This window comes from Corapipo altera, unplaced genomic scaffold (assembly GCF_003945725.1).
Source record: "Corapipo altera isolate COAL_440 unplaced genomic scaffold, ASM394572v1 180, whole genome shotgun sequence".
Lineage (NCBI taxonomy): Eukaryota > Metazoa > Chordata > Aves > Passeriformes > Pipridae > Corapipo > Corapipo altera.
In genome coordinates this window covers 6,483,961-6,556,049 of record NW_020884915.1, presented here as the reverse complement: position 1 = coordinate 6,556,049, position 72,089 = coordinate 6,483,961, and the positions used below count along the sequence as shown (strand labels likewise).

General features: G+C 39.7%; 1 protein-coding gene across 1 annotated transcript; it reads right to left on the bottom strand.

Annotated features, from left to right (window-relative positions):
- Nucleotides 1-18,497: 18,497 nt before the first annotated feature.
- On the bottom strand, nucleotides 18,498-51,990 carry RAB11FIP2 (RAB11 family interacting protein 2). The gene is made up of 5 exons (XM_027655253.1): nucleotides 51,477-51,990; nucleotides 40,129-40,571; nucleotides 38,978-39,434; nucleotides 26,855-26,900; nucleotides 18,498-23,194 (listed from the first exon to the last, which is right to left on the bottom strand). The coding sequence occupies exons 1-5, from the start codon at nucleotides 51,827-51,829 to the stop codon at nucleotides 22,967-22,969; spliced, it is 1,527 nt and encodes a 508-aa protein (XP_027511054.1). The 5' UTR covers nucleotides 51,830-51,990; the 3' UTR covers nucleotides 18,498-22,966.
- Between the last annotated feature and the right edge of the window lie 20,099 nt (nucleotides 51,991-72,089).

The following is a 72,089-nucleotide window of genomic DNA, read 5'->3' as shown; positions in this document are numbered from 1 at the left end:
TGATTTAGTTGCAACCACTGCCCTAATTTAGTTCTTAGTGACGCAGCTAATTTTTGCAATATTTTGTAGTTTCCACATTTTTTTCTCCCTCAGAATAATCTAACAATCACTCTGAAAATCATTCATTCATATGATACTTCCCCTCAGTTTTATGGATCTGCTTCTGATTGTGTTCACACACTGCTGTTGAGAATAATGCAACTGAAGCCAACAGAATTTCTTTGGAGAACAGAATCTGACCTCAGGTATAAAGGATCATTTTTATGGACTCATCTAGGCATCTCCAGAGCCCTCATTAACATGCCATTTTGCTGATTAATTATTTTAATGTGTGGTAAGACAAATCCTTGTGCACAGGACAACTCAGATAGATGTCTCTGAGATAACTGTGTGGCTTTTAACAGTGCTTCTGCCATCACTGGCTTTTATCTCTGAACAGCAACAGGTTGCTAATGATATGTAGTTATCGTTTTCACATTTTGGAACATCAAAAATGCTGACAGACTGAGGTGGCAACAGTTTGTAAGCGCTCAGGTAGAACATCAAAGACCTTACTGAAGGTTTAGCACACACCAGGGGTAGCAACAGTTTTAGATCTACCTGTGCCAGGGGTCTAATCGCTCCGAAATCTGACACTGGGGCTCACATGACATCCCAGAAATGCTTTTTTTGTTAAATGGAAAGCAACATTACAGCCAAATGGCAAAGTGTCTGCAAGTGCTTTGTTTCTGTGCAACACTGAAGAGCCAAGAAACTCCAACCTTGTAACAGCTGACATTGTGGAATAACTTAATGCTGCCAACAGGTCTTGGGAGAATGCAGAATTATATGTAAATATATCAAGTAAATGTTTCTAAGTGATAGGTCTTCACCTTGTGCAAACAAGTTGCAACAGCAGCATTTATCAAAAGGGTGCCTGATGCAGAGGAGTCAGATTGATTGTTTATGCAGAGGCTTTCAGTCTGCATTGCAATGAGTGCAGGCACAGAGCAGAAATGTTTCTAGAAATCACCTCCTTCATGGGAATGACTGAGAATGAAGGAAATATGGTGGCACCAATTTGAAGCACGGTTTTAATGCCTTCTGCCACTTTGCATTGCCTGTGTTCATAACACCTGGGTGTACTCAGGGTTGACACAAAAAAGGGAGAGGAGCTGTTACTGAGCAGGTCAGAAATACGACCAATTTGTGGATGAGCCTCCCACACCTGTGGAGGTACCAAGCTGTGGAAAAATACACTCGAGCCTGAGGATGCCTGGAAACCCATCAACCCAGGGACAAATTTACTGTTTTGAATGTGAAGCAAGTAGATATTAATCTATTTTTCTTGTTATCTTATTTCTATTACTAAGGTCTCTTACCATGGCAGACAACGCTAAGGATTGGCCTCCTTTGCTTTTCCTGGCTGTTCTTCAGAAACTACACCTGGCCCCACAGCTTCTAAGGCAGGGTAACCATTTCTGCTACTAAGAAAGTGGGATGTGGGGATAATGAAAATACAAATAAACACAAGTGGAGCAGGTAGAGCCAAGGGAGACCCTGGACTTTGTGCTTTGCGGCTGTGCAGTGTTGCAGGGTCAGTTCCACAGCAGAGCTTTGCAACCTGGCCAGTCTGGATGGAAATTCAGGCTCGGCTGTGGCACTGGAACTCAGGGTTTATTTGTTTGAGACATCCTAATTTATGAAAGCAGGAGTGAAAGTCCGCCCTGAAACATTCTCTGCAGCTTGAAAGTAATGCAGCAACAGGGCTGTCAATGACTGCAGGGCCATCACACCCTGTGCAAACATCAGGGCAGCACAGGGACTGCAGGAGGTGGTTGGACACCTTCCAGCCCCCTGTGCATCCCCACAATGGTCTGACACAAAAACCAGACAAGGCCAAACAAGGCATGCCCTTTCCTCAGGGTTCCAGCTGGCTGGCACTGAGAGCTGAAAAATGAGTCTCATCAGCATGACTGGCCCCCCATGGCAAACAGAGGTGTCACAGCCTCTCCATGTGCTGTCCTGCTGCCCCCAACCCTTTCCATCCCAGGACATCAGAGGGAACTGGGGAAGGCAGCAATGAGACAGTTTCTCCAATATTTTGCCTCCTCAGTCACATATTTTGCCTCAGTCACACGCTTCCCTGATTCTCTGTTTAGCCCATAGGAAAACAAAGCCAGTCACCCCATTCCTCATATCAAATATCACTGGATGGCAAAGCTCACACTGGAACTGTCATGAGTTGGGAGATGCAAGTTCTGAGCATCCCAGTGAAAACATGGAGAGGACAATGTCACTGTGCTTCACAACACGGGCCATAAGCAAAACCATCTTTTGATCCTGCAGTTGGTTACGTGTCAGTAACTGCACAGAACGAGGAAAAAAGATTCAAAGGCCTCATAAAATCATCAGGGGAACTGTTTTAAATCGATCATGTCATTAAAAAAAAAATCAAAACTTATTTCCAAGAAATAAACAAAAAATGTTTTCCAATAAAACATTTAATAATGACAATAAACATGATGAGTAGAATAAAAGAACATTGCCAATGAAAATCTAATTTCTCTATAGTATCTTAATTCATTTTCCAAGCCTGTTTAATAGCAAAATAGCAGCATCAATTTCATAAGTACTTTTTTTTTGTTACTAAAGGTACTCGTAAATACAAGCTTTTTCAAGAGTGGAACTTAAGTCAGAAAATACCTGATAAAATTTAGGGCTGTCTCCACAGCACAAAAAGAAGAGTGTAAAGCTTTTTGCCTTCCAATTCCACAATATTAAGACAAGGTTTATGTAGGCTTTCAATTTCTTAAACCAAGTCACTGTCATAGTGCCTTTGTAGCAAAAAAGGATGGATTTGAAGAAAATATTGGAAGTGCCAAAGTGAATGAAGAGAAAATAACTGATGACAGCAATGCTGCCAACCAAAAATTACTCAACTCATTCCCTATGCACAAAGACCACCATAAAAAAAATAAAGATACAAGCAAAGCACAGCAGAAAGAGTCACATTTCCTGATATACCTGTGCCTGGCATATCACACACCTGTGATACAAACACCTGCCTTACATTCAATTGCACATTCCCTACTGGGCACAGTAATACTGTTAATGTCCTATTCACTCTGGGTACCATTAAGCAATTGGTGGCTGACAATGTTTTAGGAAGTCTAATGCAATAGTTTCACTCCCATAATTTACACCAGTGGCCAGGCTATCTATTTATCATCCATGGCAGGTGTTAAAGCGTGGCTGAAACAATAGTGTGGAAAATATATCCCAGTAAATTATCTCTACTGCATCATTGAGACAGAAATGAAAATGAAAAAAGAGATAAAAAATTAAAAAAAAAATTGTCAGGAGCACATTAAAAATAAAAGAAAATCTGTGTTCTGTTTAATGTTCTTGCCATGGGAAAATCTCCCAGTGGAGTCAATGAGAGATTATCTTGGGCAGGGAGTACTGAGCTGGCCTTAACACATTAAAAGATAAATCATATATAGCTGATGCAAGTCAGGGGGGAAAAAGTGTTACCGGAAATGTTTATCTTTTCCAAATCTTTCTGGAGGGCAGTGTAAAAAAAAGTTGATGTGATTGAAGCATAATGTCTTTACTTGCCAGGGGAAATACAGGATGTCAGGAGGCTGATTAACCTGCCTTCACAGTACGAGCATGTGGCCCTAAATTTGTATCATATTAACTTTTTATCTTCTGAAGTTGTCCAACTGCAAAGGCACAGGGAAACTCAGAAGGTGTGTTCACTGCAGTTAGAGAGTCAGATGGGAGCTGGGGGCCACATTTAAAGCCAGAGCTCATCTGAACTTTTTGCAAATATGAGGAGGGTCAGCTCCAAGAATATAGCTTAGATCCATGCTTAGCTACAGGTAACTGAGTCCAAAGTGTGACCCCTTCAGTCAGAGGAACTACACAGCAATACTGCTTTTGTCAGTGTTGCTTGGGCTTGCATTGAATGTCTTGATGTGAAGAACACAATCTGATCTAAAGCTTACCTATTTATAATCTGCACTCTATGAACTGTGTGTATAATTTTTTTTATGATCCAGGATAAATAACTATTTTTCTGTGGCCTCCTGCACCTCTGTAACTAACACTTTTCTTTGATTTACAAAACAAAGTTCTCACCCCTGGTTGTTAGGGCTTTCTATTTCGGGCTGGGGCAGCACTCCTGGAATGCAGCAGAGCACGACTGGGTGCTGCACCTCCACTCCAAGCAGGGAAGAGTCTCCCAGGAGCAGCACTCAGAGGTTTGAGGAGGGCCTGACAAAGCTCATCGCTCCGGCACAAAGCACCGCGGGCAAATATGTGCCTGCCAGCTCATGCCTCTAAAGACAGTAAGAACAGGCTGTTCCAGAGCATATATCATGAGATTCCCAACCTTACTGACACCTCGATGCCTGTTGGAACACCAGTGAACAGCATCATTACTCTTAAATTTGTTAATAAGGTTGCTTACTCTCGTGTGACTTGTGTAAGATTATCCACCTGCATTAGACTGAGCCCATAATTTCTCCCAGTGCCAGTAGAAAAAAGCCTTATGGTAAAATTATAGCAAATTATGGATTTAGAAATGTTAAGAATATAAGTTTATAAAGTCAAGTGTTTCAAAGCTGAAAAATAACAAAATTAGGGTTGCCTTATTATTCTCCTCTGATTTTTTCCAGAGGATGTACTGTGCTCACATTAAGAGCTGAAATTATACCTCTTGTTCTTGCCCTGCCCTTCTCTGTTGGCAGGAGGAGATGAGCTTTAAAGACTCATTTCTCAGAGACATTTACAGGCCCTCAACTGTCTCACTATGTTTCTTACTTGTTAACTATTTTACAACCTCAAAGCCAGATGAACTGGTGCCAGTGCCTCAGCAGAGGATGTGGAAGGTCAGAGCCCATGGTCAGTTTGGACTGATGGATGAACAAAGAAGAGATTTTGCAGGACAAGGAAATGTATGATGTGTAACTGAAGACTCTGTCACACTGGGAGAGGAGGACTCTCCAGGCAGGTGACTCAGGCTGTGGAGCACATTTGGGGTGTTTTTCCCTTCTCCCAGTCCAGGTGGCTGTAACCACTCCAAGACAGCAGTCAGTGTCCCCACAGGCTTCTCTGCCCTGCTGGACCTGCAGATTTTTCCCACACCTATTTGTAAATAGCTGCTTGGTCACCCCAGTGGGTCCTAATTAAGCCTTTTAGAGTTCTCCATTGCAGAGTCCCTGTGATCTGTCGTGGAAGGGATAACTTACAAACAAACCTGATCCTCTTCACAGGGATCACCCAGAACAGAACAGCAGGGCCAGAGGATGATTTGCTAATTACGTCCCCAGCCTGAAAGACAGTGGCTTTGGTTCAGTTCCCTTCCTCATTACTGCTTTCTGCAGGATTTGTGGCAAATGGCCAAAGCCATCACCTGCCAAAGGATGCAAGCACAAAAAGGAAGAACAGAGTGAGATGCAGGCACTCAGGTACAGCACTGTGACTCCTCAGGTCACGTATGCACTTACATTTTCAACAGCAAAACTCCCTCAAAGCCTATAGCCCAGCCCCATCATCCTCTGAGTGCCTAGCTCTAACATTATCCTAAACATGGGTGGCATTGCCTCCAGCACTGAGCATCCACCAGCAGCTCCTGCAGCTTTATGGTATCAAACACCATCACCACTGCACTGGAGAGCTGAGATTGTGCCTCCTGCCTTCACCAGCCCTGTCCTTTGTGTGCTTTCTGCAGTGCTGGCAAAGCTTCAGCCACACCAGTGGAGACTGTGACAGCCAGTGGCAAAAGCATCTTCCTGGGAAGCAGATGGTTTGGACCCCAACACAGTCATGCAGAACAGGACAGAGAACCTGAATTTCCTATGGCTTGGTCAAGGCCTCTAACCACTCATGTGCTTTTTATCCTCCTCACATTCCTCTTTTCCTTCATTAAAATAAAATTTAAAAAAGACCAGTATCACTTCCATTTTTAAAAGGAACTACAGAAGCATTTTAATTACAGAGAAGAGTCTAGCTGAGTGGAGTCTACACAATACTTTGGCCCAATAAATTAAAATACCAGCTTAAATATTTCCTACTGTCCTTAAATTCACTTCCATCAATGTATGGTCTGCAGTGTATTGCAAAAAACCTTTTCCACATATGTCAGTGAGTGTAAAAAACTCTATATAACCACATATGAAGTGTGTGGTAACACCAAAGTGGATCTAGAGAAACAGCAGTGGTGTCATTTTCATGCTACAGACTGCATTTATGTCACTGGATTATCAAATCCTTTATTCCCTTTGCTGTAACAAAGGCTCCACAATTGGAGTGCACCCATGGGACCACTGTTTACAAGATTCATTCAGAGATGCATCAACACTTCGAGTCCTGGTACAGGAGAACAGCGTAGAACATTCACAGTCCATAAACCCTCACAGAACAACTGCCAAGCCCTACAATATCTTGCTTTCAGAAGAACAATTCCCTCCTTTGTACATCAAACAGCAATTTTCTCAACTGCAGTAATTTTGTATGTGATGATAAATTCGGATGGAAATCTGCCCAACAGTTTCTCAGGAAATGTAATGCAAAGAACCTCTCTAAACTTACTGGTGCACCTTTCCCAATATTCATTATTTAAATACTTAAATAGACTTTCATTTCTTTGGAAAAACTGGGTACCTGTGCTCTTGACACTTGCATGGGTCTTTCTCTCCCAGGATTAGTCTCACTGTAGTTTGCAGGATTTACCATGACTACTTACAATAACTGGTTGAAAAATTGACAGGCTGAGGGATTTTTCCCAAGAAAAGCACTTTCTAGGGCTTAAGTAATAGATAGCTTGGTAATCTAGTTCCAAAAGGGAAGGCACAGCCACGCAGAGGAAGGTCATTGTTGTCTGCAGTGTGACAGATCTGGTCCATATTCATTTATGGTGACTGGATGGAAATCTGTGACCTCACTGAGTGTGGGACTGACCCCCAACCACTGCAGACCCCAAACACAACGAGATCTCACTGTGGGGACTTCCAGATTGACCCATTTGGAATAATACCCTTCACAAAACCCACACTGTGAAACTTGGGAAACTTCTTCCCAACTCCAGCAGCTGCAGCTGGAACTCTGCTTGGCATGAGCCCTTACAGCCCTTACCAGACCTTGCAGCACCACAGTAAATCCTCCAGTTTTTAATTACTGCACATTAAGTGCCCTAAGTCTTCCTCAGAAAAAAAAAAGCTAAGTCCATCAAACCCAAATAATAAAGTCCATTTCAAAAGATTTGTTATTTTCTTTTTGGTTTTGCTTTTTTTTTTGTGTGAAAATATGCCTTTCTGAACCAGGAGTTTTGCTTCAGCCCAGTGACTTGGGATTTCAAAGGTAAGGTACAAGTTCCAGCCTAACCCTGTATCACTTTACTTTAGGGCAGTGAGTCTGAAGGCCACTAGTTCTGATTAGTAATTAGTTCATCCTTAAAAAAAAGCTGGAAAAAAATCAAACAGGAATTGAAAAATGGAAGAGATGTTATTTTCTTCCTTCTGTCTGTGTATAACAATACAGTGTAAGAGGGAGAAATTTATCATCTCTAAATTATGAAGGATAAGGATGAATGTAAGTAAATCCATTCAATTTTCTAATTAAATACAATATTCCCTTTGTTTAGTAAGTGAATTTAGATGAATTTATATTGTTTTCTTATGTATCTAGCCTACTCAAGATAATTTATTTCAGTAGCATCAAGATTAATTCCTAGATTTTTATCCATTGGAATTATAATTTCTACACAAATGAGGATACAACCATAATCCAACCCACAATAAATGCAAATAGAAACAAATCTATACAAGATCTTAAATAATAGATACAAGGTAAAGTGTGGCCTATATGTAAGCAAATTTAAGACAAAGTTATGGCAGCCTTAAAGTTGTTCTCCTTGCTTATTAATATTAGTAAAATTAAATATTTATATTTGGGTTTAAATCAGCTTTAAATCTTGGCTTTATTGCAAACCTCTAATGGTACATCTCCATTCTTACCAGAGGATTGGGCTGGAGAAACCTCAGTCCTCCCAGTGTGCAAAGCTCCCAGTCTTTCATTTCTGTACCTGTTGCAGTATTTCCCATTTCACCTCCTTAAACTCAGTAGCTCTCACACCTTCCCTGTGCCACACAGACCTTGGTATCAATATCTGTACATCAAATTTGGAGGTTGGTTCATAGAAGTTCAATAATGTCAGTCTGACATAGTTTTTATCTGACTGTGATTTTTGCCAGCTTAAGGAGTGCACTGCTAAACTCACACCATATCCAGAGCTTTATGGGTACCAGAATATCATTGTCCAACTTGCTTCTTGAATTTACTCATCCACTTTGGTCCAAACACAGGTTATTTCAGTTCTATCAGCTCAGCTCCCTTTACTTCCTCTGACCTCTGGGTAAACACCAATGTTGTGGGAACCTCACAACATTTTAAATTATTCCACAAACTATTCTAATTTTGATCTCTCTAATATCAGTAGGTAAAACAATAGACTGATTATCTCATGTTGCACTCTACAACTAAATATATTTATAGGACCTAGCTAGTTTTTCCCTATGAGAACTTTATTTGACAGGATATTTAGACACAATTTTATCTTTTTTACAAGCTGTCCCTTTCTAACATGACCCTTGAAGAACACGTAATTATACAGTATTACAATAATTTTCTATAAAGCTTGTGATTGTCCTTATTGCTACAATAACAATTTTGCTGCTAGTATTGCTTGACTATTTTTTATCAGAACAAAACCACAAATCCCAATATTACTTGTTATTATAGTCCATATTAGTTTCTATTAAAGTTTGCTTTTAGATTTCTAGAAGCAGGAGTCACTTTTAACATCAGCATAGAGTCAATACTTACTTTTACACATCTCTGGGGGGTTCTGAGTTCGAATCCATTATTATCAGATCAATCAGCTGACCAGAAGATGACCTAATCCCATTCCCATTGCTGACAAACACAGTCCTGTTAACATAAATAGGGCAATGTAGAAGAATTGTGGATTGCAAGGGCTTTTACTTGTTTGTTTGTTTTTACATCTCTGAAGATGTTACCCAGTGCAATTCTGCATTTTGAGATACAAAAATACAAGAGCTGGTTACAGTCCTGTGAAGAAACTGTTTAATTACACAGATTTCCTGGAAAGGTGATGTTACCTGAAGGTGTTGGAATCTGGACTAGATGATCCAATCTGAGGGCCCTTCCAACCTGAATTATTCCAGGATAGACATCCCATCCCAGTGAGTCACCAGGCATCTTTAAAATTACTGGGAGTTTCTTTCCCCTGAGTGCTTTGGGTGTGAAGAAATAATTCAGCTTTCCTGGTTAGACTTGCTAATGCCCTTCTTGCACACACTGTTTCTTCTACAATGGACATAGAAAAGACAGGATGCTTAAATTCCACTTTTTCTCCTCTCTAAGGCTGTGTCATTATCTTCTCAGTGGCAGCTTTTCCTGATGTCTTCCCAACCAGTCCCCCAGTCCAGAGGGATACACAGGTAGGAGAGGAAAGTGCTTCCAGTGTGGCAGATCCTGGAGGGAAAGGAAAAGCTCCTGATGCAAGGAAAAGCTTAAACCAGGAGTTCACCTGCCAGCTGTGGGAGGCAGAGGAGATGTCTTGGGGGCTAAACAACATCTGAAGATGAGAGCACATCCTGGAGGGTGGCAGGAGGAGTCAGGGTTTGAATTTACTTCCTTTGCCAATGACTCCATGGAATTTCAGTAAGATTTCCAAATGCATCCACTCACCTTGCATCAGGAAGGGGAGGTTGTTTGTCTCAGAAGGACTCACAGAGATGCACAAGACACTCCTCCCAGGTACCTTGGCCCTGTTCAGGAGGAAGCATCACTGTCAAAACCATTTGAACAATTACTGCATTAAATTTGTCAGGTTTGAAACTCAGTTTCTGGGCTGCTTGAAGGAGAAATGCTCTGCAAAAGCAACACGTGGGGATTTCTCCTCATATTTAAAGAAGACATTTACAATAGCTTACCATTTGTTCAAATGGTGAAAATCCCTTTTAATTACATATATTTTCTGAAAAACTTCATGGCTACACTGCTTTTATGAGTCATTTATTAGAAAAGATTGAGGTTTTTAAGAGGATCCAGCTGTAACTTGCCCTGAGCACTGTACAAATTCTTTAGTAAGTGCTTTTTTTGTGTCTGAGTGATTGAAAAAATACCCAGTAGTTTTGTTTATCAATGCAAAAACTTGTTTAAACATATTCAGAATTGTGTTTCTGGTTTTATTGAAAATAATCTCTCTGTTTCTCTTATTAAGAATGCTTTCATACACATGATCAAAATGATGAAACCTTACACCTCAGATTCACAGAGAATTTGAGAAAATGTAACAGTGGTAACTTTTGATGTTTTCTGAAGTAGGAAGACTACAAAATATCTCTATCTGTGTTTTGGCTTGGGGATAAGCACTTTAAAAGCATAGCACATGATGTTCTTTTGCCCAGAAAAAGAGAAGTAAAACGGACTTTTTTTGCAAAATAATTATCCTAACTTCCACACAAATCATCCAAGCACACCGAGTCTGATCCCTTCATTGCAGCCTTGCTGGGAGTCAACATTTGGCACCACTGCATGCCTGTGCTTTCCAATTATTGGAAGGAAAAGATAAAGAAAAAATGAGGGAAAGTTGAGATCTTATAAAAAAAACACCTAGCTGTGATGGTGCTTGGTTTAAATATTAAGAACATAAACAGTAAAATCTGCTCTGCTTTCCTGGGTCACTTGCTGTGCCTCAGCAAGTGTTGTTTAAATGTTCTACCTGTGCAGAGCAATAAAATGCAACAAGGTGCCCAATATCTCCAAAACCTTGTGCTGGGTCTGCTGCCTTCACTGACTAAACATCCCTGGAATAACAGTTTTCCTTCTGAGTTACCTAAAACCCACAAACACTGCCAGAATTGCATCATTCTCTGTCAAGATAAAGGGAGAAACAAAAGAAAACCCTTCCTGAAATTCCTGATATTTTTACCCAGGCAACCTCCCAGATCCCAAGGGAGACTCGAGGCTGTAACTCAACACATGATTTTGCATAATTGGAGTCATCTTAAATTGCAGTCTTCTAGTGTTGCTAACCCTGGAGTCTGACCTTGGCTTTAATTTTTAAAAGTTTACTTTCCTGAAGCTTCTCCTTCTCAGCTTCAGTGATATTGAAAACAATGAGAGAGCAGCTAATAACTGCAAAGTGGGCAAACAACAGAGCAATCATCCAACTTTTCTGTACTTGGATACCATTTTAAACACAAGTGATATTAGGAACAGAGCATGATTTAAATGTGCTTTGACACGGGAGATGATACCGGGGAAGATAAATGTTTTAAATCAAACTCTATTTAAGATAAGCAGAGCATACAAAGTAGCTACTTGACTCTTGATTTAAAAGCACAGTTATTCAGATACAGGTTTAAATATACAGAACTGTATCTGGAAAATAATTTCAATGAGCTATTATATTAGTAATGAAAATACAACATGCTTGGGCAGGATGCCATTTTACTTATTATTCTACAACTAATTTTTACAACTTGCCAAAGTGCATGCTCTATACTTATTTGAAGCCAAATTTTAAGTACAGGTGCACCAATAGGTAAGAAAGTATTTCAATAGCTGAAGAAAAAGCTTATATCCAGAACTGAAGCTGTGCAATCAATGTCTTCAAGTGCTTAGCTGTGTGCCAGAGGAAAAAGACTCAGAAAGAAAGAGACTGATGTTATTGCCAACTCCCCAAAATCCTGGGCTACAAACACTTCACTTTTTGTGCAACTTTAATATCAGACAAGCCAAAATATTTAATTCCCAAGGACTAGGATTTATATTTAGTCCTAAATTTTCCTCTATGTCAGCAAAGCAAATTGCTGCTTTGAAAACAGGTGGGATAAGGGTCCACTGCCCTGGATCTAAGATAGTCATTAAAACAAGGGCAGACTGGGACTAGCTGTTAATATTGGGATTTAGTAGCCTTTTAAGCTCATTTTGACCTGGTATAATGCCAAATTTTTGCATTAATTTCAAAGTCTGAAAAAAATAATTACACTTATTAGGAATTTGACGACTTGATACTTAGTAAGGGTCTGGAGACAAAAAAAAATAAAAATAAATTTGAACAGGACTGAGCCTCCTGAGTTTTGCTGCTCATGAGAAACGGTCTGAGAAAAAGAGATTCATATTTCTTAGCAGATATGCTGCCAGCTTTTCTCACAGGAAGCACCAGGCAGCGTAAACTCCAGGGCCACATCAAAATGAACACATTTTATACCTGTGGGAAGCAGGGAGGGGCAGTTTTCCAGTAGTCACAATAATTAATCTCCAGCAGTTGAGACGGTTGATAGATGAGGTATTGGGAAGGAATTCTCCCCTGTGAGGGTGGGGAGGCCCTGGCACAGGTTGCCCAGAGAAGCTGTGGCTGCCCCATCCCTGGGAGTGTCCAAGGTCAGGCTGGATGGGGCTTGGAGCAACCTGGGATAGTGGAAAGTTGGAACAAGGTGATCTTTGAGGTCCCTTCCAACCCAAAACTTCTGTGTTTCTGTGACACAAGCTGATCTAACACACAGTGGTGCCACTAGGGACTGAAGGAAAAGGGTGACAATAACCCAAATGCCATGTGAGATCTGCTACTGTGCAAACTGCAAGGGCTGAGAACTGACTGCTCCAAGGTTTTCAGGCTGTCCAAGCACCAGTCTTGGGCCAGCAGTGAGAAAAGGATGAAATGCTGCAAATTGTAGAATGTGATGATCTTAAACCTCAGTGTCTTTGGAAGTGCTCTAATGAGAATGCTCTGCCCTCTCACACATGACAGAAAAGGCACCACTTTGTATCTGGGCCTGCAGTCAGTGGTTATTTCAGCTGGCCAGTAACACTTCCCAAGCTGGAATGTCAGCTGCTCCGTGTGGGGATTTATGGAGGGAAGTGCTGTCCCAGGACATGGCCAGAAGTGCTCCTGGCAGAGCACCAACCTTTCACTGAAAGATTTTAATTGTAAAAATAACTCCACCAGCCTGACATCCCCCCCTTATAACTGCATCACTCTTTGCTTCTGTGTCAGTCTGAACAAACCACCAACTCCGTTACCCTTTAGTCAGACTAAAATCCATGATTTTTCTTTCCAAGACAAGTCAAAGGTGGAATCAAATAAAGAAGTAAAAAATTTAGTATTTTGTGTATCTCCCATTGCCCTTTGGGTAACAAATAAATAAATAAAATCAAGAGCTGGTACTTCAAGCAATTTACTCTGGAGAGCAATTTGTGTGCTTTTTTTCCAGGCACTAGGAAAACCTGATAAATCTGCTGCTGTTTGTGTTCACAGCATCTCACACACTCCTGACGTGTGATGCTCACCACGGCCAGGCAGTTATTGCCTCCTGGAAGGAAGTAGTTATTGCTTCTCCTGTCTGCCACTGGAAAACTCAACAAGCTCATTCTGCACCTTTTATATTCTGAGAGAGCTGCTGTTCCCTTCTACAGCTACCTCATGTATTAGCATTTGATCAACTTTAACACAGCCACTGTCTAAAAGCTGTTTTACTTCCTCTCCTTCTAAAATTCATGTTTCTCTTTACAACTCCCAATTGCTAAAGACCATCACCAATGAATGGTTTTCTCCAGCTATTTCTGAACAACTTAAAACCCTGTGAGTTTGAGAAATCCTGTGATTGTGAGAGAGGCTTTGGTTTTTCACAGAACTCTCTTTTCTCCAACGCCAGCTTTTTTAACACCCCTTCAACCACAAGGTACAGCCATCCCCTCAGTTACAGCAGCTGCCTTCTGCAAGTCTACACGTTCCTCTGAAGGATTCAGGGAAAAATATGGCCTCTTTATTCAGGTGAACTGCCTAAAACTAATGAAACCAAGCTGAATGTTCTCATAGTTTTAAGTGAGATGAGGAAGACACTGAGTGTATTTAACAGAACATATCCTCAAACCTGGCAACTTTTCAAACAACTCAATGATGCCCCACATGACGTGATCAACAAATGTCACCTTTTAGTTTGAATGCTCTTTGACTAACACACTTGTGTGCAGTGAGCCCAAACAGGAACTGCAAAGGTCTGTGAGCCTGCAGCCCCAGAACACGCTGACCAACCCACCCTGATTGATCTGCACTTGGAAATTCATCTGCTCATTGGTTTCCTCTCCCCTAAGACTGAAGGGACTGTCTGCTCTCAGAGGGACACACACCTTATTCACGAAATCCCTTCTCACCTTGGCGTTCATTTCGCTGTGGTTTGCTCTATTTGCTCTATTTGGAGTGTGGCTTTGAGTCATCCTCCCAAAGTTCAGGATAGTTTTCCAGTGAGCTCTGCAGAAAGTCGCTTTGATGCCGGTTTTGGCACTCGGCTCCCGGCACATATTTCATTTGTTACTTTAGACGTAATTCCCCGTCCAGAACAGTCCAAGAGCAAAGCAGAGGAACAGCCTCCAAATATGGTGAGAGCAGAGCCAGTCTCTGGAGCAGTTCAACACGTCGGCGTGCGTAAGAATGAAGGGAACTGGAACGAGTTTTAAATCATGCTCGAAATAGACTGTGGTGAAATGTTCAGAACTCAGAACTACACAGAAAACCCTGAAACAGATAAAAGAACAGCTCTGACCCTGTTAGCAAATATAACTGTCGTCATCAGCTCCAGCAATAAAAAGCTGCTTAAACCCTCTGAAATCACGTCCAATGAAACAAAGGTTAAGCCCAAGTCCTTAATTCAGTATTTGGTGTAGAGAGAGCCAGTAAAGTTTATACCATGAAACACAAAGGATGAAGTTTTTTCCAAAGCAATTATACCAGACAGTTACAATAAAAATACTTACCAGAAAAAATACAGATTAAGTATCCATCAGCTGAATCTTAATTCAGATCACACAATTCTTTTGGTTTTAATTAGGATTATTTTATTTCTCCCTGCTATTGACGGATGTTCCTTTCATCAGTCTCTCAGCTTCAAATTCACACTATTTCACAGTATTCTGTGTGAGGATTATGAGGCAAATTACACGAGGGTCTCAAATAGCAGTAACATTAATCAAGTGAAATGTTACATGTGTTGTAGCCAAATATAATCTGGCCACCAACAATAAAATTTACAAAGGTTTTTTTTAATGTGAAAAATATAAGAAATCAGGAAGTTTTCTATATCTGACCCTGGAAACACACGAGCCTGGTATTCACATGCAATACACTTCACAAACACCAAGAAGCCAAGAGCACATCTCACACAGCAGGAACATCTTTTAACTTGGGCCTTACAAGCAGCACCCAGCACCTGCTGCAAACTGATTCCCATTCTCTTGTCCCCCAGCTAGAAAGAAATCAGGCAGATTTGATGCCAGGCTGTTGGATAAAGGAGTGCCTGAGGCTGCACAGCCACAGCTCTCTGCACTGCACTTCAACACAAAGGCTTGGACAACTTTTTAGCAAGACTTTACTTCTCCCAGAGCTCGCTTTTAACTTTTACAAAACACAAAAGAGTGTATCAGATACTCTGGATTTGTGTACTTTGGAAAAGAATAATTTGGAATCACGCAATTGCAATTTAAAATATGTAACTGTGGTAGCTTTTGAATCATAACTATAAAATATTGGAGCTCGTATCCATAAAGGAATTAAAGCTATAAATTGCATGAACACTTCAAATTGTTTCTTGTTATAGATGTTTAATTATTTAGTTTAAAATAGCATGTAAAAACTCCTTAAAAATAGCATATTTGAAAATGCTTATCCAAATGCAATTGCTATGCACAAGGCAAGACTTTTCGTTTTAAAAAAAACCCTGACATTTTGTATTTTGTGCTTCAGTGTTCCTTAAAAATAAGCACTAAGTAATCTACAATTAGCAAAATATAAGCATGTTTAAGCTATGAATTATAAGCTAATGAAATAAGCTGCTTTAATGGGAAAACATTTTATTAGGAAATGGAAAATACTCACAGACTGAGAGTCAGCAGTTGCTTCCAAAGGATGCCATTAAACTGCCATTCTTTTGGCAAAGCTCTGGTCTCAAAGAGGCAGATTTTCTTACTGTATTGTAGAAGTCCTTGGCAAATTACATAATATTCATTAAATTTAAATGGAGACCCTTGATGTCTCCTGTAAAGATGTCCCAGGGAGTCAATTTTCAAGGAATTCATAATGTAAGCAGCAAGTTATCGGAGAAGGAGACATTCACCACCTAAGAAGGCCCCAAATGAATGATTTAGAGAAGGAGGTGATGTGACACAGTGTGGTGGCTCCTGAGACAGACACCTACCTCAAGGAACAGCAGAGAAACCTGGCCAGCCACGTGCTGCAAACCCCACATTTCCTCAGACACTTCCTGACTTTCCTAGGACAGTGGTTTGCTTAATCCCTGAAATCAATACTGATGTCAGGGGGGCTATAAAAGCAGAAGTGACAGGTGGCTGAAGCCTTGTGCTCCTGCCTGACACCTGCCCCACATCCCTGGCACTTTGGGAACTCACCCTTCTGCTAAACGACCACCTTCTGGGGGCTTGTCACCCTGACACTGATCTTGCTGGGAAAGGATGCTGGGTTAACTCTTCCATTTCAAAAAAAGAACCTGGCACGTGCTAGGCAAATAGATCCCCTAAACCCAGACTCCCAGCCCTACTAACTTCTTGTTGATGGTGGCTTTTTTGGTTCTCAACAATGGAATCTCCCCAGTGTTGCTTCTACTCACTCCCTGCATGTCACACAGCAGACACTGTTCAGGCTGAAACAACAAAACATCCCACAAAGTTTTCCCCCTTTTTAATATTCAGCTTCATTTAAATGTTGTATGCCCCTAAAACCTTCATAAGCAGCTTACTTTTAAAGTATAAACATGTCAGTGTTTAGCCACATAGGGTACTTTTCTGTCCTAAATCATCATCCATTTATCAGACTGATCTACATTACTAAATGCTGTTAAAACACATTATAAATACATTGCAGTAATCCCCATGTAATAGCCACTGGCTTCCAGCACTGAATATACTGATATTTATATAAGCATTACACAATCAATGCTCCACAGTCTCCAGGTTGGGCTGTCCTCAGTGTGGCAGCCTTCTGTTGTCATTACTCAATAAGTACAGACAAGAGAAAACAGCTCACTTTAGCAGATAGTCTTATTCCCATCTCTCATAAAATGGCACTATTACAAAACAATCCAGCAAAATAATCCAACATTTAATTCATTAATGCAGAATAAGAGATGAGATTTGGTTTTCATCATCATTATTTATAACTTTACAAGCATGCCCAGTGTTACACAAAAGGGCAACGTATCCCAAGTGAGCTGCAGTCAGAACTTGCACAACACTCCCATAAAAACAAATTAAACAACTTAAAATATGGAAGTGAAATCCTGATTTTCAGAGTAAATATTTATGGCTCCATAAAAAATATTTTTATAAATGAGACTGGAGAGAGAATTGTCTTTAATGACACATCTAATTTCAAGAGTTTTTTAACTGCTAAACTGTATTTAAAATATCCTTGAAAACCTTTATTAGGGGGTCCAGATAGTTAATAATAAAAACTCAAAACTCAACTCCATGCTGGGGAAACTGGAGGCTATTTAACCATGTTGGGCTCTTATATTGTCGACAGAAGTATGGTTGGTACCAACTAACCAACATGATGCCTCTGAGGGAGGGAAACTGTGCTGGCTCCATTTTCAAATGGGCACAGCAACTGAGATGAGTTACCAGATGTGAATGAGGGATGGAAACTGGGGTGCTTTCACAACCCTGCCCTTCCTCTGCCCTCATTCCTCACCTCTCACACAGCAGGACAGCTGCAAACCCCTGAGCCGTGGGGTGAGACAGCGGATGGAAACCTTTGGAACCACACGTGTGGAAGGACACCTGCATCCCAAACACTGGCTGTGACTGCCCAAAACCACCACGTTCACGGATACCCCAAAAAGAACAACTCTGTCTAACCCTCCTAAGCCCACAGCTGTATGATAAAGGACCTGCTCACGAAGCAAGTTAGCTGCAGGGAAAGGAGCACATCCCTGGGAAATTCAAGGCTCCAAGTAACCGGGTGAGCTATTCAGAGTTCTTGTCTCGAGCCAGGACTATTCTCCATACGTGCTTTACCAGCCAGAAAACCTACTTTTGTCAGGGGACAGACTCTGCTGTTTTGCTGCTTCACAGAAGAGGAAAAGAAGACAGCCAAAAGCCTATTTTTTCTGGGAAAAGTGCGTTGAAAAACTTGTGGGCACATTGAAAAAAATACCTACAGGGCAGGGCAGGGGGGGAGGAGGCTCAAGTTTTCCGCCATTCTGGACGGGTTTTTTCTGTCAAGTATGAAGAGAAATATGTGTCATGTTTTCCATATCGAAATTTGAAGTGCTTGTCCTCATGCTAAATGCAGTTCTGGCCTGCAGTGCCAAAGATCTCCTGGTAATATTTACACACCCAGGGAATCACAGGAATAGTGCATTTAAAGGGATTGCAGACACAATATGAAAAAAGATAATACAGATTAGTACACTTAAGAATATGGAGTTTTTTTAGTGGCTACCCTGCAAACATCTGGGATACTCATTTGGAGCTGTCCTTAAGGAAACACCCCTCTCTGTGGTCTGAGAGCCTTAACAGCATGGCTCTTACAAACACACACTTAAGCACAGCTTAGGACTTACATGCTTTGCATAACACAGATTAATATCACAATTCAAGAAATACTGTGGTAGTGCATTGTGGTGCTTTATTAGTGTTAGACATGCAATATTTATTTAATGAACAAAAATTAAAATATTAAGATAACATTTTAATCAAATTAAAACTGAACTTGCAATAATGAAACAAAAATAAAGTTTTCCATGCATTCTAAGTTTATAGTTCTCATAAGTGCATATAGTTATGATTCTGTACCATTATTAAATGTAGACAAACTACCATTGATTGCACGAGACAAAATAAACCCTTAAGTCATAAGTAATGTTCGTATCTTTCACAGACTTGCTATAGAACCTGGATCTTCAGCTTTTTATAGTACATTGTAATACAGGACATCTGGAAGCTTCTAAGATGAACAGGAATGGCTCTACCACTTGTAACATTCAGTGGTACAGAAACATAAAATTATAAAAGATACAGCGAATGCCCACCGTGCTTTAGGAGACCTCCAAACCCTTCATCAACACATTAAAGTGCTACCTATTGCATATTAAGTACTTCCAGTGACTGTATCTACATTTTTAAGTTACAGATCCCTGAAAATAGGGTTTCCTACTGAAAGTGCTGCCAGCCCCTTACATCCAGCACCCCTAACACAGCAGCACCATAATCCTTCACCAGGTACTCCAGAGAGAGCAAGCTGGTCACCCTGCTTTAAACATCACCCCTGGGAAAGCCTCTCCCAAACCTACAGCAGCAGTGGGGACAGCAAGAGCAGAAAGCATGGGCTTACTTTACACAGTTGATGTAGGACAACAATCTTTCTTTAAAGCTGGAGGTGTAAATAACCCTCCAGTGCAGCAGTAAACACATTAAGACAGCAGTTCTGCTCGTGTCAAGATGCACCCAGGAAAGGGCATCCTGGGCAGAAAGAAATGCAGACTAGGAGCTAATCAGCATGATTTTCATTAGGTCCCCAAATCATGAAACCTTCCTAAATGCAAGGCAACATTTTTCACAGCTGGAAAACTACAAATAGTTCTTGACACAGAGCCAACAGCAATAAATGTAGTTATGGATAATCTAGGGAGAATGCTACATTCATTAGTAGGTGGAAAACCAAGCTAAATATAAAATACAGCAGCAAGAGGTAACATACAAATATTAAACAACCTTCTTGAATGGCAAAAAGTTTAAATTTCTTGCTTACAACAATAAAGTATGGCCTTCATATTTGTCCTTTAAAGAAAGCAAAACACATGGCTATGAGCAGAGCTGTTTCAAAGGATAATTTCAAAGTATAGTGCATGGATGGCTGAACTCCTATGCTAATTTTTGAGAGAAAATATCAAAATAATATGGAGATGTTCAAAATTTTCATTCCTACATTTCAAAGGGCAAGAAAAGCTGACTATAAGTAGCAAGTTATTGTGGTTTTAAAATGATGTGTAAGAAAGTTTACAATTTTATTCTGTGGGAGAAACAGAACTTTCTTTGTTTTCAACATATAAATTACTCTGTATGAAATGTTTTATTTTGAAAGCTGCATGATTCAAAAAACACATGTAGGGTGAAGATGCTTTTCAAAAATAATCTCAAAATATAGAAACTAAACAGAAAAATGTGTATGTAATCTTTCAAGAATTGCTCCAAAAGCAGCCTATATCTTCACCTAAAAGAACTCCACAAAAATATTTTCATAGTTCTAAATGTCTCATTCTGCCTCCCTAAATAACTTTACCTTTTCCTAAATTGCATTTGTCGTTCTCCCCTCTTTCTGTTAGAAACAAAAGGTGCTTTTATTCAACATACAGATCAGATAAAGACTAGATAGTACATTCAAAGCTTCACTAAATTTCTTCACTAATGCACAAAAATTGATCTCTTCGCTACCTTTAATCTGCTTATCGTTCTTGGTATGCAAATATGTCAAATGATCTGCTTTTAGTCAATTATGCAGTTTGATATTCTACATTTACATTCTAAAAGAAGTGATTTCAGAGGTGCTAAATATAGTAGAGTTTCATTTTAATAATTATAAGTTGGCTTGCACGTGAAAAGTCACTGGAGCACATTCTCTGGTTAGTTTACTTGTTAATCCCCACTGGTGTGTCTGATTTAAGCAGTGTAGATACTAGAGATGGTCTCATACCACTTAGCTGAAAACGACTGTGGAATTCCAAACAATTGCACAACACTTCCCCATTAACATGAGAAAACCACTGGCTTGGGCCAAGCATTTGAAAATGTTTGAGAATTTTTATGGAAATTCGGTTACTCCACTGAGTAACCGAAATACATCTTGGTGTAATTAGGAAATGAAAATCTAATTGAGTGCAAAACCTAACTTCCAACAGCAAATGTACCATAACCCAGCACAGAACCTTTGGCACTTGGAGTACATTACAACAAATTTACAGTCATTTGGATCTTCAGTGGGTCAAAAAGAACATTCATGAGGTTTATTGAGGTACTGAGCTTGATAAATCCTCAGGCTGACAAAGGGAAAGTGCCTGATGTGTGAGCAGGTCCCTGCTCCACCAACATCTGAGTGCAGAGCTCTGCATTTGGGCAGGGCTGGGAACAACAGGCTGCACAGATTTCAGGGACAGCACTAGGGGGACGGGAGGGAGCTGCTAAATAAAAGAAGAAAATAAAGGAGAAAAAGCCCAAAACAGGTAAATGAAATCTGAGAACATTTGGACAAAGAAGCTTTTTTCCCCAGTAGGAATAATTCTGTGCTGCCATACAATACTAGCGGCGACAAAGGCATTCAGATACAACTTTTTCACTTATGATTATTCAAGATATTACCAATTTTTGCAGTTTTAAAAATGAAAGTATATTTAAGTCTTTTACAACAACAACAACAAAAAATTGGAATTTAATTTCAAGCTTTTTTGCCACCTCATCAACAACCATTTCATGGTGCTGTAAGAAAATAAAAAACAGATCAAGTAAAGAAAAAGAAAAGGAAAAGACAGTTTTCTTAAACCCAGATCTAAAATATTCTCAGTACTTTTTTGTTAATATTATCTTACTGTTTCACAGCAACAGACAATCCAACTGAGATTCTTATTAAGGAAATTAAAATTAAAATCTCCTTCTGATAATATTTTGAGGATTCTTCTCCTACAGTATTTCCCCATTACACGTACATCACTATATTTTGCCAATTCATTGAATAACAGATACCATTTTCATATGTCATTCCATAAACAATTATTAAATGATCAGGAAGATATTTACTACATTCTTCTTTCATTTGCCTCAATGAAAACTGACTTTTGGAACTATTTACATGGATACAGATATTTTAATGAAACGTCTAAGTGTTTAAGCAACATGGCCTATTTCTAAAGGCATATACTTCGTTGTCATAAGATTTAAAAAGTTAAGACATATATCATGTAAAACTCAACTTTACATTGAGTCAGTTCTACATTTTTTGAATTATCGTGTCTATTTAAGTCAGCCTCTCCATTTCTGCTACATTTTCATTGCAGTAGACTTTGACTGAACAAAAGTATTCGTATTTTTATTCCATACTTCTCTCCAGTCCTACCTCTGACTCTATTAACACTGTTGAAAGGACTTTAACACATAAAAAGGCATGCAGCAACTTCATACAAAAAGATCCTCAAAACAACCTCATGTCATGAGCTCCCCACCAAAGTTCACTCATTACACACAAAATTCAGCATTTATGTGTAAAATAACTGGCTCCAGCATATGCCATTCCAGAAGTGGCACGGGTTCTTTTACACTGTTATAGAAAAAGCACATTGTACAGAATACAGCATTTACTCTGCAAAGATTGTGCATCACTGTTAGCCTCTACACTCCACTGCAATAAACCACACTTAGCTTTAGTAGAATACTACTACACTGGCCTGGAAACAGTGGTCTTGGTGGCATGCTGTAATAAAAGAATAGATACATTTGTCTAATACCAATTATCATTCAAGAAAACACCCATAACAGCACAGGCTTCCCAGCTGAAACTGCCACTTGGTGAACACTATGTATATAAACTCCATGGACATATTTAATGTGCATTATTAACTCTATTTTAAGTATTCTGTACCTAAAGGTGTTTTCAAAAAGAAAAAAAAAAAGTTACTTAGGTAATTTAACAGAGTATTACTTTTGGCAGTCCCTGCTAGTGTTTGGAGTAAAAAAAGCAAAAGAAAAACCCCACGCCACTGTCCCTTCTCCCTGGAAGGCGATTCCTGGAATTTCTTCGGAGAAAAGGAATGAAGAGAAGTCAGAATCTTGAAGTGTGATTTCCTTCCACTAAAGCATTCAGCAGGCAGTACCACCGAGTCCCGCTGCCTCAGCTTTTGGAAAATTTCCCAGCTTTCCGAGAAGGTTCGTATGGCACTCGCAGGATACTGGGGGTTTCCTCCATCACTCGGACCAGAAGATTGTCAATGTAGTCCTCGAGCTCACGGATATGGGTGTCCTTCTTCTTCAGCTGCTCTTTATGTTTCACCAGCTCCTGCAGAACCTCCTCGTAGGTGAGGCTCCGGTATCCAGCAGTGGCATCGAAAGGGTTTCCTTCCTGCAGGGAAGGTTAGAAAAAACCATCAGATTTTATTAAATAGTTCAGCAAATTGATGGGTTATTGCTTTTCACATGTTTCTCATGTGCATCTCTAGACAGAAGTAACTCCTTTCAGACAACACACCTCCATTTCTCCTGATCTTTTCCCTGCCATACCCCCTGGAGCAGACACCAGGGACAGGCTGCACAGCTCAATGGATGACTCCCACACTGTCAGCTCAGAGAGAAATATTCTTCTCAGTGAGGTGTACACACAGTTAATGACCATATGAGCAGCAACCACAAGAATGGCAGGTCCATTTTGGGAAACCAACTCTGTGGTAACCTTTATTACTGAAGAACAAGAGAAGAGCCCTGAGAATTCAAGTCCTGCTGTAACTGCCCCGAGTTCTCGCTTTGGGAGCACATCACAGCAAAGCACTTACTCAGCTCTCAATGGCATCAGCCCTCATCTGTCTTTCATATTCTATTTTTAGTCATCAGTGGTTCTCCAGGCCTTGGCTTCTGAATCACATAATAAAACTTCCAATTTTAAATTTCAGGTGAAGGTAAAAGGCTGCATCTTATTTTCACCCGAGCACTGAAAACAGAAGTGTGTGCTTATAAAAGACCTTGCTTGCTCCTTGCTTGCCATAAAGCAGGAGGGGCCCAGAATTAAGCAGCAGGGAACATTATTTCTGTAATGATTTCTGATGACTCAGTAAGTGCAGGTATTAGCAGAGATGGACAAGTTAGTCCTCTTAACAAAGGGCAACATGTGATCCAAACCACTATAAACTTGAATGTCTTATTCTGTGTCAAGAATTAGCTGTGACCTTAAGTAACCAGACAATGAACAATTTTGAAATGCAGAACTGAAAAAAGATTGTGAGAGCTGATTTACAGAAGTATTAGCACTGCTAGACATGCTAAGCAGCAAGTTTTGTCTCATCCAGAAATGGAAACATTTAGAAGATATGGAACCTTAAAAAGCCCTGCACCTCTAACAGGGCAGAAGAACACAAGACAGTTTTTATTTACAGTAGAAGCATTAAAAAATATAAAGCTTGCACAGCTAAGGAGCACAGTGCATAACAAAGTCATCTCCATTCCTTTTCCATGCTCCACTCCCTCTCCTTCCATACAGCTCCATATTTGCACATTGGCATATGTCAAACCATTAAAACACGCAGATGGCCAAAGTTTTCAAATACACCCAATTAAAAGTGATGGTGCCCTGCAAATAGGCTGAAGTGCAACAGATCAGCCTCTCTCCATCAATTATATTGCAGCAGCAGTTCTCAAAAATATGTGCTTTTAACGGTTTCTCCCTCCATTTAATTCACATCATGTTTATGTACGTGTATTCAGTATTTCAAACTCACCAAGTTACAGGACTGTAAGTAATCAGTAACTCCCACTTTATTAAAATCGTTAACCTGATGAAATTTATAAATTCGTTAGGAATTGACTTCCAACAAGTACAGAAGAGAAAATCACCTTGTGGCCATATTTTTAACAGATTTTCTTCTACAAGAAGGAGGCAAAATTTTCTCCTTAGGTTACTAAATTTTTGCACACATTGGAAAAGATATCATTAACACCTACATGTCTGAAATACAAAGTCTGCCTAAGTTTTTGATTTGGCAAAGGAGCAGGAATTAAGATGCAATGATGTCTTTAATTATTCTATCAAGTTTACTTGAAAAGTTTGTGTAATACATATGTCTTTAAGATGTTGTATCATATTCATGCTCCATGCACATCTTTTGGGGGGAATAACTTATCACATTAATTATGCAAGAAAACGCTATTTAAAGTACAGTAGTACTTAGAAATAAATAATTGTTCAAATTAGGAAGGTTTTAAACATTCAAGTTGAGCCAATAGATGATATTTAAATGTATAAGGAACACCTATGTCCTTACAAAAAAAAAATTAATGCAAAACATTAATCTTATAATGAATTATTAAGAAAAAAAAGGATTCTAAAGAACAAGATATGCAAGTTATTGTCTCATCTACAAAGTGCTATTGGGGTACACACTGCCAGGCAGAGGAAATGGTATTAGATAAAATGAAGGCCAGGCAATCTCTGATCATCTCTTCATTGTTCTAATGAGGAATTCTGCTCTGGGAATATCATCTAAGCTACTTTCACATCTTTTGTCCTACTTATTTCATCTTCCTTTCAGTTCTTAATTAGGCCTTAAAGAGCTCACGCTGCCCTTTCAACTGGCTACTGCTCCCATTTAAACACTGCTTTCACAGACAGGTGTTGGCATCAGAGTGGAAGACATACAAACATAATTACTAAATAATATGCACAAGGAAGAAAAATAATAACTTGGTGAGGGCTATTATTGCAGAACCTAATAATAAATTACTTCAAACACCTTAGAAAGCAATCTTGAATATTTAAAAAAAAATCAAATGGTTTCATTCAAAACTATGGTTGAGATATAATTTCTTCCCCACCTCATTTGTATTTTGTATTAAATGAGTGCCACCTCATAATCCTGCAACTGACATTTAGGATAGCTGGTATTCCAAAGGAAAAATCATCAAGGATTTCTTTTATCACCTTTGAATCCTTTAAATAAAACAATTCACATCTTATTTCTTAAAAGAATTAAACTGATGCTTTTACCAGCAATAAATTACATGATTTGCAGTCGTACATTTGCAAGTACATAGAAACTGTAATTATGGTTACTTTACAGACAATGGCTGCTAAGTTAAATCAATTTTTTTGATGTCGCTTTTTGTCAGAGATTAAGTAACTGCCTGGTAGAATTCAGTTTACTATCTGATCAAAGGCAGCCTTCAAATGCTCTGACATCTCCCACCAGTAACTCACATTATAAAAACTTGGGCATTTACAATAACATCAATTGTTATGACAAATCATTTACATAAACCAGTGAAAAACAAACAGTACAAAGCCATATTTGCTTGTGAACCTTGTTTTTTATATATTTTAAAGACTGAAAACAAACCCACTTATGAAGATTTCATCTATTCAGAGAACAAACCCTAGTAAGACCACATTTTCCTTCAAACAAAGACACATGCCTTTTTTTTTTGTCTTTTCTCCGTACACAATTTATTCCTGGTACTTTGAGAACGAAGAGCATTTGGAATAATATCTTTTAGTATTTCTATTTTTTAGTGCTTTCTGAGAGGCTGTTCATGTATTATGTGTATTATTAGTCCTATCATACATCAGTTCATTATTTCCATTTTGATTTGCCATCTACAGACTGTCCTCAAGTCTCTGATTAAAGTGACAGTAAATTCCTGTTTGGTCAATTAACACACCACTGCCTAATGCAGAGTTCTTCACCTGATCATTACTTCTCTAGATTAGTCACCTAAAACACCCCCAAAGAAACAGTTTGGTTCTTGTTTTTCCTACTTTTTGTGCAAAGATCTAAATTTTTCCTTCCTCATCATCACATCACAGGTACACTGTGTATTGAGTGCAACATTCTTCTTTATTCCCAAGTTTCCATTAAGCCTGCGACTTTCTAATTAGATTTTCTGGGTATGTCAAAAGAGAAAGAAAAAAACCCCAACATTTCTTTATAGGAGGTTAAAAAAGAATATAAAGTTATATTGTGTCAAGCACCAATTAGTTGGCATTTACTGATGTCTTTCCACAACATTCATAACTCACCGATTTTTTCCTGAGATCCTCAATGCCAGAAGGATTCATATGAAAACTGTGGGGAAAAAAAACCCAAAACAAACAAATATTAGTAGTGCATACTTATTTGACCAAAACATCTACTAGAAGACAGTACTGAATTAGGTATATAGCTACAAAATATTTAATATGATTTATGTTTTTGATTTTTGAACTCAGGAAGAGAAAATATTCAAAATGAAAGGAAATTTTAATATATTCCTTGTTCAAAATTTTTTGTATTTTTCAAATTCTTTTTGTCATAAAATCTGAATAAATAATTAAGAAATGCAAGAAAGGCTATTAGGGATTGGGCTTCCCTGTCTCTTCTCTTATATCTAGACTCGGCTTAAGGTTCTAAGCAAAAAGTGATACTTTAAATGAAACATCCCAGAAACAGGTCCCTGGGATGAGATTGTTGAAAAACAACCACCAAACCCTGCAGACTAACATGTATTCCCAGCTTTCATGGTAGCTCCTAGAGAAGAAAGGTCCTGTGGAAATTCCAGTGAGATCATCAGTTTAACTCAGAGCTGAAAAGCAACCCTCTGTCAGCAACATCTAAAACTGAGTAAATAATCAATTCTCTTTATCCTACATATCACAAAAAGCAAAGCTATTCCCCGAAGTTGTTGAAACTGATAAAAGCAGCCACTGTCTAAGTGTCAGGGTTAAGAAACTGTCCTCTGGTCTCTCAGGTTGGTGTCATTATTAGCAAGTATCTTCAAAAATGAGTGTTGCTATGTTCTGACGGACTTACTGCAGCAAGTTTGGACAGAAAACAAGCTCTGAAAGTGTGTTCAAAATTTGGATATGGGGCTCACAAACACTATTAACTTGGTAGCAACAGAGTAGACATCATTCTTTCACCTCACAGAATCTACTGTTTCGTTAGACTGCATGTACTGGCTGTGAGGATGATATTTATTGACTGAGAGTTACAAAAATATGTCCAGACTTTTTAAAAATAAATTTTAAAGATAGGTTAAAGTACAGAACATGAATTTTGTGACTGCTCATCACTCTTTGTTATCTGAATTTATAAGCCATATATTTCATGGTGTAAAAGCAGAAGGGACAAAAATTTACAAACTGAAATGATGTAAAATATAAAACATGATTTTTTTTCTGTAAAGAATTTCTGTCTATATTATGAGTTCTTTTTTTTTTTTTTTACATTTCTTTTATTCTGTACAATATTTTTCATTTCCAAAGCAGGCAGTCTTTTGCTCATACAGAAATCCCATGAACCATCTGCTGGGCTGAGGGATCAGACAGAGACTGGATTACAAGAACGGTCACAACCAGAAATCAAGAGATGTCTGATGAGTCAAGTTGTGGCTAATTCCCATTGTACCTGTTTGCACCAGTGCTCCCCAGCAGTCTGCCTCGTTTGCTGCAGCCCAGTTGTGACTGAGGGGCCTCTTTCCCGGGGCATTGTCTCAAGCCCAAAGGCAGGACCCTCCCTCCCAGCCCTCCTTTCAGCCCCTCACCGACTGTCAAACCCGGGATGAACTCCCTCCATTGAGGGCTGCCTTCCCTGATCCCAGCACAAAGCACTGGGTGAGCTGAACTGCACTGAATTAGCCTGCTGAACACCAAGAATGTCTCTGTTTAACCAAGGGTGGCGTTAATTTGGGATATCTTTCTTTGGGGACTGCTTCCTCATGTTAGACAAGATATACAATAATACGGCCTGACTGCTCAACTGAGTGACTTTCTGAAAGGTCAAAAAAGTAAGATCTTTCACTGCCTTGAATGACTTTATAGTTTCTGTGAAATAAGTCCTAGGACTCTTTTGCATAGCAGCAGCTTAAAAGGAAAGCATTGGTTCTGATTATGAAAAGGTACTGTTTGAAAATTACAAATATAAATCACCGGCAATATGGACTAAATTTTTTTTTTAAGCAGTAAAAAACCTGCAATCATTTCTGTAACATTGTGGACATCACAACTGCAGTTCCAAGAGAGCACATCTGTGTATTTTACATGAAGAAATTTGAATACGCTTGCAAAAAATGAAAAACTATTAAAATATTCCCCAATAAAACCTCCAAACCCCATGAACACTCTTACTCATATTTTAAAGAGATATGTGGAAAATATAACGCTTCTCAAGGAAGAAACAGGTGCTGAGATTGCACAGAACATTTTTTTAAACCAAAGTGTCTGTTCAGCAAGGTGGGAGCTCGTTGGCCTCGCTGAGCCCTGCGGGGTTTCCTGCCAGTGCTCCCTGCCCGAGGTGAGTGTGAGCAGATGCAGACTCCCACCACTGCACCCATATTTCACTGTCCCCTCAAAAGAAATCACTGTAAAATTACGAATGCATTTAAGTTGGGGGAGTTGTCTGCTTGGTGCACTGAAATTAATGAGAGTGTCTATTTTTTAATTTAAATTTCATCATAATAATACACCCCTGAAGTTACCATTCTCACTTGATTACTGGCAATTATTACAGAAAACATGCCTCTAGGACTACAGCCCACATGCTGTACAACCATCACAAGCCTCCTTCAAGCAGCCATTATCTTAACTTCCTAAGAGCATTCTGAAATCACTGATCTAAGCAATTATAAAAAATAATGTCAGTTTTTCCTGTGTTACAGTCCTAGTTCATAGTAATAGTACCAGTTATAGTCCCATTCCTCTTTTTTTTCCCCAGGGGTTGATAAACTGGTGGGGAACTTCTGCTATGGAAGAAGTTCATATGTTCACAGCTTGGGAAAAAGTATCTTTTTGTTTTTTGGGGGTTCTTTTGAGTGCAGCTTACTGTGAACAGGGATTGTAAAAATCTAGCATTGCGGGATTCTGTCATTATTTTTTCTTAATTATGCCCAAGCTAAATTTGCCCAGTTTACAAGTAAAATACTGTTTCTTTCCCAAGAAATAGCCTTTCTGCCAACTCACTCTGATAACTACAGTCAGCCTGGGTTTCCCTGGCTCATCACCTGTAACCCTGCATGTAACTCCAGGTGTTGGTACATCCAACACCTCCTCCCTGCACATACCTTCCAACCCACACACACTGACTAAACTACTCCTCTTCCTGCTCCCTGAATAGAGATCATCCACCTTCTTGCTCCTGTAGCCTTCAAGGAATCAAGTAATTTTCCACCCTTCCACCTGCCCAGACACAGCACTGAACTCCCCCTCTCACCCTGGGGGACTCTCACGTGCCCCAAGGTGATGGCCCAGGCCCCTGAACCATTTCTAACACAATAAACTTTCATACACTTGGATCACCCTAAAGATGACCAGAAACTACTAAAAGGGATGTAAATCCCACGGGCACAGATTAAACATCAGCTCCAGTGGGATCATGGAAGTGACAGTGACCAAGCAAGACACCCAACTTCTACACTGGCCTTACCCCACTACAGGTAGAACAGATTTCTCCAGTCTAGCACAGCAATTAGTCCCATCTCACTCATCTGGGAAATCCATTAATTTCCTTAGCAGCTATTTTATAACACATATTTTTACCAGATTAAATCATATCCATTATTTTATTGCTTTGGATATAACTTTTTCTTTACATTTTTTCCCCGAATAGTAAAGTTTGTTTGAATTTCTAGGGGTTTATTAGCTTGGATGTCAATTTTAGCTCATCTGAGATGAGAACCCTTTCCTATCACTATGTTCCTGAGGGGTGAAAGCAATGAGAAATAAAAACAGTATAAGCTAATAATGGAGACAGACATACTGCAGTGCTGATTCTGCACAGTGTTTTGGATTACTCTTTCATAACCATAGCAAGCATATTGTTTTATACTTTATTGCTATTTTCCCTATTTAAATACATTTCATTAGAATTACATGAAACTTCACTTTTTTTTTTAGTAACACCTATTTTTAATGGTAGTTAAATACTCACACTGCCTGTTGATTTATGGTTTGTATAGAAACTGCAACTCAGTGGAGTTGAGTTTGGGATGTATCACAAGTTCAGGTTTATGAGTGCAGTTTGTAATTTTGTCTTTTGAAGTTTAATGGTAGTTAAAAATTCAAACATTAGGTCTAGTGGCTGCTTAAATATTTAGCTTCTGAATGCCTGGAGATTAAAACAATCTTTATGAAATCTTTCCTATAACTGATTCAAACATTTTAGTGCCTGAACCATTTACTCTGACAACATAATGAATGGGAATCAGACTCCTAAATTATGCTCCATGGAAAGTGTATTTTCTTAAGGAGCAAAAGCTTTTTACTTATCTTTTGCTATTCCTATTAGTTATGTGATCATTGCACTGTATACTATTAGAAATTAAAATTAGGATATTTACATTAATCATCACTATTCAAAGTACTGAAATCTATGTTAATATTCTGTAAAACACCCATAATACCAATAAGCTCAGGTTTCAGGTTTTTTCCTTTAATATGGAATGTCTGCACACAGGTAATTAACAAAGCTCTACCATATTCATTTTCCATTACAGTTGAAATATGTTCCTATTCCTACTTCTTGGTCTTTGGACTGATTCTTAACTACAGTGCCTACGTATTTTTCTTTGGATTCTCATAACATAAATCAAAACCTTAAATTATTAGGATGTCATTTAAGTTATTACCAATGCACTAAAAAAAAAAAAAAAACCAAAAGAAATGAATAAAATCAGCTACAGTTAATGAAATTCAGAAACTTAGCCTTCCACAGAATATTGTTGGCCTGCTGTGCCTGGCACTGTAGACCTCACTTTATATTCTGAGATGGAACGACTGTCATGTCTGGCAGCCAAGTACAGAATAAGCACATTACCACTTATTTTGCAATTAGATTCTGGGGAACATCACTTAACATACTGCACTCCATAAATTGTTCTGCTGTCAAGCCACGTTCCATGGCCTTTGGAGCTTGTGTCCAGAGGAACACAAGAAGAGTATCAGTTTTTGTTGTTATCACTCTGTTTTCTTAATATTCCTATAAAGCCTGATGCCAAGAGTGAAGAAAACGGACCAAAAAAACCTGAACTCTGCTTACTTTTCTTGCAAATCATTTGTTTTCAAGCTACATATTCTTTTCTTTCTATAGACTCCTTTGGAAATGGTCTGTTCAGGAGCACACTGCTGCCCTTCAAAGGGGACAGAAGGTTCCACGAGATGAAGAAGTTCCATGAGATGAAGAAGTTCCATGAGATGAAGAAGTTCCATGAGATGAAGAAGTTTGCTCTCAGAACACAAGGCTCCATCCTGGCCCTGAACAATGTGCCCTTCAGGGGAGCAGCCTTTTCTCTTGGGGCTCACATGTATTTCAAATTTAGTGCAACAAAACCACAATGCAACTCCATAGAAGCATAAAAACTTTCAGTTAAATCAACTTGAAGAATTTAACAAAATTTTGCCTTCATTCTGAAAACACACATGAACTGGGATCCACAATAGGCTGGTGACCAAATCTGAGCTGTCTGGCACTGCTGCCTGCATGAGCCCTACCAGAATGCTGGACTTCTCCTGCCAAAATACAAGTAGTATTTTAAAACAATAACACTTGCACTTGCACACTGCTGGACACATTACTAGTGCAAATTCATTTGTTATTCAGGACTCACAAGACATTCTAAAATTAAAAGTGATATCGTAAAGTGTACTCAGCTGACTTACAATTACAGTGTCAGGAAACAAGCAACAAGAGTTTTACATTAAAAGTTATTATTTTTAAATATATAAACATTCTTTCTTTTACGAAGCAGTTGTGTTTTGGTTAAAAAAGCTAATGATATTTTATTCTCTAGAGACCACTAAAGAACTGTCATACTAAAAGTTGTGCCAGCATCTTCACTAGAAGACCCTATTATTGGAGATCTGTAAGTCAACAACAACAACAACAAAAAACCCAAACAACCCTAAAGTAAAATTTTATACTGAAACTTCCAGAACCATTTTTAAATTATTAAAAAAATAGAACTAATTTTTAGCTCTTATAATGAAACAGAAAAAAAAATTGTTCATCATCTCTACACTTATTAATAAACTGAGTATAACTATTAGATTATTCTTTTGTAAAATAAGATAGAACAGGCATTTTCCCTTGGGAAAGATAATGTGCCTCATGTGTGCTCTCAAAAAAGATTTCATATGCCTTAATGTGCACCAACAGGCAGTGAAAGCTTGAAAAAATCTCGTCATGCAGCCAGCAAGATGAACTTCCCTATGAGTATTCACAAAACAGTCAACTAATTAGGAGTGATTTCTGATGACGACTCTGAAAAGTCAAGATTAATACTAAGTATTTCTACAATATCTCTGCAAAAATTGATTGCTCCAACCCCCCCTAGTAATGCCACAAATGCTGTGCCCATTGCTTTGTAGGAGCTCTGCAAAAGATTTCATTATTCTCTCATCACATGCAGTGATCTTTCTAAACCAGATGGTAACAGACCTGGCAGGACAGACCAAGAATCCCTGCATGGCTTCTGCTTGCTTTGTAATATCCCTTTACCTCTCATGTACCAGCAAGGTATTTCTTTTGTTGAAATAATACTCTACTGACAGCAGTACCATGCTGAACTAACAAATATTAACAGTCTACACTACAGTTAAAGCACTGGCATAGTCCATCAATATTTTACCTTGACTAGAGATCAGACTGACTAAAGTCTAGTCAAACTTCTACAGAGAACTGAAAAAAATACATTCATTTCAAGAAAAGCAATGCAGAAGTGCATTGTTCTTAAAATAAGACATGCTAACACTGACAGAGAAAATAAAATTCTGAAAATAGCATAATTCACCTGATGTCGTTTTCTGACCAAAAGAGAGATAAACATGCCAAAATGTCAGAACAGACTTTATTACTCCAGTAAGCACAGTAATAAACTTGTGAGAGAAGAACATTTCCCAAAAAGGCATGTGAAAATTAGAAATAGTGAACTGTACTGTACACTGGATGATCTATTTGGCAAATAAATATACAACCACTACAACCCTTTGCTCTGGCAACTTTTGGGGGTCATTCCAATGGAGCTGTGGCCAGTAACTATACAGGACTGAAACCATTTAACATTCACTTCTCTTTGATGATGTTGGAGTTATTGCACTAATAACTGACCTGCAGTGTGGTTTAAGGGAACAGGTTTTACTTTACATTTGACCAGGGACAGGCACCTGCTCTACTAATTCAGCTCAAGCAGTGACCCAGGCAGGGGAACACCACGGTTTGGCAAAGCTTCTGTGGCTGGCTGACCACCACACACAAAATGTGAATGGTGGTGGAAATGGAGCAGACATCAGCTGTTCTTTAAACTCAACAGGATCCAAACACACTGCTCTTACCAAGAGCCTCGTGTTTTCATGGCACCTCATTTGTTTTTTACCCAATCTAATAATGAAGTTGTCCCAGTGCAGCGACATTGCTGATTTCAAATATTCCTCCACGGGGAAGAATGAAACTGTCTGGAACAGGTGCCACGGGAGAGGCAGGCAGCTCCAACAGCCACATGTGAGGAGAGCACAAGGCTGGAGAAAATAACCACATTCAGAAATGACAAAGCAAAAAGAGTTTAAGGGTTGGGTTGCTGGTTTTTTTCTTTTTGAGCTGCAAATTTTAAAAAACGCTCATTCAGTAAGAGAACACAGAAAAAATAGTTAAGTAGTGTGTTTATAATTTATGTTCCAATTGACCAGTGACTGTTATATGAGCATGGTTCATAATTGTTACAGTGAATCCCAGTAAGACCCAGGTTTCTTTCTCCTCCACTATCCCATCTTCCACACTGGTTAGAATGTAACATCCTATTGTCAGAACTTGAGATAAACTGTAATTGGTATGTAGGCACAAGCTTTACCTTCTTTTCTCTGAAGTTTAACAGAAGTCATATTTTAGAAGGGGTTATTTTAATGCTTCTCCCTATATGTGCATACATATATATGTATATACAGACACACACTTACCTTGTTTGTATATGTGTATGTATTTTATATACATAATTATGTATAACATTATATACAGTGTTTAGTAGAAAGCTTCCAAACACCTATCAATCCAGTTTCCCAGATCTGGATTGGATCAGACGAGTAACAACCTGTCAGCTTTAAATATTGGCCTGTTTGTCTCCCTGTGTCCAGTGCCTAAGATCTCATTAATTACCTAAACTCTCTTTCTGTAGGTCTTGTTAATTACCCGTCTCCTGTCTCAGAGGACCTTGTTAATAACTTGTACAATCTCTCTAAAAAGGTCCTAATAACACATTAAAATTAAAGATGCTTTTCTTTTAGCACTTGTCAAGTGGTGTAAATTGAGAAATTTTCACATCAGTTTATTAGCCTGTAGTGTGGTGTCATGTATTTTCCTAAACAAAAACAATTTCAGAGAAATGATGCGCAGGGTTTGGTTATGGCACAAAACAACCTTTGTCTTCCAGGAGGACCCTCAGTTTCTTTAACTGTGTTCAATACAAAATCCACGTGGCTTCTGACTGCAAATTAACCTCTTGAGAGCCATGACAATAGCAGTGATTGTAAGAATGAATTCAATTTAAGGCAATATTAGGTCAAAGTTTCAAAGCAGTGGATTAAGAAGTAGGAAGACAAAGCTGTCCTTGGTAAATGCTGGCCTGAAGAACACTGGACACATTGTTTGCTTAAAAATTCTTCACTGGCTGTATGACATAAAACCTCTAGAACTAACAGATTTTGTAATATTTGCTAAAATAGCATTTTTTGTTTCACTATGAGACTCCTGCATTTTTAAACTGTCAGGAAGTCAGCTCATAAATATCTGTATTATGCCTACACCCAACAATAACCCCCCCCCAACCTTAACACTTATGTAATACTGCAATACAATATCTATAAAAATGTTAAAAAATACTAATTTATCCACTCAGCATTTGCAGGGGGTAACAAAATATCATCCCCATTTTACAGACCTAAGTGATTTTGCCAAAGCCAAAGAAAAAGCCTTTGCCAGGTCAGAGATTAATAGAAATCAGGGGTCCATATTTTGTGATTTCCTGATAACCAGTATTATATACAAACCAAGCAGGTTTTGGTTTGCTTTTCCAAAATACTTCTTAAACCTCCTTGAAATAAAAATAATAAATAATAGTAACAAAAATAAATAATGATTTTCAAATAATCCTGAGACACTTGCTTTTAGAAAAAAATAAATCCTGTAACTGCTGCTGAACCTCTTCTACATTTTCTGTATCATCAGCTGAGAAACATGTGGAAGATTTACTCATTAAAAGAATGAAGATTAGTACATCAGAGTAATTAGTGACAGAGCATGCATACAGGCAGCTAGAAGGAAGGATGGGCTGGGTGAAGGGCTATTCAGCAGCTCTGCCTGCAGCTCACCCGCCCAGCATTGATGTTCCCCACAATTTACTGCTCAGTAACTTTACCAACCACAATTCATTAGGATGGACTTGGTAATTAGGACCCAACCCAGAGCTCCCCAAAGCCAGGGCAGAGCCTCCCACTAAGTTTCCGGGCAGAGCCCCATCACTGCTGAGAGCGTCACACCCACACCACACACAGGGAGGAGTTGGGTTGGGTCAAGGGTTTTTTGGGGGGGGAGGAAGAGTTGTTGTGGTTTGTTTGGGGTTTTTTCCTTCCCCTTTGCTTTATCTCCAGCCTGGTCCCACAGACTGACTGTCCTGTGGTTACAGTGTGCTCCTGGGATCCACCTTCCAGCTGAATTCCCTCAGACAAGAACCCAGCTCACAGCCCCAGGACTGTTCCATCCCTCACACCAAGGCTGAGCTAAGTGGGGTTAACTGGGAGATCCAAGTGCAGAGCAAACACCTCCCCACAGCACAACACTGACCTGGGACACACCTTAATAACAACACACTGCCTCATTTGCTTGCAGAAATGGGATCCATCCAAAAGAGCTTAATAGCATGTAGAGTGAATAAAAACCAACTCAGTGTCTAAATTCCCTGTCCATGCTTTCTGCATACTGAATTCATTACCCAGCCTCATGTATTTTGTGCCCACAGATTCAAGCAATTCTTTCTTACAGTATTACTAGTTCAAAAAAATTAAAAATGGGACTCTCTTCGACAAATTCTCCACAGATAAAAGGTAAACTCAAACTGTAAACTTTTTAAATATGCACATTTTGTATTAGTTTCTACTTCAAAAGAAAATAATTGTACAAGATAAATTTGAAAGAAAGTAAACTAAGTCTAAAAGGTTTGCACAGAACATAATAATGGAACACATAAAAATCAAGAGCTTCTAACTCAACTTATTGCACTCTAGATACTATTCCATAATAGCTGTCTTATAGAAAAGGTCAAAACGTTTACTTTTTTCTTTTTGAAAATAAAATAATATCTATTTGTTTTATCAAAAGTTTATGTTTACATAAAAGTCAAGAACTAGTAAAAGAGACGCTCATACAAAGAGGGAAACAAATGACTAGAGTCCTTCTGAATGGGCACTGTGATGAGCTTTTTAATTACAAAATAAAGAAAAAGAAGTCCATCATGATTACCATTAAAGATTTATATTTATCAAGATTTGCTGCATTCAAGAACTTCAAAAGATTTCACTGCTTGTATCTAGCATCTGCCTGAATACAGTGTTTCATTTTAAAAAAATTAAATGCTATGTAGTTTTAATTGTTATTTAAATTATTTCTCTTTAAAGGAGCTTATTTAAACGGAAGTTTAACTTCTGACAAACCAAGCTACAACCTAACCTTCCTCTAATCCAGAGAAAGCCTTTATTAAATAACTAATATTCCAGGACTGCCTGTAAACATGTTATTGCAGACACTAGGAACTGACTTGACTCACAGAAGACACTTAAGAAGATAATTCATTGAAGTCTGTGTGAGCTTCTAACAACCAAATCTTTTCTACAGCAGTTCCAGTTCAGTCCATTTATCTAATTCACATCCACCATTAGTTTTGTTAAGAAAATTACTCCAAGGTTAAATCAGGAGTGCATGCATTCTAACCTATGAATAAAACTGAGTTCAGATACAGTAAGATCACCCTGTTCCAAAATCTTAAAGAACAAGATAACAAGAAACAACTTTTTATTTCTTTTTAAGAAACTACTCCCATGTCATTAATTAAGAAATTAATACACAGGAGAAGGAAAATTTGTTAGAACATGGTTTCCATTTAAAACAGTGATTTATTTTCCAATCTTAAGATTCCAGTTTGGAGCATTTTAATTTTAAATGCATTTTCTACCAAATTTAAGTCCTTAAATAGAAATCAATCATTACCTTGAAAAAACAAGGACATTAATATACAATATACAACAAAAAAAAAATGCAAATGAATAAAAGTTAATTATTTAACTTCTTAAACATTTATCTGTTGTGAACAGCATACATGAGGGTGTGTGGACAGAGAGACAGAGAGACAGACAGTGTATCTTCCTCACTAGTAAACAAAGGCCAGAAAGAAATCTAACTGTGGGTTACACTTTTTTTTTTTTCCTTAAGGACAACAAGTAAAGTGTTGATAGACAAACAAAGATTAAAATGGATTATTTAAATCAAAGTTTCTTATCAGCCCTGGTGACTTAATTCATTCTGCTCAACCCCTACACTGCTGCCTTGTGCAAGGAATTCCATGCACAGAAAGCCAAACGAATTCAAGAGAGGGAGGTGGCCATGTGGATGTCCCCAATTAGAAATAAAATGGTATTTAATTCTTGTACTCTAACATATAGAACCTAAATACTCTTTTTTCCCCTCACATAGTGACATCCACAGGATTTGTTTTCACTACTCACATTTTCTTCACTCTCTTATTTATTTCATTTCACCCTTCCCTTGGATTTGAAATTTTTCCCTCTAAAAGCCTGACTTAGGGCAATGCAATAATTAGCAGTAAGTGTTCAGTGAAAGCAGAAGACTTTCAGGAAGAATCCATTCTGAAGCACAAACAAGGTCTTCAAAGATGCAAGTACCCAAGATCATTCACAGTACATATAAAATAAATAGTAATAAAAACAGTAATAAATAGTAATAAAAAGTCACTTCAAAATGAAGAAAATGATATAAAAGTTTATAACTTTTACTCAGAAACAGACAAGCAATGATAGAAAGGTATGTGAAGCACAGAGATGGCGTTCCTCAACACTTCACATTTTCATTTATATCACATGTTCAAGATGTCAGACTGAAGCACAGCAAAAGCCTACCTTGAGGATGGCAACATGCTTGTGGGCTTGAAGTTCGTCACAAAGGGATTAGTTGGCTCATAATCAAAACTCTCCTGATGAGCTTCAGCGACCACCCCGGGTGATTTCAGGTCAGTGGAACTGTCTGATCCCCCATTGCTGAGTTTATCTGACCTCTTGCCATCTTTTTTTCCAGTCACTCTTTCAAAAAGACTAACTTTCTCCTTTTTCTTAAGTTCTTTCCTGATTTCCCCGGGTTTGGAGAACAGACTTATGTTCTGATCCCACGTTGCTGGGCTCTCTTCAAACGGGTTCTTCTGTCTTGGCAGTGTGGCAAATTTTTGGGGTAACGAAGCACTCACATTGGTAAATGGGTCATTTTGTGCTTCAAGTGCAGCTTCATCAACCGTGCTGCCAAGCTGGTTCATTTTAGAAGTATCAACACTTAATGTCCTTCTGTGTGGAGATTTTAGACTCCCTGCAAACAATCTGTCATTAGTATATTATCAATAGACACAGTGTCACAGTTTATGACATGCAGAAAACCCAGTTTAGCTCAGATCTAGAAGCTCTGCAATGGAGTGTCAGTTCAAAATTCTGATGAGTAACTAAGCTATTTAAAAAAAAAAATAAATTAACAGCTTGACTTTGTGGTTCAGAAATGTTTATAGATAGATACTACAGGAAATTTTTGTCTCCTGTGTGAGAACTAAGTTCTCCAGAGAAGACAGCTATGACTAGTGTGCCACTCCAGAAAGAGACAGTAGTCTATTGCTGCATAATAACTTTGAACACAGCAAAGTATTTTCAGTTCTTTGTATAAATCATGTTTAAAAACTGGTGATAGTTTTCAGCTTTTTAATTAAACTTATTTCTCACAAGGTGCTATTTTGCCTACAGTCCCAGAATGCAATGCTTCACTACAATATACTCTCAAATGAGAACATAAGAAAAAAAAGCTAAATTATCATATATTTTCACAAAATAAGTCATTTCTTATGCTCAGAAATAGGAATGATGAGCTACCACCAACTAAAGGAAGTAAAAAAAAAAATAGGTCAGCAATATTTATTTACTTTTTGGCCTTGTATTGCTTCATGAACTGAAGAAACAGATTTTGAATGCCCTAATCGCAGGGAACTGTGCTTGTAATGGCCATGAGTTTTACTCACCCCCTTCATCCACGGAGCCAAAGGACTCCAGCTGGCGCCTGAAGAGGTGGGAGTAGCCAACGGGGCCGGATTTCACCTTCTCGGAGGAGACGTGCGGGCCCGTCAGATCCGACATCGAGTGAGCCGAGGACAACCTCTGAGGTCCCAAAAGGAAAGGTTTTTTTGGTTTGGATTTCATCTGTACTTCCCCACTGCAAACCTCTGTGTTTGCATCAGGTATGTGAGTACTTGGGATGATTGCAGAGGATGTGTCCGAAAACGTCCCATCGTTTTTGCGACCCTTCATTTTGTCTTTTAGTTTAGCAAAAGGGGATTTGGTTTTGTCCCTCATTGACAAATCAAACATACTTGCTGTCATGTTATTCCTCATAAACTGAATATTGACCTTTATTTCTCCTCTGTCTTTAGTTCTCTTCCCTTGTCTGGACTCTAGGGGAAACCACCTTAAAGGAGAAAAAGAGCAAATTCAGTTGTGTTTCCTGGAGGTTACTCATTAAACTCTGGTTAGTGGGTTAATGCATCTGGTCAGTACAATCTGAAAAATGAAAACCCAAATCCTGTATCAAAGATTCAATTATTCCTGTACTGAAAAGCTTCTTTGTTTATATTCGTTTTTGCAACAGAAAATAACTAAGCAAGTAGGGAGCTCTTCCCAGTGTTCACCTGCTTTGAAAACCAACACCAACCCTGGAAGCTTACTAAACTTCATCAAAGCTAATGGGCTCACATCTGCTTGTGAAGGACAATTTGTACCTCATGTGAATGATAAATACAGCTACGTTTTATTTTGCTATTTAAAAGAACACTTGATAGTTTTCAAGTGTTCTATATTTATCAGTGATGTATATTAATGTACATTAATATAACGTATATTAATGTGGCAACTACCTCATCTGGTAACCTGTTCTCCTTTGGTTTTGCTCAGGTTTACACACTAGCAAACATTTTCCCCTCTACCCCTTCCTTCTGACCACTGGTTCAGATTTATGTCAACTGCACGAGCAAAGAGATGTCTGAGACCTCTGAACAGCCAACTACCATTTCAGTTCTGCAACTGCATCCCCGGGGATGCTGACAGCAACTCCAGGAGCAGGAGGTGCAGAGCTGTGAGCACCGAGGTGCATCTACAGCCACCCTCTCTTTTGCAGGTCACCGGCAGGATTAACTTCAGAAATATTTCCACAGGCTTTGGAACCGCGATGTAAATCCCCACTCCTTGAAAAGAGATCAAAGGTGTGATCATCTGCTTCAAAAAGCCAAGTGTGCTTCCTTGCCAGGTCCAACTAAAGCTTTATCATTATCCAAGTGTCTTATTCATCCCCTATTGTGCTCCATTGTCCCATGGAAGCATCTGCAGAATTCTGGCTCAATCTTCCCTCCACAGCTTCGCCCAAATGAATGACCCAGATGATCCCTTCTCCACAACCATCACCAACAGCCCCTCCCTATTTCAAAAGGGGCACGAAGGCATATTTCAGATCCAGCAGCTCCAAAGGAACACTCTAAACCCACTGCCAGCAGAACTGTATGCACACAGATTAACAGAGCAGCTCATCACCACGAGGAAGTAACTTCTGAATTGGAGACCAAGAAATTAAATTGCCTATCGGCACAGATGCAAAACTGATTGCACAGTTATTCATACATTATTCAGTCCTGTCAAATATAGAAAACAAGGTCAGGAAAGGAGAAAAATAACCCTCCATTTCCTTTCAGATTTCATAAATATTTTTAAAGGTGACAGCTGAAATCAAATTTTCAGGCAGAGATACTGTTATTTGAGAAAATACTTCTAAAAATGACACACTAAAGAAATAACATGAGGATAGGGAGTATTAAGCCTTTTTTTGTTGCTTTGTGATGTCCACAAGATTTTATATTTCATGCTGAACCAGAATAATTAAGATATATCAGACCTCCTCTGTCCTGGCACTGAACACCATGAACCCAGACCAGCAGACCCAGAAGTTCAAACCAGTAGGAGGATAATTAAACCTTTAGGAAGAAAGTTTTTCTTCTGTTGTGAGGTAACTTCATTTATGTATTTTAAATGAAATGCAAAACCTGAAATATGTGTCTGAAGAAGATGGATCGTTTTTCCTTTTAGTTAATAACGTTTCACTTCTTTGGTAACTGATTCCAGAAACACTCTAAGTCATCTATAGACCCGTTACAGAAAACACACACAACAGAACCACAAGTAAGTTTTTTTGTGCTATATAATGCTGCAAAAATGGGAAGACAAGACAGCCTACTTTCTTTAAAACTCTCCTTTAAAAGAAAATCTGTTCACATTTTTTCTTAAAAAAATAAAAAAAAAAATACACAGCCATAATGGGCAAACCCTTGCTCCGAGAGATCCCGTCTGTGCAGAGAAAAGCTCAAACCCAAAATCACCCTGAAACTGAGAAAGTGCTCCCATGATTCCTTAGACAGACACTAAATATACACATAACTACAAATAAGGCTCATGAGTGTTTCAAGAGACGTAATAGGCAGAGAGGACCTCACTTTTTGACATTTAAATTTAATGGCTTGGCCTACATTGTAACAAAACATTCCCTTATTCCCTCTTCCCCTCTCCTCACGGGTCTTAAACATTAATACTGTATCTCTGATAAAACTGCTGAATTTTCATATGTTCCTACTTAGGAACTACCAAAACTTTAAACTGGTGCATGACACTTGTTAACTTGTTTTAGAACAATATCAAGACACAAATTCTTAAGTTTTTGCTGTGTGGAAGAAAGTATCTTATTTTAAAAATTAATTTAACTCAATTATTGGCATTCTTATCATCAATCACCAAACACTCTGTGCCACTGCCAGTACCTGCTAACAGCAATACCTCCACTTAATATTTTGAAATTCACCTCTTCTTCAGCACTAAAAATAAGTTCAGCTGGGAGAACAAAGGAACTCTCCTTACCCAGGGAAGACACCAGAAGGGCACCCGGGACTGAGCCTCGTACCTGCTGGGACCAGGTTCAACACTGCTGCTGACTCCAACAGAATTCAATCACAAACCCTTTTACTCCAGCAAAATTCCTCTGGACTTCAGTGGAATTTCTATTAGAATAATGATTGCTGGATCAAATCATTGTATAAAAGACAGATATTTAATTTTCATAGGCATTTCAAGGAGGTTTCTTTGTTACCTTGGAGAGTTTATCTTGTTTTAGTTCTAATGAAGGTTCCATATGCTTCAGCTCATAACAAGACAATATGAGAAGCAGACTCGAATCGTGATTTCCTTCAAATTCAAAGGTAACTAATTACTTTTTTAAACAGATGAGAACAAATGCATTTGTGTGGAGCTGCACGTGAAGGAGCAACTGAGCCTGTAAATGTTTCTTATTAGAATCTGTTTTGACAACACATGGGCGTGAGCAACAAACAGAAAAAGCAGCACTGTGTGTAACAGAAAAAAGAACTGGAAAATGAAGTCCGCTGCTTGCAGATAACAACATTTCGGTCCTGAAATACCAAATTCCACTATACCACTGCCAATTTAAGAAATTGTAATGTATTATAAAAGCCAATAAAACTTGCTATTTTGGTTTTGTTTACAGTACTTTTAGCCACAATAAATGCTCCATTTGTCAGGCTGCCACGAGCTGATTCTATAGAAAGTCTGTACAAAGTAGGAAAATAGCCAATAACACACATGAACAAAACAGGGTGGCTTTTACGAGAGCAGATGCCCTTTTATTTAATAACCAAATATTACATCCAGTCTTGCAGACAGTCTTTATTTAAACAGACCTTGTACAAAGTCTGGCAAATTTTCCCAACTTCAAAGGAAGCCCTGTTGCCTTCTGAACCACATTCATACTTCTTGCTCTCACCTTCCAATGTTCTGTAGGGCAATGTCCTCCATACACCCTCTAATTTCGGATTTTTCCCTATGGCTTCCATCAGAACAACCCTTGCTTCTTTCTCTCATCTGTTTTTGAGTGTGCTGATGGGCTTTGCCTGCCTTGCACGGGGTTCTGAGCATTTTTACTTTTACATAATTGCCACTCTGTATGCTGACAATTTTTGAACATGCAAAGAGATGATCAACATTCAAGGCTGAATAGGAAAAATCCTGCTGACCAGGCAGTCCTGAAAAGCTAAACTTTTAACTGAAGAAACATGGCTACTTTCTAACCATGATAAAATCCCCTGGGTTTGGCCATATCTACAATCAGGGGTGGAAAAAGCAAACTCCCTTTTTTTCTAGCAAAGACAATAACCATCTTCTGCATACCATAAAGTAAATTGTGCAGTATTAGCAGCAATGAACCCTTTACCTCAGTAAAGACAGGCAGGAAAAGTGAAGGGGAAAACTGAAATAAGCTACTATAAATGAGCAAGTTACAAAATTCTGGCCTGCCTATTCCATTTAAATAGCTAGTGATCTACAAATGTACTGACATTTCCGACACATTTGCTTCAACTGTTTTTTTGCCTCCCCCTTTTTAATATAATTTGTCCCCCAAATCTGCCATGGAATTTGACAGTTCCAAGTCACATCCCTCTCTTTCCTTTGAAGAAGCATCACTCAGCCTATTCTACTCACCATGTAACAGGGACCAGCACAGGCTGACAGTGTGGGTAAGAAAAACAGTAACAGCATGGGTAAGAAAAACCACTACATAATTTCAATTACATTTTAATTATATAGTTTAACTGCCTCCAAAATCACTGGGTAACTTGTCTACCAATTTCAACAGGAATCATAAGTCTTCCAGCCAGAACATTCAACCTGTGCATGACAGATGATCTCCTGACTCCGTCTTCTTGCCAGTGCCAAAGCTGGAAAGTATTGGAGGAATTTTCTCACTCATTTCCCTGCTTTTCAAATACACTACTCTCCCTTCACTCTACTCAATAATTATCTTTTGAGCTGATGTAGTTTTGTTTTGCTGGAAGCATTAGTTTGCACCCAAAGAATTTTGCAAAGTCTTTATTTTAAATTCACAAATTATTGAAGGAATATTTCAAAAAGCCCCACAGCATCTACAAGGCTTCTAACCTTGATTTTACACGTAAAAATCAGCATCCTGACCTAAACACCTTTCATCTGCTACACAGGAACGAGGGGAATTTTTTATACCAGCAAATAGTTCTAAACCCATAAAAGATCATCAGAATGCCAGTGACAGAACATGTCCATTACTGTCACAGGCAAGAAGTACTTCTCCATCTAAGATGACTACTATCAACCCAGACACACTGAAGAAACTTGCTTCAGAAAACCCCACTAACACAAATGTCCACAGCTAATTGATAAAAAAACAACACCCACAGCCCACAGCTGACATTTTCATTAGCAGCATATGCACTTTGAAAAATGCAGAAGTATGTTTTGTGATAAATCATTCTGATACCACACTGAGAGACAGCCCCAAAAGTCAGCAAGTAGGAAAATTAAGGCAAGGGGCTGAGCACAGACATCGTGCATGAGGGGAAATTAAGAAGAAAACAGATTATTTATTAAAATAAGTGATGACACTCACAAAGATGAATACTATTACTTTCTGGAAGCCAACTGAAATGACACATTCAAAGTAAGAGTTTAAAATAAATATTACAGAGTGATATTGTAACACCACAAAACATATGGGAACTGACAGACATCACAACACCCTCACTATGGAGTCAGCCAACATCGACTGCAATCACAGTAATGAAAGTGGTCTTAGTTTACTTCTGATTTTGGCTAAAGGCTATATGCAAATATTTTTATTTTAGAAACAAAATAACTGCAGGTATGAGAGTTAAGGCCAGTTATTGCAGTGTGTGTGTGCACAGACAATGGGGAAGCATTTCAATCCAGATGGCACTTAGACTCTGACTCAGAACTATGACTTACTCAGAGGATGTGCATGCATTTGCTGTCAAAATGTAAATGCTGGGAATATTACCAGATAATTTGAAAATATCGCTATAATTCCATAAAGCTACAACTGGGCAGAAGTTTTTCTTTTCTCCCATAACCATTTTCTCTTCTGTTCATCATACTAACCTTCCTTCATTTTTTTTTACATTTACTGATTGGTGCCACAAAACTACTCCTATGGAATCTCCAGGCTCCTCTTTATTTCTGTGCCTTTAACAAATTTCTCAGTCACTACTTTTCCCACTTTGGACTCAACCACAACATTTTGACATTTTTCTGTTACAGCCTGCTAATTCCACTGCTCCTGAGCTTAATCACTTAAAACGCATTTTTCTGGTTTGACCTAAATTTAAGACTAAAAATTAGTACATAATAGTGTGCTATGTTTTGTAGAAATATTATTAACATACTAACAATTTACCAGTTGTTTGCTTGTTCATAATTCAAGCTGTATTTGAAGCCACCTACTCCAGTGCCTCTTCTTGCCCACGCTGCTACAGGTGAGAGAGAGGACAGAGAAGAGGCAGCTGGAGATGGAACCTGTTCATATCCAAGCAGGAGGCTGCCAGGAAAGAATTCACATTAATCTGGAGGAAGACACACCATGTGCACATCTTCCAGGAAGCTCAGCAGCACTGAGGAGTAAGTGCCTATAACACAGGGCAGTGACTGTGGTCAGTCATTAGTTCTTTCCATTTGCTTGCTGAGAAGCTGGTTCTGACTATTTTTTATGATCAACGTAAGTAGAGAAGTCTCTTAGATGAGGCCAAGATTCCTTCACTGTGCTCAAATAAGCATTGTTTTTAACAAGAGTGCTGCAATTTGTGAGTGTGTGTGTAGGGGGGTGTTGTTGAGGTATTACAGATGCCGGGGAGAAGAGGAATTAAATCACAAATAAAAGATGTCTCCTCCGACATTTCCATAAGAAATAGTAACTCTGCATCTCCTGCCTCCTCAAATTTATAACATTCCAGACAAGAGCTGCATCTTAAATCAGCTGAACATACAATAAAATTAGCTGTCCAGGAAAGCTAATAAAGGAATGGACAATAAACAGAGTGGAATTAGTAACGAGGATGAAGCAAAAGCTGATGAAATAAGTAACATCATGGTGAAAGCTAACAGAAATTTGTTCTTCTCTTGCTGTGTTCTTTTAGCCCACAGGTGAAAAAAAGCTAAGCACAGCCATTATGAAAAACGACTGGAAAATACTTCAATAAATTAAGACATGTCATAAATGAGTATTTTTTTATTCCACGGTAATTCAAAAATTTGTTTTGATGCTCTGCAGTCAGATTATCAGCAGCATTAAGGCAGCTATGAATTATAACTGCACTGAAATTACTACAAAAAAGCACACATGCTTTAAACCAGCACATTTGTTGCTCATAATTTACATTTCAAATGCAAGAGTAGAAGAGGTATATTTATTCTGCAAGAGCAGACCACAAAACCTGTCATGTATTTCTCAGGATGAATTAAAAAACTCACACGATGCCACTGCAAGAAATAAAAGTCATGTCAGAAATGTAACATTCAAAAACTTATGCTAAACACCCTTCCAGTCAAGCAGCATCTCCCAAGCTTTCTGAACTGCTGACAAACCTCACTAAAATCTCTCCACATCTGCAGCCTAGTTTTCAGCTCTGAGAAAAGAGCAGAAGTAGGAAGCCCCTGTCCAATTACAAATTCACAAACTTGCACAGGGTGATGGGCATCTTTGCACTGAGACAGCAAGAACATGACCTGGGATCCTGCAGATGCTTTGGATGAAGCCTCTGGAACAGACCTAGTCAGGGACCATCTGAGCTGCATCTGGATCTCACTGTTCCAGGAATACTTATTTTTAATACTTCCCAAAATTGCCCGTTTCAGCAAGGAAAAGGACACTGCACTGTGGTGCACACAAAACTTGCACTAGGAGTTGTAGTAAATAGAGGCCTTTGTTTCATTAGCTCTTGAGCCAGAGCAAGTTTATTAGAACACAAGATGTGCAAATCCTATCATGAGGCCTCTGCCTGAAAACTTTAATGCAGCGAGTATGTTTCTTAAGATGTGACGAATAACAAAAAAAAGCTATATGGGCAAAAAAAAAAGGATTATTTTCCCCTAACATAATGTTCCTGAATCCGCAGTGACTTTTGAAATTTATTTCTTCCAAATTATAAAATATTAAATCAAAAAAATATACAAAAAGCCAAATGTCACACACTCCATGGTCTTCCTAGGAATTTGAAATCAGCTGGTAGCCTTCACTTCTCATACCTCCTTACTAAAAAAGCACTAGGGAATTGCTGACAGGGTTCAGCATTGTGCAGAATATTAAATATCTTTTTTGCAATACCCTGGTGACTCTTGAGTCTGTCTCCTACAGCACCATATGTACAGCTGTGTTGGAAAGAGGAAGCTATTAAATATATTAAAAAGTAGAAATATTACCAATAGACACTTCATCAAATAACTGGATCTCATTCATCCCCAAACAAAGCAAGAAATGTTAAGGTTACATCAACATAAGAAAATAACTCTGGATTTAATAACAGCACAAGCCTGTTGAACATATTTGAAAGTAAAAACATTGCTTAATAAAACAGATTAGTGTTTCTGAAACAATGAATATAGCTTTCAACCCTCAGAAAACTTCAGTAACAAAGGCTCTGGACTTGGTCGGGAAAGGCACTGGGTGTCTCAGTTCCCACACCACAGTCACAGCTAGGAGGCCTTCAGGTCCAAATATATTACCCTCAGTTTACTGCCAACACAGGACTAGGAATATTTTGTATCAAAAAGGATTTAATAAAAGGAAAACAAAAAAGAGTGCTTTGTTTGAGATCACATTTGCAAATATATTCTCGTAAGTCTGCCCTCCTGCACACACGTCCCTGCACCCACATCTCCACGCAGCGCTTACAGGGGACAGCCACAGCACGAGCACACAGCCGTGAAAGCCTCCAAAACATCCACGCACTTCAGGACTCAGAGTTATTTTTTTTTCAAAAGGACATTTCAGAAAGGACATTCTTGAGGTTTCTAAGCACCTAAAGACACCAACGGGAAAACAGGACTTTCGGTGGCTCCTTCCTCCTAAGAATTTAAATGGGCACTAAGCGAGTACGCGCTGCCAAAAACCCCACCAGCCGCACTTTTACACTTACAGAAGACTTTTACAAGTACGGCTGCTCGGCTCTAGAAGCCTAACACCCATCAACTTTTAATAAGATTTGCAATCTTAAATGCCCAAGTAACTCCTGAAGAAAGGACTCAGGCTGTTTGTAAAAATCCCCCCCAGGCCCCACGTTGCACAGCCCAGCTCGAGGAACGCGTGGGTGTCCCGGGGAGCCCTGGGGATCCCAGCTCTGGGAGAACTGCTGCACCTTCCCATAGCAGGAGCTCCTCTATCACACTTAGAGAAAGGAATGAAAAAATAAAGAACACCTAGGAAGCCCTGCATAACTTCATATATGAGTAGTGCAGAGATCTGAATGTTTTGTTTAACTATCACAAGGACTATGTTAATGACCCCACTCAAAAATTTCTGGAATAATTTTGTAAGTCTCCAATACTACTTTCGCCAAAATCGGTGCAAGAGCCTATGGTTCTTTTTCTAGGTTTTGTTACTCACAGTAACACATGAATAATTACATATTTTCCTCCAATTTCTGAATATATATTTCTACCTATATTTATAGCCTTTACATTTAGTAGCATTCCTTCCTCATTCTTTCCCCTTTTATTCTGCAGAGCACCTAGCTGTTGCAACTAAGGCAGTCACCTACTGACTTGCAAGATAATTACAACTAATGACTAAAGAATTTTTAAGATGCATGTCTAAAGAGCACTGAAACTTCTTGAATCAAGTATAAATAGAAATTAAGACCCTAAGGCTACAGGCGTTACCACGTATTGCATCAAGATAACTGGTTTGTCCCTAAAGTGATAAGCAATTAAAAAGCATAATACTCCAGACAATGAAGTCACAAGATATTCAGCACGGGCCTCTTCTTTCCTATTACGTGGTTTGTGAACATCCTGTTTTGCTAAATATGTAGTTTACAAATGCAAACAAACAAACACCAGGGCAAAGACAGCTTTGACTTGTCTTTGGTGCTCCTTCAACCTCAGCCACTGCACAGAAGCAGGACCAGGTTTTGAGGTGGTTTCTGCAGAAACAATTGTCTGATGAACAAGACCTGGCTGGCGTTGCTGCATGGATTTCCACCTCTCCATCTTCCTGGAAGTTCACACCCCAGTACAGTCAGTGACAGACAAGTGATGCCAACCTTTTAGTCACTTTGATGCCAAGTCCAGCACCTCACCGTAGACCCAGCACTGTTATGAATACCAGGCTTTAACAGCTGAGAGTTTTCTACAGAGCCTTTCTGCTCTACTGAAGATACACTGGAGGAGGAAAAGCACCTGGAGCAGGAAGTTCTTAACCCCAGCAGAAAGATCTGTCAGTGTTCATACACCGCTGCCTACACAGAGCTCACTTGGAGGTCTCCACGTCTTCCTAGACAACTTCTGTGGGACAAGCACAACTAAAACAAACCCAAACCATGCAGTCCCAGCCATGCCTGCAGGACACTCATACCTACAGTTTATTCCCATAGACTTTGGAGGATAAATTACACAGGTACCAGACATCTTTGTGTGACTATGTCCTAACTAGGAATTATAACAACTTTCCTATTTAGTTGAAAAACCTAGAGAATTAGAAAAGTTTACAGTTCAGCTTAACTGCTGTGATGCTTTTTTTTTAATTTTTTTTTTTTTTTTTGCATTCCAGTGCCTGGCAAAGAGCAATTTCATTTGACAAAGGCTTATGTAGGTACTGATGGAAGCTACCACAACAGCTGATATTTCTTTTCAGTCTTCTCTGTTGAGGCCTGCTGTACAGTGCAGCCTACACAATCACGGCCTAAGATTAATCAGGATCAGCAAAGCACTGTGCTGTTGTGGTGAGCCTTCATTAAGTCACAGTTCATTGACCACTAAAACATAAATATAAAATATTTATAAAGACGCTTGGTTGCAGCAACTGAAAGAAAACAATTTTAAAGAGAACAACACAAGGCTTTGAGGACATCTGAGTCTCATGCATGGCCCAAACTGAGGTAGGAGTTGAATGGGGATATGGCCCTGTGCAGAATAAAGAAATATCCTTAGAAAAACAGACTGTGATGAGTTCACATTACACACAAGAATTTGTCAAAAAAGCTAATGTTATTGACACTCCCTCCCTGTGCAGGGTAACCACTGTGATTACAGTAAACTTCTCTGGAAGAGGTCAGGCCATAATGACATAACTGTGTACGCTAAGGAGTTTGACCACAGCACTGAAGAGAGAACTGTTCTGATTTAATTTCAAAGTACGTTGATGGTCAGGCTATTTCCCACCCTCCCCAAGTGCAACCGTACAAGGCACACAAATTACAACGAAAGAAAGCCAACCATCACTTACTCTGTTTTCCGCCTTTGCTTGTCTTCAAATATATCATTCAGGCTTATGGCCACCTGTCCCAAAAACCTGTCCAGCCCCACCAGCGACCTGTGCATGACAATCAGGTACAGGATGTATTTTTCTGGATTCTCCTGCATGAGTAATCCAGGGAGCTCGAAGGAGGCCTCTTCCTTCCAGACGGGATCCAGGGTCTTCTCTGCCACCGAGGTGGAGTACTTCTCCTTGCCCAGCTGGATGATGGTGTAGGCATCGTTGCTGCCATTTTTACCTTTTGGCTTCAGACCTTTGGCTTGAAGGACCGTAACTTGCACGTGAGTTGGGAACCACTTCTGGGCTTGCTCTGCCAGCATCATCGCTGAAGATCGCGGCAGCAACAACAAACAGAGCCCGTCAGCCCCGGAGCGGCCGCCTAAGGGCACTTAGGGCGGGGACACCTGTCAGGGGCTCTGCCGGCGCTCCCCTAGCGCTGCTGGCCGCGGCTGTCCCTGCCCAGCCCGCGGGTGCCCCCCTTGCCCCGCAGCCCCAGGCGCGGCCCCATGGCCGGGGTTCCCCCGCAGCCGCTCCGGGCCCGCTCCGGGCCTCGCCCTGCCCGCCGCTGCCTCTGCCGCCGGCCCGCGCCGCCCCCAGGGCATCCCCCGGGCGCGGCCGCTCCGCCGCGGGGCCGGCGGCCGCTGTCCCTGCCCGTCGGGGCCGGCGGGGGGCTCGCCGCCGGGCTGCCCTCCCTCCCGTCCCTCCCTCCGTCCGTCCGTCCGTCCGTCCGTCCGTCCGTGCTCAGCCGCTCGCCGCGCTGCCCCCCCGCCGCCGCCCGGCCTGCCGGGCCGGCTCCGCCGCTTCCGCCTTCCCCATGCTGCGGGCGGCGGTCAGAGGGCAGAGGGCAGGGTTCGCCCCCTCCTCCGCTTCCCTCCCCTCCTTCTCCTCCCGCCGCGCCCCGGGCACCGAGCACCGCCCGCGGGCCGGGCCGGGCTCCCCCGGCCGGAGGCAGCGCGGGGCTCCCGGGGCCCCTCCCGGCTCACAGCCCCGGCCCGGTAATTAATGCATCGCTATTTCTGTCTCTGGAGCGGGCAGAGATCCCTGCAGGAGCTGCCGAGCGGAGGGAGCCTGAATGAAGACATCTATTTTGGTTATTATCTAATAGCAGCGGCTCGGGGGCGGCCATGGACCGGGGATCTCCGTGAGCCCATCCTGCTGCCAACCGCTCCGGGAGCGTCTGCATTTTCCATCCCGTCCACCCGCCCTGGCAATTCTGATGGATTTCAACGAGAAAGTGAAAATAATAAAATACAAAAATATATTAATGAAGATTAATATAAAATACAATAATATGTTAATGAAGATTAATATAAAATACAATAATAAAAGATAATACAGTGATAAAATATTAAAAATACAGCAATAAAAGGTTAAAAAATACAATAAAATATGTTTTGAGGACACATAATTTTGTTGATGGAGACGGTAGAGACTGTGTGTTTACGTGCACACCTGAAAACGGAGTCACTGGTATTAACTTTGTTTCTTAAAAAAAAAAAAAAAAAAAAAAAAAGGAGAGCACTAGGGTTGCAGGGCTGTGCATCCCACCCCTGCAAACCATAACGAGCAGGGAAACCAGCAGGCAAGTCAGATAATACTTCATCTGCCACCCCTCGCTCATGAGTCCCCAGTCCACAGCTCACAGGTTAGCGAGCAGCAAAAAGCTTGGGAGACCACCTTGTGCTGCTGAGACCTACAGGAAATTAAAAAGTTAGTTAAAGCTGAAGGCCATTAGAGAAAGTAAAGTATGATGCTGCCCACGATTCTTAATACTGAGCGAGTTATTGTGCAGGGTCAGAACAGGCAGGGGATCACCAGTCAGCACACAGTCATCAGCCTGGGTCCCAGCTCACGTTACCTCTGTACACAATTTCAATAACTGCTTCCTTGGCCCTTGGATTTTGGCTGGGAATGACAACTGTGCACGCTGGGACACCTGAGACAGTGCTGGCAATTTTTTTCCATGTTGTATCTGATTTTTGTTGATGTTGGAAAATAGATGGTCCAGTTGGAAATAGTAACTTCAGAACATGTCTTGGGACCGTATTTAGACAAAAACATGTAAATGTGTTATCTGGGGTAGTAATTTCTGAAAGAGTTATAAATGCTATGGTTATCTGCCTTGGTTTGTAATGCTAATGGCCAATTAAGGCAGCACATCAGTTCTCTGGGATAAATCACTATCCTCCTCACCTGAAAATCCCTTCCCCTGCTCTGCAGCTGCCACTCTCCCACATCCTCAGGTACCTTTCCCAAATGTTTCACTGCCAAGCTTCCAGGGTGAGCTGCTGTGCTTGGGAAAAGAGCAGCAGCATTTCAGGGTGGAAGAGCCAGAAGGGATTATGGTGACAGTGCTCTGCAGGAAACTTAGGCCATGGGGGAAAGCCACGGGGTTCTTGTTGGAAACCAGAGAGACATAAGTACATCAGAATATTTCTTAAGTGAATTTTACCACATACAAGTTCTGTTTTAATACGACATTCTTCATTGCACTAAATAGAAACCAAGCATGATGCACTCATCAAATCAAAACAAGAAATGAATTTTAGGTAGGCAGAATGTATTTCTTTAATCAGAATTTTAAGTCAAACATCATGTCTTGCATGCTGTGTCTTAGGAAAATTTTATGAGATTTTATAACAGGCAGGATTTGTGCTTTATTAGTGTTCTCTAATTTCATACAATTGTCTTCTTCCTAAACAGGAGCTGATTGCAAAAAAACATATGCAGGCAGCTGAAGAGGGGAAAGTGGAAGAACTTTTGCACCTCTGCAGACAATATATCAATACCATACCCAATCTTCCTTTTCTGCTTTCAAAAATAAACAGATTAATAGCTCTCTACTCCTTATGTGCAATCTGCCATGTGAGAAGAGGAATGTGGAGCCTTTCTCATGTCTCTCCTCCCTGCTCAGGTGGTGGAGCAGACATTGGGGAAATGCCCTCTCAACTCCTCCACCACTGTGCTTCATAAAAAATTCTGCTCAAAGGTGCACCAGATATATTTTATTCCCTCTTATACCCCTCCAGGGTCAAGCTGTAAGCTGGCCTTTTGGTTTTGTCCTCTTTGGAATAGAGTAATTGTCATCTTCTGGAATGAAACATGCAATATAAATGACAAAATATCTCAGAGAAATAATGATATCTCCAGCAACACAGTGTCCCCTGGCACTATGTTAGAGCATTAATCCAGAAATGACTCAGACTCCCATTCACTAAGCCACCACCACTGCTCAGTGCCTGCATGCACTGTAGGCTTTGCTCATCACTGTCCATGATTTAGGGAATATCGCATTAGAAAATCCATTTTATTTTCTGTGCAACATTTTGGTTACAAGACTGCACCGTTCTTTCATTACACCATAGATATCCACTGTTGTTCTGTAATAATAATCTCTTAAACTCACTCTTATTGCTGTATCATGTTTTCTGTCCAAGTCCACTCACTCTGGGGATGTCCTGTCATGGATTTTCTAGTCCTTGGTTTCTTCTGGAGGATTTTGAGCTCAAAACATGACATTTGGAGTTTGCACTCATATGTAGCTCCCTCGAATGCTGCACTGAGGTAAAAAGGATTTCTCCCTGTGGGTGGTTGGGAGCTCCTGTACTGTTCTCTGCCTTGTCCCTTTTCTTTGTTCTGCCTCTACCTGTGTAGCTGGAGAAAGCCAGGGGAGAAAAGCAAGCCCAGAATTCTTGCTGAGGAAGAGAAAGCCATCCAAGCTGGAATCTCCAGCCTAGGAAAACTGTTTCTGCCTTTCAGATTTGCAATAGCTGTCCTATGCTCCTCGAGGCTACTCCAGCACTACATCTGGTTGTAGGTAATGATGAGAGTGAGTTTGAAAAGTGATTTGTTTATTGCAGAACAGTGGATATCTGTGCTATGTCTATAGTGTATGTTTGATACCAAGCCTGAAACCTCATGTGTGCTGTCTGTGTCTATTACCTGTTCTTCCAGTCAATTCTGACCCAGATCAACATTGTTTTTTAAAGAGGGAATTCCAAGAATTATGGTGGATTTTTTTTCAATTTCAGCAGTTTGTAATAAGCTCTCAGTTCTCCCTCCTCTGAGCCCACAGTATATCTGATAGGCTTTGATACTCTGCCTGCCCTTGCTAAAGAAAATGCAAGAAAATATTTTGGTTCCACGTTCTGCTTCTCATTTCCAGTTGTGTGCTTGCTAAAGAGGATCAGAGCAGTTGTTCTTCCAGTGGTAAACTGGAGCAGATAATTTGGTGATTTAATTTCTCCCTGGTTTCTGTTTATGAGGTAGGAAACATTTTGTTGTTGTTTTTTTTGAAAATGCTATCTTTTCTTTGAAATTATTTGCTGACTAATTCTTTGTTGGCAGATCTCGGGTGATGTGTTTGCTTTGAAAGTTACATGGTTGTGAGGAACAGGCTGGTTTTGTCTAGCCATGTGACAAACTTCTGCTTTCTGCCTCGCTGACTAACTTTCACTAGCTGTTGCAACTGTCCAGGCTGCATGTTTTCCAGAAAGACTGTGAAATTTTTGAGACTGCACATTGTTGCCTGTTAGCTTGCTTTATCTCAGCTGTCGTTATTTTTTCAATTAGTGATTTCTTCAGGAATTCACCAGCATTAATTGACTACAGAAATCAAATAGCTGGGCTCAAACCCACCACTGTGAATTAGGAGGTTTTTCCCAAGCTACTGTTTTTGTCTGCTCTCTTGGTTGAAGAAACATTCATTAAGCTGGGAGCATTTGGATGTAAAAAGCTGGATTGATATTCATTAAATTTGTGTTATGAGCCCAAGTTTTGCATCCCAAAATGTTCCAGGTTTTCTGAGGCTGGGTGAGTTAGGCCACTGTCCTGCTCTGGGAGCTTTTTTACCTTTCACATTCACTCTTAAGGAACATCTCCTCAGAGGGAGCAGACCTTTGGCCTCATCACTAGGGCTGAATTTTCTCTGATAGCTTTTGAAAGTCCTACACACACCTCAGTGGTCCTGAGCTCTCAGGTCCTGCCAGCATCATTTCTGGTGTGCCACTGTTCTCTCTAGCCAGCTATGGGATCATCCTGCCCTCTGCTTGGCAGGCAATTTTTGTCTCTCCTGCCTCACTCTTCACCTGTCTGTCTTGCATTACTGCAGTGAACAGGGTCATACAAGAAACAGCAAAGGAAATACATCTTTGAAGATCAGAGTGGGGGCTTGAAATCAGGACAAAACCCACAGAATTATCCATTGTTCTAATAGAAATCCAGTACTTTTCAACAGGAAACCTGGAGACAAAGATAGGAGAGTACTCTGTGCAATATCAGACTTCAAATGAATGCCAGGTACCACTGAGAGTGTTGGAAGCATCATCTTTTTTGTTCATTTTTAACTGAATGTGTTTCATAGCCTTTCAACGCTCTCATCCATTGTGAAGTTCAAAGAGGCTTAAATGCTGTAAAACAGTCATCAAATGCTATAATTAAACTTGCCAGTCATCCAGATTTGACCCAAACTGCCTGTGTCTCAAGATGTTAGTCAGCTGTCTGGGTTAGATTTCAATGGAGTCTTCTAAAAACATGAAAACACCTAATTCTCAGCATCTTCTGCACAAATTGCAAGCAGGCAAACCATTGTGCTCTTCTGTCGAAGTCCTTGAGCACTTCTAACCTGCTGTGGCCATCCCTCAGGCACAATAAAGGGCCACCACCCTGCCCTACACCTGTAGGATCCAGACTGTCTTCAGCAACACCTCCCCAGGGGACAGCACCAGCCACACCAAACTCTTCCAAAGCTGAACTCCAAGGGCTAGATTCAGGTTTGCCCTTGGCTCTCCTAAAACTTCATGGAAACCTCCAGGTTGACCCATAGAGAAGTACCAAAAAGTTCAAAAATCACAGAAACACAAATTTGGGGCTCAAACTGAAGAGTTACATTGAAATGGAAATTAGCTATATGGTATCTATTTTTAGATTTAAATTGGAAATGGACATGAGTAATAGAGGGGGAGTTGAGGATAATTTTGTCATCTCTGCAGAGAATAATATTTTTTGTGCTCTACAGAACCTAAGAAACTTTAATAATAGAAACAAACAATTTCAAAATTATGACCTTCTTTCTGGTTTCCTAATGAAACAGGAGGGGAAAAAAATAGAGATTTTTATCAGTGTCTAAGGCTTCTTCACAGGTGTTTTTTCCTGGGTTTAAATAACTCCTGAATTTATTTCTAGGTCATTTATTCTTTATGGGGTCTCCAAGGATCTCAGAGACCATTACCTCACAAATTCTCCAAAGTTATCAACCCTCTTAAGGAGAATCTCAGCAAATACCAGAAAATTATGTTCTAAAAGAAGTTCTTTCAGTGTAAGTTCTGAACTTCTCTGCTGGTTCTCCCTCTCTGAGACCTCAAAGGGCTTTACAGGACCTACACATTCAACATCAGTAGGCTGCCTATGAAGACAGACAAAAGGGAATTATCTTTAAAAAGATTAAATTGTTATATTTATATCACTGGTTTATGTAATAAGTTAACAGCAAGTGGGTAAAATACCTACCCACCTTAAAGCACAGTGTATGCCTTGAAATGGCAAAAAGTCCTCCCTGAAATTTGGTCTTCTTAACTAAAAGAACACACTTAAACTTCCTGCTCGTTCCCAAGACTTTTTCCCAGGCATAGCTGCCCCCAAACTTTATTCCCAGGGATTTTTCTTCTAGCAGAGGACTACTCTGTGTCTCTTCTGCTGTTGGAGGGTCTAATGGAATCCACCTGCAGCCCTGAGCCAGCCGTGATTAATCTGCAGTTCACTGCAGGGTCTCAACACCTCCTGCCTGTTTGTAACAGGAGAACTCTTCTTCCCTGATGATGCAGAGAAAAACCCCAACCAACCAACCAACCAATTAAATAACATAAAATAAAATATTTAATGAAGGAAGGAAGAAGGATTGATGTGTTTGTTGTACTTAGAATTAACATGTCTCCTTTCAAGCCCTGATAAACCAAGACGGATTTTCTAACCCTTCACCCCACATTTCAAAGCTGATATAAAGCCCCCAAACAATATTTGGTATTTTGGCAGAATTTTTTTCTCTTGCCACGTTGCTGAATAATTCAGATTTTTATATCATTATTGCCTCCTAGCAATATAAATTTGAATTTGGCTTCATCAAGGTCTTCAGATAAATATGTGATTAGTGAAGGAATGTAAATTAAATCGCTGTAGTTAAGTTTTATGTGTGTTAAATGTATGTACTCCAAGCACTCTTCTCCAATGTTACTTAAAACCCTCCTTTCTTTGAAGTGTGGTTTATTCTTAGAAAACTCAAGCTGCTCCTAGAATTCTGCTCCCAGTAAGAGAGAAATTAGATAAAAACAACTTCTTGAGAGGAGAGAGCTTGCAGAGCAAGTAGACATGGAGTGCTGCTTGACAGCCTTCTATGGCCTTTTGGTAAGAATTATCCAATAACTAGTGATGGAGCAGATAGAATTTCACTTTTCCAAAATATCTGTAGTGCATCTTCTTCCCAACACCATAAGTTGGAAGGATTGTGAGGGCTATGGGAATACTGCAGATTTATTTTGGCACTGCCTAATGCTTCAAGCATCCTGGAAATCAGCACTGGATATGTTCTCATACTCTGGATGTAAATTAGCCATATGTGCATTAGAGGCATTATTTACAGATTGAATTGTGCAGCTCACTATACTTAGGGCCTTAGATAAATTATCTCTATACTGAGTCCAATTTTTGCTGTCATTTACAGTAATATAAATCTAGGATCACTCCACTGCAGTCAGTGGGGTAATTACTTTGAATTTTCTCCAGTGTGACAGAGAGCAGAATTTAGTCTCTGATTATTATTTGCAACTCTGAAGGCCTTTCCCCTACACTGGTGATCTACTGAGGCTCTTCTGTCACTTTGTCCACTGTTGCTGTAGGATTGTGCTCAGGAAGTGCACGTGCACATGGAAGCAAAGCGAGGCATCAGATTTAGATGGTTTTGGAGTCTGAGTAAATGAAAATGAGAACAGTTACCTGGTGTCACAACCTCTTTTGGCTTCTTTTTTCATGCTCCTTTGTCTTTGCTTCCAAAAGTTTGCAGCTGGAACTCTTTCTGGTTAAGCCTTACTGAAAAAGTCAACGCTGACAATGTTGTAATACAGACATCACCCTCTGAGCTTCTTCACCCACCACTTTAAATGGTTTTTAAAAAAGTGATTTGTCCTTATCTTAAGGTCTTCACTGTATCTTCATGGCTTAAACCAATGTCCCTCCCACTTTTTCCATCGGTGTTTGACAGCACTGTCTGTCTAACTGTGAAAAAGCAGTAAATAACAGTAAAAGCTCTCTGCTCTACAGCAGCTCTTTTGAAACTCCCATCTGCTAGGAAATTAAGAACTCAAAGATGGAGCATACTAGCCTCAATAGAAAGATAGTAACCATGCTAACACATCAGCAATTGCTCTCTGGGAACACTCTCACTGATGTTGGGGTGAATGGGATTGTCCATGTCAGAACACAGATGTCTCATCATCCAGCAACATATGATATTGAGGCATATCAGTGTTGGATGCAGCTTCGTAGCTGTGGTTCAAAAGCTCATGTTAGAGGAACACACTGGGGTACTGGTTATATCTTTTTCAACTCAGTATTTCTAATGAGAAGAAGATGTCAATGTATTTTCTGTAAGTCATAATCATTTAAAAAAATGCATTAGCAGGCACAGGTCTCACAAGTGATTTTAAATCATCTCCATATTTTGTTTTCCTTCAGCTTCTCCTTTGTTTCTTTGCTGCTGCTCAGTCTCATTTTTTCTCTCCCCCTATTACTGTAACAGCATGTCCACCTTCATTTCCAGTGATAGAAAAGGCTGTGGGATTGAATTTGGCAATCAGATATTCTTGCTATTTATTTATCTAAAGGTCTTTTGTGCTGTGTCCTGCTACTACCCGAGTTCTTCCATTGCTAGTGACAATATCAGGATATCACAGAAACTGATAATTGCTCCATTGCTGAGTTTGAGAATCATGGTGAGTGCTGACTGAACAGGCCCAAGAGTAACATTACTGTGCAAATAACCTTTACTCAGCAAAACTCGCAGGCAGTTGTAGGTATTGACTTAAATATCACCCCAGCCAAGACATGACTTCTTGGGGTCATCACTGGAATTACTGAAATTACAGAAACAGAGATTCACTTCGACATTAAAGTATCCAGTATATGTTCCCAAAGAAGACATTATTTCAGACTTTTCTATCCAGTAGCAAGTCTGAAATTTTAAGTGCCCATGAGAAAAAAAAGAGGTAAAGAGGTAGAAGAAAGATTAGAGCAGTTGGTTTGTGCATGGCACTAGTGGAATTGGACAAAGCAGATTACCTGGCTCCATTTTTGTATTTTCTACAGGAAAGCATGGACGTGGAGGGTATCAGGAAAGAGGGAGCTGTTCACCAAGCCAAGTGCAGGTGGCAGGGCTTCCCAGATATCAGTGTGGCTGTGCAGGCAGGACTCTTCACGTAGGTCTTGTTGTGATTCATGCACCCATGTGGATTTTGCCAGTTAGCTCAGCTGAATAAGACCTGCCCCAGCACATCCATGGCCATAGGGATCACATGATTAACAGATTTGCCCTGGCTGGGATGCCTTGCCTGGGAAACCTGCACCCAGCCCAGTTCACAGCTCTCCTTGTGTCCAAGAGCCATCCAGTCTGGACTGAAAAGCTTCTGGGGTGAGGAACCCACAATCTTTTTGTAGAAGTTTTCCTGATGACTAGTTAACCACACTGTTAATAATTCTATCTACTTTATCTATAATCAGAACTTGACCATTTCCAGCTTCTCTGTCCTGATTAATTTTTATATGCTAAATACAGAGCCATTACAAATCTTCTCCACATGTAGATATTAATATATCGATCAAGTCTCTTAAGCTTTCTTTTGATAAAGTAAACAGATTAGGTTGCAAACATCTATCCCTAAAAGGCAGATACTCCAGATCTTGAAATCATTCTTTTCTGATCTATTTTCAATTTTCCATGGCTTCTTTGAAGTGTGAACACCAAGACTAGTCATGATATTCCAGTAGTTTTCCCACCAGCTCACACACAGCTGTACTTCTTGTGCCAGAATCCCTGGCCCAGTAATTCTGCTGCTAGCTTAGGTTTAGGAAATTCAATCTAGGGTATTAAAACCTTACTATATATTTTTCCTGCATAATTGGAAAGCAGCGAGAGATCAAGCAAAGGATCAAATCTGGGAGGGGAAAAAGAAAAGTTTCCAATTCTCAAGTTAATTGTCCTGAAAAGTTTGGAGAAATTTACTGCAGAGATACTCTCCCATAGAGCAATCAAGTGCTGACTGTAAGTCTGTTTATGCTTTGGACACATCTGTATGGCAGCAGCATAAAGAGTGTGGCATGCTGTTTAATATCTGTCAGGCTTCTTTTTTAAACCACTTAATAAGCATGTATGTAAATTCTGCGCAATAAAAAACTTCTAACAACGAGAACAAGAATAACCTTTTATGTGGTGGCTCCCACCCTTAATCCCAGCTTCTACATGCCAGTTCCTTCCCCCACTTTCACATCCCCATTTCTTGACAGGTGCCAGGAGGTTTCAGAGTGTTCTTGCAGCTTCCCCATGGGAACTGCCGTTTCACCAGGGATGAATTTGACCCGCTGAGCAATAAAGCTGAGGAGAAACACTAACACTGCAGCCAGGCTGGGGGGATTGCTTGTTTTGCTGTTGGCATGTTCTCCTCTGGCAGTTTTTTTTTCACCAGGGAGAGTTCCATGTTCATTCAACCTTCCTCTAACTTCACCTTGAGAAAGAAACAGGGCTTTGAAAGTGTCGTTTTCCCAGGAACAGCTGCTGCTTTTAGCATCCAACAGTCTTTAAATCCATAGAAGGCTAGTTTATATGGACAGGGAAGCATTAAATGCTAGGAAATGAGGGTCTTTAGGTAACTATTCCAGATCTGCTATATCTGCAGTTACAGCAATAGGTGGTGTTCTTTTACTGGCTTTTAATGAGACACATTTATTACTGCCTTGCGATAAACCAAAGTAAAGCCATAAAAGTGACTTTCATTGAACATTTGTTTGAGTTCTGCCTGGGTCTTATAAAGCTCCATTTGTTCAAGACTCCAGTTTTTGTTTTACATGCCTGCCACCTTTTTGGTAACAGCTGTTATCTCCTTGGATAGTTGAATACAATAGGCTCACCTTCCAGGACACATCAGAACCTTGGTTCATGACTTGTGTGAGACAGAGCTGGGATCTGATCCTTCCTAATCTGCTGAATCAGTAGAGGATCCCAACTGCTCCAACGACCAGGCAGAATTTGGGGTTGAAACTGCTCATGTTTATTTGTTAAAATTTCACAACAGTTGAAAACAGTGACTGTGCAGGTTGGTAACAGAACTGAAATTTTAAAAGAGCATCTAATCCAGCAGTCTTTGTTCAGAGGACTGAAGACCTAAGGACTTGAGAGATCCTTGACAGACCCAAACCTTCAGCCAGAGCGTGGTGATAAAAATAAATATGCTTTTTTTAACTCCAGCAGTGAATTCCAGGCTTATGCATTTTCTTCATCTATAGGGCTGGTTCACATTTCACTAAATATGAGTTCCAATATTGCAGCTAAACTCTCTGGAAATATTGTTCAAGAAATGTGCTTAACAATTCACCTCCGTAAGTTAATACCTATTAAAACCTAAAAATGAATTAGATTTGGAATTTCCTGGATTCTCGTGTTTGTCATGCAAATTTTCAGTGCTGTTCTTTTTATGATAATATGAAATAAAGTAGTTTCTTATAGTAACATTGTAAATCATTTGCTTTCTATTACCCGCAGCTGGTTTTGTTACAGTAATGATTTTGTATGGGTGCACACTGCAGTGCGTATTAAAGGCAATGAAACGTTCTTTTTCAGGGCTCACATGCAATTGATGTTTGTGCAAATATAACCAGATAATGACAAAACAGTAATTTATTATAATATATTAACGAGGTTGGTTTTTCTCTCTTCTCCCAAAACACACCTTCTCATAAGCTGCCCCTCCCCCTTGCAGCAAATCCTTATTTTCCCTGTTTACAAAAGCCCCTCCCCAGCCTTGCAGATGCAGATTGCAGTTTTTCAGCTCACTAGAGATCCAGAATCCAAATCTAAACCAGCTGGTATTTTTATGCGGGTGTCTTACTTTAGCTTACTCAAAAGAACACAAGATGAACGGTAAGAATTAAATAAACCACAAATTATTTTGGGGACTGTCTGGTTTACATTAGAAGTAAACTTTTCACTGCTGGCTGTTGTTTCAAAACTATTGCCTCTATTTTTGATATTCATCCTTGGGATCTAACACAAACTATGTCTTACTAGTTTAATCCATTGTTAGGCCATGTTTAAATATCTTTTATTATAGTCATGTGCTATAAAATAGTTCTCACTGGAGTTTGCTGGCTCAAAGCCAGAGGGTAATACTCCTTCAAGTGGCACAGCGCAGTATTAAAAGAATTTTTTTCCTTTGGTGTTGGTACTTACCAATTTCACACCTTGAAAAGAGCCTGACTACATCAAAATGTGATGTATCTACTTTGAGTACAGGGACTAGAAAAATATTATGGCACAAAACCAGAGCAAAGAAAACATTTCAACTGTATCAACAGTGTATTCATTTTGGTGCCTGATTAGCAATTGGTGTAATTCCTTGCTGTAGAGCCTAGAAATTATATACATATGTTTTTCAGGCTTCTGTTTTTAAAAGTAAGTTTGTTTTTAACTTCCTGCAGCAGAACCACCTACAGGACTACAACGACCATTATTTAGCTCACAGTTAGCATTAAATTAGTTCATCTGTATTTAGAAAGATTTTTTTTTCTCCTCTGAAATGGTAATGGAGTGAAGGGTGTAACATCTCCAGTTCAGACTCTGACAGCGGTTTGTTTTTTTTATGGAGATCCACAATCATGAAAACACTGTCAATAAAGTGAATAAGGAATGATAATAGTGCTTAATAATGTGGACCTTCAATTCTGCAAGCATTTTGGCAAAAGCAGGTTCCTTCCCTGATACATTTCAAAATACTTCCAGGTATGGACTGAGTTCCATTGGGGTGATCAAGGACTAGGACAAAAAAATTGCTACCATTATTTCACTGCTGTGGTCTGTACCAGCACCTTCATTCTGGGGTATTGTGACATTCAGTTCTGGTTTTTCTATTATTCATGGGGAAAACATGGCCAGAAAGGAAGGAAAGGGCCTGTTAGGAGCAGTTAACCTCTGCAGCTTCCACGGAGAGCGCTAACATTCAATATATGCCAAACCAGCCCCATTAGGGTGAATAATGAGGGAGTAGATCTGAAACTCTGTACAAGACAAGATGAAAACAGATTGGGCAGGCTATTGTACCACACTTTATTACCTAGTGAAATGTAATTTGATCCATTTGCAGGAGGAAGAACCAGAGATGCTTGTTTCAGAATTCAATTGTTCCAGAAAGATGGAAGTACCCCGGTGTTGTTATTTTTATATCGATTTTTATGAAACACGTGTAGTTCCATTTTTACAAGGCAGTAGGTTCTCTTAACGATGTCAGCAAGACAGGCAGTGCAAATGTTAGGGGGCTCAGCACATTCCTCTGTCAAATGACAGAGGGCAAGAATATATAGTCTAACTTCAGTCTCAGAGAAGTAAAACCAGAACCAGCCCCCAGACGAGTTGCAGCCAGTTTGGTTCCTGGAGAGGTGACTTTCTGCTGTCGCTTCATTCTTCCAGTCCCCAGGTGGGGATGTTTGATAAAGTGAATTTACAGACAAAAGCTTGGGCTAGTTCGACCACACAGTCTTTAGAGGTGGAATTTCAGCTCTATATGAACTCAGCTATTGATTTCAAGGGGTGGTGTTCTCTGCTGTGACAGAAATCTGTGTTCTGGGGACTTTTACATATTTTTTTTAATTTTGAAAGTGATAATGATTTTGAGTTTTGATCCTGCATACCTGAATTTACAACAGGCATGTTAGCAAAAGATTATGCCTGTACCTTTAAAAGGGAATCATAGAATTTCATTAGCATAACTTCCTTTTATTTTTTTTCCTTTTTCCCCTCTTTAGTTGAAATAAAGAAAAAAAAAAAAAAAGGACAAGAAGGTATTGTCAGAGAAAGGAAAAAGAAGAAGAAATGGCCCTGAACTTGGCTGTTAGATAAATCACAGTAGAAATGCTGTTGAGCTGGGCCTTGTTGTATTTGGGAAAGTAGCCACTAAGCCAATATCAAATGAGACACATATATTTGGATACAAAGCTCAGCTTGCTGCACACCTTTAGGACACAAGAAGAAAAAAACCCCAAACATAACACTCCATTATTATTATGGAAATACTTAACATGAAACAATAGACTTTAAATATATTAACCCAGGAAGTCAGACAGTAGCCCAGGCATCTTAGACTATTGCTTTGTTTTGAAACTGTGTGTGCAAATGTACCTGTACATTTTATGGAGATTCAGTCATAGCTATTGATGCTTTTATTTGTGTTTCTCTTTCAACATCAGAAGACACTCTACTTCTTAGGAAGCCCTTCTGAGCATGTGGAAAGGATCACTAACTTCACAGATCTTGAAGCTGATTTATTCACTTTTCTGCCTTGTTTTATTTTTTTTTCCCAACAGTGGTGACCCTTTTTTTGCCATGCAGACTCTCCAGAAAGTCCTGAAATGTCTAAACTCATACCAACTGACACACCCCTTTTTTCTTTTGTTTCTTCTTCATCAGTCTGGTATGTGGACCATCTCTTACAGCCACTCTTTCTGGCACTGATCTCAGCATCTTCATCTTGCTAACAGCAACTCTGTCCCTCTAGTAGGCTTAACCTCTTCTCACAATATATATCTGATTTTGTGTAGTCCTGTCTTGTCCCCAACTGAAAAATCCCCATCTTAGTTTCTTTGTCTTTACTTTCACATAATTTTAATACTTTAAATGATGCCTTACATGTGTTACAAGAATATTCAGTCCTGGACATAACAGGGAGGGACCTCAGCTGCAAAATTCAGGTTGTGATGCAGAGCCACAAACTGGAAGAGGCACATCCAAAGTAGGACTTTGGTTCACACCCATTCCCAGTGCACAGCATCTGTATGAAGAAAGATTCTTTAAAGGTCTTTGAAATACGTCTGACTGTATAAATAGATTCCAATGGTTTAAACATGTTTGAAAATCCCAAATGCAAAGCAATTGTTGTGCATTATACCTATCACTTCCTCACTTTTTTTCAGTCTGCTTTTAAGTGAAGAAGCATCTGAAATCCATAAATTTTATTTCTTTCTACTAATTTAAACACTACTGTAGATGCCCTTAAAATATCCATACATTTGAAACCTCAAGAAACATAGCTGTATAATATGTTTAAAGATTTATCATATTGGAATAGTAGATAGAGGCAGAAAAGCCTGCAAATCATTATTTAGAAGTCTGTGGTCATAATGAAGAACTTTACCTGTGGTGAAGTAGTTGTGCAATTTTTTTCTCATTTGCACAAATATGTTAGCTAACTATGTAAATTAAATCAAAGTTGGTTTGAACGAGCACATCTGTCCTATTTTTATTATCTTTTTATTTAGAAGATATCAACTGTCTCTGCACAAGGGTTGTTTTATTTGTGCTGTCACCAGAAGCTGGGTGTTCTTGTGAACTGACCTTTCCAGAGTATTTCTGTGTGTAGACTCTTCATCACAGCTACTGAAGTCAGGCATAAAAACACTGTTAACCTAAGAGGGATACAGAGATCTGAGTCTGGTAACTTGTGCCATCCAAGGATAAAAAAAAATATCTGAGGGTGTCTTTCCTCTGTATTTCCTGAGTGGAAGTACTTCAGAGACAACAGAAAGGTGATATTACACCCTAGAGCCAGATCTGGGGACACATGTCAAGTTAAATTAATCCTTAGCTCACACAATCATCTCAGTTTGTTCTGTCCCGAGGGAGAAAGAATTCAAAGAAGTAATCATGGGATCTTTACTCAATAATCTATCTTTTGCAGTGATACAGAATTTGTAGGGCAAGTGTTGAATAGCAAATAAAAGCTTAGAGTTTTCATACTATTAGACTCTGCTGTAGCCATTAATGCTCCCTGGGGGCAGAGGAACCTTCCCTGGGAAGCACAGGCTGCTGTCCCTCTGGACAGAGCACTGCAGGAGGCTCTGGGAAGCAGAGGTCAGACCTGTAGATGGTATCTGAGCTTGATCTGAGCAGCAGGTAACTTTACAACTCACCTGCAGCAGTCCTTGCTCAGGTCAGGTAAGAAAACCCACCCCCCTTGCCCAACCCAGCACAAGAACACATCTGAGGGACACGTGGATAGGGCGTGATCTGGGAGTTAGTTCCTCACAGCATGAGGATAAAAAACAATTTCCAGATGAAATCACAGGTGTTCGTCAAACTCTTTCTAAAAGCACCCCAAAATCTAAAGAAACTCCTAAAGAGAGATTCTTAGCCCTTATTATAATAAGGAAAATATCTAGTGATGTGATGACAGTGAAGCATGGCAGGAGGGCACTGTGGAGTGACCAAGACTGATGGGTTAATTAATGATTATCCCAGCTATCTGCAGTGCAGAGCTCCTCTTTACTGAAACCATACTGGAGATCAATGGAATGGCAGCAGGGCTCAATCTGACACATCTTCCAGGACAGTGCTAGAGGCTGACAAAGGCACTGCTCCATTCCAGGCTCTGCCATGGAACAGTTATTTGGTGGCTGTTCTGGGAATGGATGGATTTTCCCCTGCCCACGAACTCTGCCTGGTTATCCTGGTAGTACCACTCTGTGGATTCCATTTTGCTGGGAGAGGATATCAAGGTGCTTTAGACCAGATGATTCCCCTGCTGGTGGGGACTGATGAAACCACTGGTGGGGCAGAGCAGTGTTAGTGCTGAGGGGACAGTGTGGAGCGTTGGGTTTGCTGCTTTAATTGTTATGGCACTGTCAACATGGATAACTTGAAGCTTAACCTCATTTTACAGTAGGTTTTGCTCTGCCATCTCTGAGGAGCAGAACAAGGCAGCCTGAGGACAATGATACCTTTCCCTCAGCCCTCTTCCTACTTCCCATTCCATTCAAACAGTTTCACTGAGCAGTTGCCTCACCTGACTTTTGTTTCTGAGGAGCTGCTGGTGGTTTGGAGGTGATTTAGAAGTGATCAGGTGATGGTTACCCTACAGTCCATTTCCAACCCCCAGTTCATCAATGACTCAGTGTGTTTTCTCTGCTTTGCAGTTCCCTGTCCCATTAGTGTTCTTGTCCCTCCACAAATGGCAGAGCTCCTGCTCGCTGACCTCTGCTGCAGAACTTTGCAGTAGATCAAAAAGATTAATGATGCAAGTTGGTAGTTTCAAGACCCAGCTCTCCAAATAAAAGATATTTTTTAATTACTGTCCAACCCTATTAGGCAGAGGATTGTATAACATGTGTTTCCTTTTAGAGATGAACTGCCCCAGTGGCAGTCACAGAGCACTTTTGCATAACTCTTCCCCCTCCCCCTGGCCCTATCTCTGTGCTGATGTGTTAACGTGCAGACATCCTGCTAATGGCTTGGATATGCTTAATCTTAAAAAGTTATTTTCAGGGGGTTTGGGTCTCTGCTGCATCCCTGGGGGGCCTGTTTCTCGGGCAGCACTGCCAAATGGCTTTGGGATCTTAACTCCTTACTGCCAGGTCTTCTTTCCCTTCAAAGACCAATCTCTCTCCCTTTGCCTCACCAAATACCATCCCCGTTCTGCCACAAAGGTTTGGTTTATCTTCTGGTTGGATTCTCATCAGCTTTACCCACATTTTTTGTCATTTGATGGGGTTTAACCACTCCAGAGATGTCAGTAGAAGGGGTTCACAGGGATCTGCAGCAGCAGATTGGCATTTGGCCCAGTGTGCTTTAGGGCACTTTCCAGTTCTACCTGAGGTCACAGTGTTAGGACAGTGAAATCCATTTCTTTTGCCCAGTGTGTTGTTTCTTGGATTCAAACAATAGTTTGCATGTGGACAGAAACATTTGAAAAGGTCTCTACCAGGCAAGGCTCCATTCACTGGCTTTTAGCCACCCATTAAACCAGGATGGATCCTCCAGCCTTTACCTGTCTGGGTAATTCGGGACCTCGAGGAGACTCAGATTCCCTGCTAATTACAGGGGTTCCAAATGAGAGCAGGGCCATGGCTTCCAGAGTGTGAGGTTTGCAGGATGAAATCTTCAGCTGTACTTCTGAAATGATCTAGTCTTGCTTTCTTTGCTGTCTACCCCCATTGCTGGTCAAGCCAAAACATTCCACCGTTCAAATACCTGGCAACAACTATTTAATTTGACAATTTGTAGATGGTATTCCTGTATTACCCTTTAGGACCTTAATAATAGGTTTTTCTTTAGTGAAGCATTAAAACATTAAAGGCCATAAATTCCACAGTCACCTGTATCCATTTATTGCTAATTTATTATGGAACATATCATAAAACTTTGCTTGACATATAGGCCTCTTCATAACTATAAATCTTTTTTCAACTGTTTAGATAACTTACGCTTAAGTTCAAGGAAAGACCTCTACGAACAAATATTTAAAACATCTATTTATTATGCAACATTAATGAGTACAAACTGTATGGCAAATCCTGAGAAATATTACTCTATATTCAGATTTATCACTTCAAACTTTTGGGAGATACAAATATTATGAAGATAAAATAAAAACTTTGTGTCAAGTGTCTGCTTTGTTAAAAGGTTTAAGAGCTCTGACTGAATAGAGTTGTTATTACAGTTAACATCAAATATATAAATGTTTCTCTTCAGCTTAAGTTTCTCATTTGTAACCTGGAATAAGTGTGATTCATACAGGGGAGGTCACCAGAGCAAAACCAAAAGTTATCAGACTTGGTAATTTCAGCTCAAAATAGTGTCTATATCACTGTTACTACAGACAGTGCTCTCATGAAGTCAGTTTTAAAATCCCAGTGACACTGGATCAGATAGAGAAATAAGCTGGGAATTTCATTTACTTGATCTCATATAATTGCTTGGGGTTTGACACTGTTTATATTTGTTGCTTTTAAATTACCTGCTGTTGTTTTGTATGAGGAAAATAAAATTTTTTTCTCCCTCATGGTGTATAAACTCAAATTGCTGGGATAATTGAAACCAGCATTCTACAGAATACTGCTTTTTTTTTTTTAAATTTAGTATTTTTGTCCTTGCTTAATTATTAGCACATCTAGTTGCTAATAATACATATTTATTTGCATATGTAGTAAACTAATTAGTTTTAGCAGCAATGCATGTGCATATACCCAGCTAGCTTTTTTAGCAACAAGTTGGTTTGTAAAAATATTGTTTGGATCCCTCATTAAAGGTTCTGTTTTATAAATTCTTTTTCCGAAATTCAGTTTTCTCACACATGGAAGGTCATTTTTCATTCTTGAAACAACTTTCCCTCGTGGTGCTGTCCCCATCAGTGCAGCTTGAGGTGTGTTCGCTTGTGCTCTGTGGCCTTGGGATTTTCTTATAAATTGTTAAACTGTGATGACCAAAGTCACAGTGTGAGGCCAGGACAGCACAGTGAGCACAACTCTCACATTTGTGTGTTAAAGTCAGAAAAAAGGGATGGGAGTCTTCTACAACCTACACAAAATGCTACCCTTTAAAGTGAACCCATTTAGGGTAAAATAATTAAAACCGCACAGATTTTTTTTGTAGGTAAGAAAACCAAAAACTCGACACAATCACATCATTAACATCCAAACAAAGGCAAAGCAACTGCTTCTTCCAAAACACGCAAGTTATTCACCAGTTTTGTGCTGACTTCATCACTGGTTTTTTTACCAAGGCTTGTTTCCTGGGACAGGAGGGGAGGATTCATCCCAAAGCGTTGTATCCATCCTCCAGCCTGTGGGGAAGGGGGGCAGTTTTCTGCTGATGGCCTGGCCCTGTCTCGACCTCCCAGCTGCACTTGCTGTGTTCTGCTCTCAGAACACCTCTGGATTTCCCCCTCCCTCATTCTCCCCCTGCTCTCTGCTTTGTCTCTTTTCCTTGTCTTTTTTGCCAGTCCTTTCCCCCAGTGTCCTTCCACTCACCCCAGTGCCCCTGCTCCATGTACAACATATGGGGAGAGCTCTTGCAGCCAAATTCATGCTCTATACTTAGAGCAGTGTCACATGAAAAAAGGCAGCTACTGGTTTTGGTAGGGCTGTTTGTGCCCCAGACTCTTTTTCTGGGGTTTGTATGTTCCTAAAGATATTAATTTTTTTGGTACTTGCTGAGAAAAATAATGAATCCCTATAAAAATAGTGAATCAATATATAAACCTGGTCAAGAGAAGAATGCCAGAAATTTGTAAGCTTAAACAAACCAATTATCTTTTGATTAAATTATCTATAGCAGAAAAAATTTTAATATTACTTAGGGAGTCTGTGTGTCTTTGCAGCAGGTTCCCAGCACATCTTTAAATTCTGCAGTTCCACAGTAAACAACTTTTTATATTACTTCCTGAAAGTTGACCCTGATGGATTGTAATTAATTATATTGCTGATAACTGACAAAATAAGCAACTTTCCCAGTTATTTATGGTCTTAGATTTCACTCAACTGCATAATGCAATGTCTCTTTAA

What these genes read in the sequence shown, in the direction of transcription:
- RAB11FIP2 (XM_027655253.1), bottom strand. Translation starts at nt 51,829, where the DNA reads ATGATGCTGGCAGAGCAAGCCCAGAAGTGGTTCCCAACTCACGTGCAA. An exon ending in TGGCTCCGTGGATGAAGGGG is followed by an intron (nt 39,435 to 40,128) that starts GTGAGTAAAACT and finishes GATTGTTTGCAG; the next exon opens with GGAGTCTAAAATCTCCACAC. An exon ending in AGCATGTTGCCATCCTCAAG is followed by an intron (nt 26,901 to 38,977) that starts GTAGGCTTTTGC and finishes TTTTCCCCACAG; the next exon opens with TTTTCATATGAATCCTTCTG.